At 40.9% G+C, this 72,089-nt stretch overlaps 1 protein-coding gene across 1 annotated transcript; it reads right to left on the bottom strand.

Annotated features, from left to right (window-relative positions):
- Window positions 1-18,695: 18,695 nt before the first annotated feature.
- On the bottom strand, window positions 18,696-42,792 carry LOC126278745 (sodium/potassium/calcium exchanger 1-like). Its single transcript, XM_049979022.1, has 3 exons — window positions 42,778-42,792; window positions 31,574-31,708; window positions 18,696-19,499 (listed from the first exon to the last, which is right to left on the bottom strand). The coding sequence occupies exons 1-3, from the start codon at window positions 42,790-42,792 to the stop codon at window positions 18,696-18,698; spliced, it is 954 nt and encodes a 317-aa protein (XP_049834979.1).
- Between the last annotated feature and the right edge of the window lie 29,297 nt (window positions 42,793-72,089).

Below are 72,089 nucleotides of genomic sequence, written 5' to 3'. Positions count from 1 at the left end.
GGGTACATCACTGCTCAATACTCAAAATGATTATCAAGCTAACAGAATTCTTTTCTGTAAATTAACAGCTCCATTAAATAAATCAGAAAAAAAGCTTGCACATGCTGGCCCCTATAATAACTGACGACTAAGTGAGCTGTTGCGACACGAGACACGGGAGGTACCATGGGGCTACGGACATTCAGCTGCCAGCACCCTTCTCTCATCATGGTATTGGTCGCTCAGCCTCAAAACGCATCGTGAAAGATAACAAAAGTGGTCACTTATGTGAAGAATAGCATTTCTTTATCCAAAAAATTTAATTTTCATTCTCAGCGTCTTAGTTTACGTGAGGATTATTTAGCACGAATCATTCAAATGGAAAGGGAATATTAAGTGAATTTAGCGAGTCAGTTCAGTACCATACGTGGAAGTGATTGCACTGTCACAGTGTTGCCAAATGTTTGTGACGATGTTACCAATTCTCAGCTGTGCTAGGAACAGCACATAGAGGCATTCGACTGAAACATAGCCATGACCGAGACTGTAACTGGGGTCGGCAGCATCGTCGTCTACCACCTTCACAACTCGGACGGTGATAGTGCTCGGCCGGTTACGTACGTATGCTGGTATCAAAACTGCGGCATGAAAACACAAGAATGTTAATAATTCTGAGGTCATTAACTTTGGAACCCATAGTAAAGTAAAGCAGTCATCAGTCGGAAGATTGGTTTGGACACCACAGTGCTTTAATAGGCACGGTCTTGTTGGAGGTGGTATGCCGTTGCTATCCTCCGACCTTTGAGCTGAATTACATACCCAGTTAATAGGGGAACCGGCAGTTTAACGAGGGTTTCGGACCCCAGTGCAACTCGGCATTTTTCACATTCAACAAACACTGCCCGAGGTGAAATAAGTGTACAGTGGGACATAAAAATGTGGTACTGATCAAGGTTGAACCCGAGACCATTGTAGGGCTAGTCTTGCTCTTTACCACTTCGCCACCATGTAACGGCTGGAAGGTCTAACGTACTAATGAAATGTTTTATTTGTAGACGCTCTTTCGGCGTACAGCGTTCAAAATACGACTGTCCGCCCTTAACTTTGTCCTCGATTCTTTCAGATGCTTGGGAGTGTATAGCACAAAGCTAGAACATCCATGCCATATTTTACAAAAATCGGTAGCGCACTTGTCAGACCCTCTCCTTGTGAAACTTATTGGTAAATCGGAAGATTCTGGAGACGGTTTTCCCCTGCTCCCCACAACGAGCGTTCTAAGTGACATACAGCAATGTATGCAATATCTTGAATACACTGAACGCCACAGTTTACTTTAGTTTCCCGTACTAAAACATTGTTCGTTCCTTCGAAATAATAGTTACGACAAAAACATATTTCTGATTAACCTGAATTTTGTTGAACGGCTAACACAGCTCATAAAAATTTCAGACTAGTGATTTTGGCTGATATACCCATAAACTGAATACACCTATCTGTTGTACCTGGATCGTCTGCAACAGCATTGATTTAATGATTTTCCTCTAAACGTTCCAGTGAAACCGTGATTATAATCCTCGTGTCACAGTACTGAAAGCTTGAAATCGGGAATGAATTTGACGTCGGTGCTCGAGCGAGTGCTCTGTTTACTGTGTGGCACTTCCTGTTACCTTGTGAGTCGGTTCTTACTTCTGCAAGGCGACAAGTCACAGCTCAGAGAGTTTGATAAAAGTCTTATCGTTGGGCTTTATGAAGACGGGCACTGGTTCAAATAGCTTTGAGCACTATGAGACTTAACTTCTGAGGTCATCAGTCCCCTAGGACTTAGAACCAATTAAAACTATCTAACCTAAGGACATCACACATATCCATGCCCGAGGCAGGATTCGAACCTGCGACCGTAGCAATCGCGCGGTTCCAGACTGAAGCGACTAGAACCGCTCGGCAACTTCGGCCGGCAAGACAGGTACTGTTTCAGTGCCATATCTCGTGTTCTCGGATACAGAAAATCCACTATTCATCTCTGGGTGAAGAGGATGGAAGATGAAGGTCACGTAAACCGTCATCGTCGCTCTAGACGCCCACGGCCTCCCACAGAGGATGAAACCAGGAGTGTACTCCGCTGCATTGTTGAGGACACTTTCAGGAGAAGTAGAGAAATTAAAAACATTGTGCGGATAACAGCGAGCAGGTCGACCATATGTCGTCGGGTCAACGAGGAACGAAGGTATGGACGGAAATCGGCTGTTAAGGAAAATGCTGAACAAGCTACATAGGACTGCCTGGTTAAATTTCGCACTGGCCTATAGAAGGAAGCTGTTTTCGTACCGACGAGAAGGTATTTTCTACAGCTCCAAATAGCTCTGTCCATGTGTATCGACCATGTTTACCGAGATACGACGGTAAACATGTCCAACAGAGGCAAAGGTGTGGTCGGACGTCTGGGGCTGGATATCAGCAAATGGTTGCGGCGTGCTGTGTGAAGTTGAGCGTCCGATTTGTAGTGCTTATTACGGCAAAATACTGGAAGAAATCATACTTCCTTCTGTTCGCCAGAGATTTACTGAAGGTAGAATCAGTTTCCAACGTGACCATTCCCCAATTTCTACAGCCAATCGTGTATGACACTGGTTTCAGATGAAAGGAGACATTGATCTGTTAGACTGGCCTCTAAAAGCAGCTTACCTCAATCCCATAGAGCACGTGTGGGCAGAGATGAAAAAATTATTAGGAGGAGAAGACCTGCACCAACATCCAAGGCAGCGTTGTCGGAAGCAGTTCATGCTGCGTGGGAAGAGATGTCACAGAGTGACAGATGCATCAAAAGAGCTTGTTGCCTCTGTTCCCTGGCGATAAATGCAGTTGTAGAAGAGGACGGGAACTGGACGCGGTACTGACCCTACTGTGTTAATAGGAAGAAGACTTTGTTTAAAGCACATATTGTTTAATTTCAGCTTAACGTCTCTTCAGCGATTAAGATGCTGTGAACTAAAGGAAGAAGTCTTATATTTTAATTTTTTAGTAAAATTTTAATGTAAAAGAAATCCCAAATATTTGCATAATAAGACGAATATGTTTATTTTGATGAGGAGTACGTTTTTTCTCATGAGATGCACAATGACAATGAAGATTAAGGCATCAAAGAGAGACCATTTATGATGTTTAATTTTTCTCCATTTCTGTTTATGCCAACTTGGAGGCACTACATTCAACCCAGTTACATTTACTTTGGTGCAGGGACACGCAAGTGCCAAGGAAGGTACAAACGAGAGATTCTTAATGTTAAAGCCAAGCAAAAGCCACGTGGTGGAAAGTGGTGAAGAGCAGTCCGCTGTTAGCAGCGGTGGGGCAAGGTCGCCGTGCCTGTGTCCCCCTGTTAGCGCACCGCGCGCGCGTGTTTACCTTCTGCTACACCAAGTGTCACGCGTCCGTGTCTCGGTAGTGCCATAGCGCACTCGTACCGCATGTCCACAATTAAGATCACATTTCAAGCCGAACACGCAAGACGTCGAGCACTTGACATTGAACGTTTCATCCGGGAAGAACTTCAATTGCACCTCAAGACATCATTGGGATCCACTTTTCCGTAACACGAAATGTCGTATACATAAAACTGTTCAATGAAAAGGCGTGCACTGACGTTGTGCGCCGACACACTCATGGACTTAAATTAAAGCATCCTGATGGTCACATAGGAACTGTCACGATCGACAACGCTGGATTAGGCCTTCGCACTGTGGGGGTCTTCGAGCTGCCATTCGAAGTCCCACCCGATGTTGTGATGAGAACTTTCAAACCGTACGGAACGTGCTAAGCCACCTGGCTGAAAAATGGCAAACGTTTCAGACATACCCCGTCTTAAACGGAGTGTGACAAATTAAGATTTAACTGACGAAGCATGTGCGATCCTATTTAGTAAATGGCGGCTGCAGAGCCATTGTCATGTACGACGGACAACCGCGTACTTGTGACGGCTGTGGACAGGAAGGACATGTCCGATCGGCCTGCATTCAACGCCGACTCACCCAGACACTGGTTGGTGAAGTTCCATCACGTGCTAGGCGGCTGCAACCGCAACAGCTGTTCCTGCCCAGTATCATAACACCATATTGCAGTCAGTGGTCAATGACAGTGTGGCGGATAGCATATCCCCCTCTACGACGTCATCGGCAGACTTGCCCCAAGACGGAGATAAATTGGGCCACCGAGACGAGCCTAAAGAGAAGATGGAAGCAGAAACGGAAATTGTCCAGACTTCTGCCTTCCTACCAATGGAGACCACATCAGACGATAGCCGCCCGCACTCTGACACAGAACAACATGTCCGAAAACAACGGACCCCTCGAAAATGCAATAAACGTCGCTATACGCCATCCGATGATTGCCTGCTTCGGATGTGTGACCCGGACGACACTCCCCGTCACGATGCTACGGCGAATACAGCTTCTGAGCATCGGTCTGACAATACCACTTCTGCCGCGTCTGATTCTTGGGCGGATGATGTCGAGGATGAGCCACAGCACCAGGAGGATGCCGAGGGCAGAGATGCTCCCTCGGTTGTACCCAGCACCAGCCAATCACTGTGACGATGGCTGTACCGTTAGCCTCTTTGGGGCCGCCCCTGTTGCCCACACCTGGCCTCGTAAACAACCCAGTTGCCGACCTGGCTGACCAAACATACCGTCTAGCAACGATGAACATCAACAAAATAGATGTCCTACATAAACTAGCGATGCTACAGGTTCTGATCAACGCAGCAGATATCGACACTGCGCTCCTTCAAGAGATGTATAGGTGTACGTCACAGACTTCAAGGAACCCTATGGCTACAAGACTTGGGTCTCACATGCGTCGGACAATGGCAGTGGTGTGGCAATCCTCCTCCGCGAATGTATATCCGCAGAAGGTGTCGAGCATCTCCCTGACGCCAGAGGCATGGCTTTTACTATCCCAGGAGTCAAACTTATTAACATCTATGCACCATCAGGATCTGGTCGGCGTCGCTCATACAATCACGCCCCTCTTTATGGGCCGTCGAAGCCTTGATATTCGGAGGGGACTTCAGCTATAGTCAAGCACCTAAGTATTAGTTACCACTTCATTATCCCTGCACAGAACTTGCCACAGTTATAAATAATCTTCAATTGGTGGACTCATGGGAACATGTTTGTGGAGATCGATCCGGATTTACTCACTACACCAGCCATTCCCCCAGCCGTATCGACCGGATTTACGTCTCGCTCTCCATAGCTTTGGGAACGAGAGCTGCCGACGCTTGGCCCACAGCGTTTTCTGGCCACGAGGCCTGTATCTGCGCCAGTACCCTCGGCCCTCAGAAGGTATGGCACTGCTGTGGTCCTTGGAAGTTGAACGTCACTCACCTAGCCTCTCAGGAATGCCGCCACCTTATAGAGAACATGTGGGATTCTTGTAGTCGCCGGCGTGGTAGTGGTTACTCTGCAGCAAACCAGCCCTCTGGAAGATCTTGATAGGCTACGGCTGAGATGTTGCAGCATGGAACAGACATACCATGGACTTTTACTACAGCTTTTTAAGGGAATGTACAACATAGCCGTACCCACATCCACGGCAGGTGACAGTGAACCGTACCAAGGCACAGATCATCAGATTAACACATTGCCACCTTGAGGGTGCGAACGTCAGTGCGTGCACTCAAGACAGAGTGGCCCACGAGGAACAGTTAATGTATCACGTCATTGCAGAACGACGGCGTCGACGCAGGAAACTGATCCAAGCTATCACGACAGAAGACGGACGACGCATGATACCAAGCGCGATATAGGAAACGCCCCTCATGCTCACCACAGTAGGCTGTACTCGGAACATTGACATCCCCCCAGTGGTGATCGCCGAAGTCTCTCAACTCACTTATGGCACGATCTCTCCGACAGCGGCAGCGGATTTGACTGCAGATGTAACGGAGGAGGAAATCATTAAAGCAATAGAAGCATGGCTGCTCATAAATCCCCGGGACCTGATGGCCTTCCTCTGGAATGTTACTGGACATATCTACAATTGATGGCACCAGCATGATTGGTATTTGCCGCGATCTTATGTCTCCCACGACGCAGATCCCTGGGGCTTTCCTAGAAGGACTGATTGGGCCCATACACAAACCACGAGGCGGATCCAGGATCAATGATTATCGCCCCTTGACCTTACTCAACAGTAACTTGAAGATTTTCACCCGGCTTCTGGCGGCACGCCTAAAGTAATCGGTACAATGTGTTGTGTCGCAGGACGAGGGATCGTTAGATGGTGACCATAATATTCGCACTAACTCTGCCGATATTGAGATACGATCGCGCTAGCCAAAGCTCGCCAACTGCCAGGAGTTTTGGCCTCACTCGACTTAAGCTAGGCCTTTGACAGAGTCGACCACACTTTTTTGATGGATGTACAGCGACATATTGGGTATCCAGACATCATAGTCAAGATAATGATGCGTCTCCTACGCGGCGCTACGTCCAAGGTGTTATATAATGGCCGTCTCACGCCGCCGATATAGATCCGGCGATCGGTGCGACCAGGCAGCCCTCTTTCGGCGATATTGTACGTCCTTGTCTTGGAACCACTCCTCTGCGCCCTCCGACAACGCCTGACAGGGATGTCCCTTGGTGGACACACTTTTTGCTGCACTGCCTATGCGGATGATATGGTACTCGTTCTTCGCAGTAATGACGATGTTTGTGCAGCACTGGCCTGGGTGGCGACCTACGGCGCGGCATAGGGAAGCCATATCAACCTCCACAAATCGCACCCCCTGTCTATAGGCAGACGTCTACCCGACGAGAGCGTCGCACCGCTAGGAATGAGTGACACAATCCGATGTCTTGGCATTTTATATACATCTGACATGAAGCGTTCAACAGCCCTTAACTACATGCGTTTATTGAGTTAGATGAGAGCAGGAATAAGTTACCACCGTCTGAGACATCTAGACCTCCTGCAACAGACACGATATGCTGACGACTTTTTGGCGTCACGTATCCCCCATTTTGCACAGGTACTCCCGATACCACCTACCCTGGCTCACCGAATTTTGGCGGTTTTGGGATCCTTTGTTAATACGTCCGTGTTATTTAAGATTCGTTACAAGTCCCTAACCTTCCCGAGGTGCCGAACTTAGAACTACTTAAACCTAAGTAACCTAAGGATATCACACACATGCATGCCCGAGGCAGGATTCGAACCTGCGACAGTAATGATCGCGCGGCTCCCTACTGTAGTGCCTAGAATCGCTCGGCCACAGCACTCTCCGTCATAGTCCCCAGAAGGCAACCTACTGACAGCCGGGCTGGCAGGGCACTGCCCGTATATGGGTGGGACATCAGTGTCTGAAGCTATACAGAGAAGGGGGCAACCAAGTCGGGTAGCTTCAGGCAGCTGTGGCGTGTACATGACTTACATTTGGCACTGCTAATATAAGTTACATGTTAACGAATGATCTCAGTTCGATCCTTGTACCATGTATTGAAGAAGTCGAGGAGTGTTCGTATTATTTGTCGAAGTATGTAGAAAATTGTTCTATAGCATCATAACACACATGACTCAACTACTGATCTAAGTTACGGTTAGAGTGCACTAGCGTACTAGACTTTTCTTGATTTTTGCACTAAAGTAAACAACGCTATTCCCACTTCAAAAGTGTTTATTTGTAAAAACTGGTCTTTGTCGCATCTCAATATAAAGGTCATTCAAACGACATAGTGACCACCAAGATGGGGAGTCAACATTATCTTGAAGTACAAAACATTTGCCATCCTTTGCTGATAGTGTTGACATGTCATCGCACAGTGGAAACTACAAGACATTTCTCACACCATACTTCGTCATTTTACAGAAACCTATCGTAAATGGTGTTGACTTCGTAGTACAATAAATAGTAAAAGCTTCTGACAATTTAATGCAACATGGGGATTGCAGTACAAAACATTTGCCATCCTTTGCTGATAGTGTTGACATGTCATCGCACAGTGGAGACTACAAGACATTTCGCACACCATACTTCGTCATTTTACATAAACCTATCGTAAATGGTGTTGACTTCGTAGTACAATAAATAGTAAAAGCTTCTGACAATTTGATGCAACATGGGGATGTTAGGGTATTTTACGATAATTTTTGAGTAGCGTAAATGGTTACGATTTGTTGTAACACGTTGAAGTGTAAGATATTTTCTTATACATTGGGCAATCTGTTACAACTTTGTTGTAATATAACATAATTGTCTTACAAGCAGAGCGGATTTTGTGGTAACATCTCACAATTTTGCTGTAGTGACATAATTTTTGGAGCACTTTGTAACTACTTTGCTGTAAATAAGGCGATGTAAGGGGCAATTTCTCACAGTTTTGCTGTAACATATGGTAATCTAATATAAATTTGCTGAAACGTAGTAATACACGAGGAAATTTGTTATAATTGTGCATCGGGAGATACAGTTGATTCTTTTGTTTCGGGCTTACTAACACATTTAGTTAACTTTGACATTGGTTTTAGTTGATAAGCTTTGGCAAGTAATGAACACTATTTAGCTGTGGGAATAAATGTTTGCTAGCACAGAAACATCAGCATATTCTCACTGACAAGTGCACTTTAAGCTCTGAGTGAGATCATGTGCCATATGTGCTTAGTATTCTTCTACGTATTTTGATAAATAACATATACAACTCTTGCTTTCTTTAACCTGTGGTACAAAAGTCGGCATGAAATCGTTGATAAACATGCATGTTATATCACTGTGCCAACATACAAGCCAAAAGTAATGTGAAGAATAATACAGACAAATACACGTGGAAATACCGAATTTTAGGATCCATTGCGCCTCGCGAAAGTGATTCAGCGATCAAAATGTTCACGTTAAAAATTTTATTCATCCGTAACAAACATCACCATTTTATTTCATAATTTCGTTTCTTTACACGTCATAATAGTGCAGTCCAAAGTTACACTTTGGTACTACGCAAATACGTAGTTTTAACGATGAAGTGCATTAAAGGTCTTGTCATGAGACGGTAATCTTATCCCCTAAAATGATGCCTGATCAGCTTCATTTTTGCCCACAGTCTCTTGTGTAACAAACAAAAGCTATGAGCTGTGAGCTTAGCAATTTATTTCAGTGCATCACGTGTTATATGACAGTTATAGATGTAGATGTATTATTACTGTTTCAGTTAACTTGAGAATACGCGTTTAGGGTTTTAGGCCTAAGGTGGGAAGTTATACGATCTTATACTTTGGATATGTTGGGTGTATTGTATTGTATTGGGAACATGATAAAACTTCCTTTGTATATTATGATAATATGTAGTGCAAGTAATACAAGGCATTAGATATCTCCTCACAAAGTATCATTCCTGTTGTAGCGTCTGTACTTAAGTACCATAAAAATATAACATTGATGGTTAAACGCGTTACTGCATGTATATTAAAGTTCTAAAGTAATACAAACAGTATTAGCGTTCAGTAACATCGATTACATTTAAGGGTGAAACTTCCGTCCCCTCCCCCTCTATAAGAGTGCTTAACAATATTGCAGGTGATGAACATTCGATCTTTGTACAGAGAGCTCATTGCCTCAGGTAGATCTAAAATAGCAATGCCAACATTCTTTCATAATATGTTAAATGCCACAGACAATTAGGAGACGTGCACAATAACCAATTTTTCTATTTAATCAGCTATAGTGCATTTCGATAGATAATAAATAAAATGTAGACACTGGAGTACTGTAAGGTACACCAATATTATCAGTATCTTAACACAGTCCACTAAAATACAGGTAATACTGAATTTGGAGGACTGTTGGCTATTAGAAGGTACAGAGAAGAAGGAGAGCGACTGGCAGTTTCGTTTTAAAGGCAAGTTTAATACTGTACCCTGACTGGGTGTTTCAGTTTTCATGGCTGGTAAATTACTTGCGTAAGACTGGAGCGCTGAGACATTACGAAATGACAGAAATATGCACGGCATAGGCTGGGACATGTCCTCCATCTGCCACAGTCGGTGCCTCTACCCACCATCTTCAGAGGAAGGAATGGCGTGCACACTTGACCCTCAAACCCTTTACATTCCTACTGATGAAGAGTGCACGTCAGGCGTACGCAGGCAATCTCACTGTAATTTTAAACGATTATCAAGGTGAGATCAGTACAGTTGGTATACTCGACGAATAAATAGGATCTAGCAGAACCGTAATATCTCAATACGTTGGTCTATATCGAACTCCGACTCAATTCTGTATCTCGGTAATAGTGAGTTTGTATACAGTGGATAAAAATCAGCATTTGGCCATGATCATGGAAGGAGGAGATTCATTTAATCAAAACATTAATTAGCCCAATCATTTGAGGTCTGTATAAGATGATAGGTACAATATTACATTAATGCTGACAAGCTACCATATGTACCGTTACATTACTGTGGCTTCTGGTATTACTTGTGTTATACAAGTGCTACTTCATTTTTAATTGTATCAGTAGTACTATATTTTTATTAACTTTACCTATCCAGAGTACCAGAAGATTCTTGAGGAAGATAGTGGATAACAGGTTTAGTTAATAATTAGCGCACATACCCCCCATTTCCATTATGTGTCAGCATTTTTTTACCATGTAGGTAGCGCGGAGTGAGTCCAGAGCATTAATGTTAGCTTATGCATCCATAAATGCATGTGCAATGTCATGTTGTTAAATACCTATGTTTCTGGGAAGGAATGCGAACAAAATAGGCACGACGGAGATATATAGTAGTCTGAAATGATTTGTGCCATAGTTCCTCACGGAAATGATTCAATTTATTCTAGTGTGAAACAGAAAGTCGATGCTGCCTCATCTGTATGCCACGATGGGGATCGTATCTTGGTCTTTTAAGTGAACGATCGCTCTGTCAGAGCGTCACATTCAGGTTGCTGCCTAAGGTACGAGAATGAGTTATTTACAAAAGTAACTGATTAATGACTTTTCATGTAAGACTGTTAATAGTAGCGAAGTGTTATAATGCACATTAATTTTTATATTTCTGTTAAATTCAATTTGGAAGCAAGGTCTGATGGAATTTCGATCGTGCAATCATTGAATCATCAGCCTTTAGCCTTTAGCTTTAGGACTGCCGATGTTATTATTTAATTACAGGGAGTCCTTTCTTATTTTTCTAGCAATTTTGTATAGGATCAACTTACGATTTCGTTGCGTGAAACGTATCAGTAATTGCCTTCCATGGGCTGTCGTTGATGGCCGCACAGGCAATTAACTTTCACTTTAACTCGGACATTTCATACCGAATAAGTAGCGTGTTTTCGTGTGTACTGTATAAAAGTATTATCGTGTGAACGTTCTTCCAATGAAGAATGGCAATGGATAAACATAAAATGAGCTCTCATCGTTCATCAATGACTCTCATTTAACGCAGCATGCGTGTGAAAACACATATTGAGAAAAAATATTACTGTGTGAATTTTATCGCAATCAAGATCTATTAAATGGTGAGTAATGTGTATACCATCGTCTTAAAAAGCCATGTGCGCATGACTGTAGAGACAATGGGCAACCGCTCCTTGTGCATAGCTGTTACATCAGCAGTGTGCAAGTGTTAATGTGAATTTGATATAAATCTTTTGTGTGCGTTGTAGTCGACGCGTGGACGATGTAGCTGTGAGTAAGGAGTATCAAATATCTCTACTACACTCGCACGTGGCATATCCAAGATGGCCGCCGAGTGAGATCACAGGTATTTTCTTCGTCCGCTAAAATAACTTATTTAAGAGGAAATAGTGCCAAGTTTAAATATTCTTTGTTTTTATTACTTGCTGTAGTGTCCGTTCTTGTCACACAACTGAATATTAGCGTCCAAGCAGAGCTTATTCTTGAAAAAACTTGTTCTTTAGCTGAGGTCCCGATAATCGCGACATAACCCGTAATTTTGCGTGACATAAACACAACAAATTCTATTCAAGTTTTCTTGATAGTGCAAAAATCGTTTAAAAAAGACAGCTACTAGTTTCATCAGTGTCTATTGTCGCAATAAAAGTGTAATTAAACATTTCTAAATCGTATTTAACTAACACATTTCGTATTGTTTACTAGTTAGATAGACGCGATCTAGGTCTAAATTTTCCGAGTTATAAACGTTTAAAAACCTGACCAAACACGCCTGATAACTTAAATTCTCTAAAGCAAAGTAATTACAAATTCATTCTTCTGTTTTTGCATCTCTAAATCAGTAGAAAAACAACAAACACCGCACATAAGATCTTTGTGTCGTTTTTTTTTGCTTGCAGACATACAATCTCGCGACCTTGACAAATTTAAAACATTCTTTAAACTTAACTATTCTTTCGAAACTGACCATGAGTGAGAAATGTGGGAGCTGTTATAGGGTAGTGAGTAGAGGGATTTGTTGCCAATCTTGTAGGAAATATTTTCACTGGGGGGGATGCAGTGGGGAGAATGTTGGGAGAACAGAAGAGGCTCTCTCCTGGAACTGCAGAGTATGCAGTAGGAACATTTTGATTGGGGAGCAGGAAAGGAAAATCTGTGCCCTTCAGGCACAGTTGGAGGAAGCAAGGAAGGAACTGATAAGGATCAAGGGAAATAGGGGGGAGGAGGGTGGTTGGGAACTGGCAGCTGGTAGGAGGATAGGAAGAAAGAGAACGCGATCTGATAGTTTTATCATCAACACCAAAAACAGGTATCTGCCACTGCCAGAGTTAAGTGGAGAAGAGCCTCAGGTAGAACGAGGAGCAGGAAATGTGCAGCACACTTCAACCGAGGCCAAGAAGCCTAGGAATGTACAAAGTGTTAGGAAGAAGAAAGTGCTGCTGCTAGGTAGTAGCCATGGGCGAGGTGTAGGCCCTCAGTTACAGGAAAGTTTAGGGGCAGCGTACCAGGCCACCAGTATCTTCAAACCAAATGCAGGGCTAAGTCATGTGATAGAGGACCTAGGGTCTTTATGTAAGGATTTTACAAAAGAGGACCATGTAGTGATAGTGGGTGGGGCGGGAAACAGTTTGGACAGGGATGGGGCATATGAAATAGGTGGTGACCTGGACAAGATAGCTTCCCTGACTCATGGCACCAATGTACACTTTGTTGAGCTGTTCCGGCGTCATGATCAGCCACGCCTTGATGGAGCTGTGAGGCGAATCAATGTGGGGCTGGGGATGGCTCTGAGGACGGCCAACTTTGCTCATGTTTCTCTGGTGCCCGTCGGGACTATCAACAGATGGGGTTTCACTAGGCATGGCCTACACCTAAACAGGACTGGGAAGGGAAGATTGGTACAGCTGATTCATGAAAGTATAGGGGGTGGATCTCGGGCCACACATGGTCAAATACCTGTTGTCATAGGTAGGAAAAGTAGGTCTTTTTTAGGATAAATCCTGACAACAGGTTCCCCTGCCTAAAGAGTATCTCTAGCAGTTCAAAAAATACTGAAACAATCACTCACAAGACAGATTATAACACTCCAAAAATCACACATACCAGATGTCACAAAGAAAAACAAACCATCGGAAAGAGTAACATGGGGCATTTCACAGACTTAACAATCCTCCATCAAAACATGCAATCAATAAAAAATAAAATACAAGCATTAGAAGTTGAGCTCCAATCTTTGAACTGCACAGTAGTTTGTATTACTGAGCACTGGTGTAGAGACACAGAAATCCAACATGTAGTATTATCATTGTATGAAAGGGCAAACTCTTACTGCAGAACTACTTCAAGGGGTGGAGGATCATGCATTTATATCAGAAAAGGAACACAGTTCAAATCTAGACATGACCTCAGTACAGTAAGTGAAGACAAACACATTGAAATATCAGCTATTGAATTATCAGGGCTCGATATCACCAAGAAATTAATTATTTTGTGTGTGTATAGATCTCCCAGTGGTAGTGTGGACACTTTTTTCAATAAATTAACAGAAGTTCTAGATAAAGTCTCAAGTACAAAGGTCAACATAATTCTGTGTGGGGACATAAACATCAACACTAATATCATAAATGAATCCAGCAGCACCTTCATAAATATCCTTCAAAGTTTTGGCATGTCCCTATTGGTCAATAGTGCAACAAGGGTTACTACAATGACTGCATCAGTAATTGACCATGTGGCCACAAATATAGACAGGGAAAAATGTGATGTAGCTGTAAAAGATCTCGGACTATCAGACCATCTCTGTCAAATAACAACAGTAAAATCAGGCATCGAATCATTCCCTAAACTACAAGCCTATAAACGACATCTATCAGAAATCAAAATAAAATATTTTTCAAAAGAACTAGAAAAACAAAGCTGGGATGAAGTGTATAAGGAAACCAATGTGAATATGAAATTCTCCAAATTCTCCACATTGTTTAAATTGAACTTTGAAACAGCATTTCCAAAAGTATGCATGACTGTATCAACATCTCACAAAAACAGATGGATAACAGCAGGTATTAAGAAGTCCTCCCAAACACTTAAACACCTCAGTTCCATGAAAAAGATTCACAATGATCCAGAATTCTTAAATTTCTATCATAGATACAAAAAGATTTATAGGAAGGTGCTGATCGCTGCAAAAAAGTCATTTAATGACAAAATAATATATAATGCAGAGAATAAAAGCAAAGCAGTCTGGGATGTTATAAAAAAGGAAACGGGGAGAGGCAAACAAACGCAGAATAACATACTGCTAAGGGAGGGGGATAAGGTAATAAATGATCCACAACACTTAGCAAACTATGTAAACGAGCATTTTTCAAGTATTGCAGAGAAGTTACAGCAAAAATTCCCCAAAACAAATATAACACCTGCAAAAATTGTTGCACTAGATACAATGATGTTACTTCCAACCACAGAGAATGAAGTCAATAAAACTGTTCAAAAGCTAAAAAATAAAAAGTCAGAAGGCTTAGATGATGTACCAATGTGTGTACTGAAACAATGCATAGGGATTATACAAGGCCCATTAACAAATATAATAAATGAATCCTTCACATCAGGGACATTTCCAGAGCAGCTAAAACAGGCAAGAGTTGTACCTTTGCTTAAGAAAGGTAATGCAGAAGACATAGAAAATTACCGGCCCATTTCCCTGCTGTCAGCATTCTCAAAAATAATAGAAGCAATTATGAAAGACAGATTAATGAATTATCTGAATAAATACAATCTTTTAAGCAAATCACAGTTTGGTTTTCGAAGTGGCAAAAATACGGAGTCAGCCATAGTAGAATTCACAAAAGTTGTACTTAATGCTCTTGATAAAGATGAGTGTGTCACAGGCATATTTTTGGATCTTTCTAAGGCTTTTGATACAGTCGACCACAAGATTCTATTAAATAAATTAGAAGCATTAGGAATAAGAGGGGTAGCTAATGACTGGTTTCGATCATACCTAACAGATAGGGTACAAAGAGTAGAGATAACACATACTTCAAATAGATCTAAACATTTAGTAAAATACTTATCAGAACCAAAACATATTAATATAGGGGTTCCACAAGGTAGCATATTAGGACCAATACTATTCCTGATATACATCAATGACTTTCCCAGTAGTGTTACTCATGGTGAGAAAATTCTCTTCGCTGATGACAGCAATATTATAGTCACTGAGAGAACAAGAGAACTCCTTACCGAGAAAGCAAATGAAACTCTCAAGGAAGTTTACGATTGGTCAATAAGCAACAAATTGACATTAAACATAAAGAAAACTAATGCCATGAACTTCAGTTTGAAGAGGAAAAATGACAATGTTAAATTAAATGTAGATGGCACCTCTATAGACTGTGTAACAAATGCAAAATTTCTAGGAATGAATATTGACTCTCAGCTGAAGTGGTGCGAACACACAAAGGTACTTGCAAACAGAATGTCATCAGCATGTTATGCCCTTAGAATTCTATCATCTGTGTGTAACATGCAGTGTCTTTTAGTTACATATTATTCATATGTACACTCAATTCTTAGCTATGGCATTCTTTTTTGGGGAACAAATCCACAAAATATGAACACAATTTTCAAACTCCAGAAAAGAGCCATAAGAATAATAACCAGAAATAGTAGTCGAGCTCATTGTAAAGATCTGTTCAAAACACTGGGAATTTTAACTGCTCCATGTGAACACATTTACCAGTCAGTTGTACACATCAAAAGCAACATTGGCAATTACTGCACAAACAGCTCTGTCCATGACCATGCAACAAGAGATAGACTCAACTTACATTTACCAAGAAAAAATAAACATAAAACACAAAACAGCATTTTCTACCAAGGAATAAAACTGTACAATAAATTACCAAAAGAGATTAAAGAAATTTCAAAAATACACTTATTTAAGAAGGCAGCTAAAAAGTACCTGTTATGCAATACATTTTATACATTGAAGGATTACTTAGATAAAGCAGAGTAGGGGTTTGATAAAAAAATGTTATACAAACAAATAATAATAATAATGATGATTATAAAACATCCAATATTCCACATAACACCTTCACTTTATTATTTTTCTTCTTTTTTCCTTTCTAGAGACACTCTCCCCTCAAGCTATGCATAGCACAATACTAACACCTCTTCCTCTTTCTGAGCTCAACATCTCACTCATTATGAAGGGATGCTGACTCAGTTTTTCAGGATAGCAAATGGGAACTTGCAGTACAGAAAATGGCCCAAGGATCACCTGTGTGTGTGTGTGTGTGTGTGTGTGTGTGTGTGTGTGTGTGTGTGTATGTAGTGAGTGAAGTGTTATGAAACAATGTGTGTATAGTGTGTGCAGTGACTGATAGGGAAATATGAGTGAATAGTGTGGCATTACATTATTTAATGAGTTATTTGTAAATAAATTATTGTATACCAGGAGTAAAATCTAATGATTGTCTCTAACTAGAAGTCTGTAAATATATGTGTATACGAATTAGCTTATTGTAAATTGATCTAAGCTTGTAAATACTTTGACATGTCCTATATCCTTGTAAAAAGAGATCTACGGATGAATAAAACTACTACTACTACTACTACTAACTACATAGACGATGAGGTTTCTTCTTTCTTGGCCTGTGCGATGTTGTGCATTCTGTTACGCTGATATATCGATGAGCTCACCTTCATTTTGGTATTACGCTTACATGCTTAACTTCTACAATCAGTGGGTAGGTGTTCTCTCTCTGTGTACCGTTTTCAAATATTCAGTCTCCGTTCTGATTGCCCACAATTTCTGGTAGGCCTATGGTGCCCCAATTGATTTCTTAAGGACTTTTAAAGTGATTGTATTACGGCTCAGCTATAAATCCGACCAATTACTAACTGGAGGCACTTCCATTCCATATCCATTGCACTAAATTAAATAATAATGAGACCATTTAGCATACTGAGATGGTACACCACGTCCTGCACCTACTGTATGTAATTACAAAGTTGTATGCTTTGTTTTCCCACCACACACTTGCTTTCAAATAAAACACGTTGGTGTAACATACGGAAAAAAATCTCTGTTGCTCAGGCATGTACTGTCGTAGCCCATTATCCGTAAATAACTGGGTCCTTTGACATACTACTGACTAACACATAGTGTAAGAATATTCATTGAGGATAGGAATGACTGGCATAATTAAGCTGTGTGGCATACGATAAATTTCTTTCACGTTATAGCGTATGACCGTGCTATGCAGATGAGAAGCTGGTCAGAGAAGGGCACGTGCTCTAATTTGGACTTCTCCCCACAGCACCACTCCTACTCTATTTCTCCTCCCCAGGGATTTTCCCGAGTTAAAACGAGAGGAAAACTGAAACAACTCAATTTATTGCACATGTATGATTAGCCCAGAATCATACCAGAAAATAATGAGACCATGGCAGCTCGACTACAGTTTGTATATTCCGGCATGTCATGACAGTATTTTTAAACAAGCTTCAAAGAAACTCAGTGGAGAAGCAGGTAGGATCACAAACAAAATATTGCAAATCTGTCAACTCTCAGATTGAAGGATGTACGCTTCTACGAAAAAGAAGTTAGCTACATAGGGGAGAACAGATTACAGCAATCTCTGCAGTATTCTTTCGGCACTTTTCATCCAGCGCACTCCCATACGTGTTGCAGCCGTGAAATCCACTCACAGGGATTGGTCACAAGTGCGGACATTTGTCCAGGCCATGGATCTACCCAGAGTCATTAGAGACATCGGACCAACGATATTGCGGCTGTTTACCTAACCCTCTCTAACGACTATAAAATCATACTACGTAAATCGGCATTATGTGACGTTTGCAATACAGAAGTGAATGTAGAACTTAGTGATTACTATTATCTTGTATATATCACAGACCTTTCATAATCACTGAAATATGCTTCATAAATACCTTAGCCTAAGCCCTGGGTTTACTCTGTTGTTGATTTCATTGTAACGACAGAGAGAGAGAGAGAGAGAGAGAGAGAGAGAGAGAGACCTAGAGAATAAATTATAAATGAAACGTAATTTCAATTCGGTAACTATTATTGTTGCAGTTGTAGACTAGAAAACAAGAGAACATTTGGTGAAATACGTAAAATTTAGTTTTTGCTTAAATAATCCAAGGATTGATGGCGAAAATTGAAAAAGGAATAAGCACAAACAACATTAAATAAACACAGCAAAAAAAGAAACGAAACTCAGAACGACAAACAAACAGAACAAACTGGAACACAAACAAGAACTTTAGGAACAAACGAACATTTTTTCAGTGGGTGCAAGCGGCACCCGAGGGTTGGTTACAGGGTCTCTCAGCTGCCCGTTCCACCACCTCTACATGGACTTCCTCCATGTTGGCAGCATCCATGGTACTCTCGGCTGCGTTCACCTCTACGTCTTGATGGGCTTGTTCCACCTTGGCAGCATTCAGGAGGCCCATAGCTCCCCCTTCCTCCTCACCTCCACTTTCTGGGTCAATATCAGAAACGTCCAAGACACCCTCATTTGCCCCTTCTTCAGTCTCTCCTAACGCTTCACATATCTTGGCAGCACCCAAAAGACCTTCAGTTGCCTCCTCCTCTAAATCTCGATGGGCTTCTTCCATCTTTCCAGCATTTACTGCACTCTCAGCCTCCCATTTCTCCTCATCTCCACATGCTGGGCCAATATCAGAAACGTCTACGACACCCTCATTTGCCCCTTCCTCAGTCTCTCCAAACGCTTCACGCATCTTGGCTGCACCCAAGAGACTTTCAGTTGCCTCTTCCTCTAAATGCTGATGGGCTTCTTCTTTCACTACACTTTCAGTTGCCCCTTCCTCCTCATCTCCATATGCAGCACCAATCTCAGCAGTATACACGAGACCCTCATCTTCCCCTTCCTCAATCTCTCCACATGCTTCACCCATCTTGGCAGCGTCCATGAGACTCTCGTGTTCCTCCTCCTCTAATTCTTGGCAGTCTTGTTCTATCTTGACAGCATCCACAAGAGGCTCAGCTACTCTCTCCTCCTCTTGAGCCATCTTGGCACCGTCCACCTTGGCAACCACGATAGTGTTAGGTGCTTGGTTAAACTAGAAACAACATTATACAGTAGAACTTACATTATGAAATAATAATAATTGGTAAGAGTTTTCAGACATTGCAGTGAACAAAAGGTTTATATGGAGCATCACAGTTTTACTTCAGAGTCAAAAGAAATTCAGAATTTGTATAGTAGTGATAATGTTTAATAGGTAGTAATAAGATATTGGAATATTATTACTGCACAGGCATTAGAAGCTGATGACTTACGTATGGTATGGGAAAGAGGGTCTTCCACTATCACCGACTTCACAATAATGTAGCGCTAAGATTCTCATACGGGCAACACGACTGTAACTAAAAAGTCTCAGGCCAACTGAAGAACGGGATGCAACCCGTCCGCTCTGACCAATGACGTCAGAATTTTCCAGAGTTTATGTACTACACAGATTTAACAGCTGAGACAAGTGTTGATAAACTAACGAATGCATGAGAGGAAAACATGTGGTAGACATATATAACGTCCAGTAATATTTGGACCATAATGTTAAGGATATCGCTTGTTTGAGTCCTGGTACTTCTGTAAAAAATAAAGGAAAAAGAAGGATAGAAGTAGTGGTAGCATAGAATACCTCAGTTGACATATATATCAGTTGTATCTCGAAATTCAGTCGATATGTATTGGTTAATTGCAGTATGGGATACGAATTTAACGTACGTCGATTTCTTCGTCTTCGTTAGCGATGGTATCCTATTCTTCAGTTGAACTGTATAGATCAAGTGAAGTACGGGATACAAATTTGAAAGGTGTTGTTTCTTTCGTCTCCGCTACTACAAACATTCTGCTCCTACGTAGATAGTATTACTATCGAAGGCGGAAAGATCTACATACATGATACTTGCATCCCATTCTTCAGTTGACCTATATAGGTCAACTGAAGAAAAAGATACTACTGCTAATGCAAACGAGGAAATCTACGTACTTAAAATTGGCTACCTGTTGACCGATGTAGGTCAAATGAACTATGGGATATAATTTTTTTTTGGTTTCGATACTAATAGTATCGACTGAAATCTACCACAGTTTTGCTATCGACGTCAAGAAAACCAATAGCAGTCAAAATTTTATCCCATTCTTCAGTTATGCTATATAGGTCAGCTGAAGAATATGATACTAATTAGTATTAGCGAATGGGAAATAACGACAATTCAGCTGACCAATATGAGTAATTCACATCAATGTTGGACATGTCGCTGTTTTCATCTAACTAGAACCAGTATCCGGTACTTCAGTTGACCTGTGTATGTCAACTGAAGTACGGGACACAAATTTTACGTATGTCGGTCTTTTTGCCTGCAGTAGTGCTAGTATAGACTCAGAAAATGATACTAAGACCCGACGAAGGACTGTCTCAGTTACAAGCGTTATGTGGTTTAGGGATTCGCAAATGATGCAGAAGTCCCCATTTGCTCTTATCCCCTGTCCTTTCAAAGCCTCTCAGATTGTGCATTAACAAGATAGAGGTTTGAAAACCAGATTTTAAACTCGTATTCCTTTCCAGGATCAGTTATGGCCTATATCCATACTTTGTTGGGTATAAACGGCTAATTGAAACTGAAGAAGCTGCAGAAAGATTGAAATCTGGAAAAAAGGTCAGAGGTAAGTACATTACCCACTGAGAAATGAGAAGCATTGCATTACAAGACGAATGGAAAACTTGAACACATGAAATAGAGAGGAGAGATGAAAATCAAATGGGCAAAATATTATTTCCAAAAGAATGCTTGCCTAATTCACCAGCTGCTGCTTTTAACTGTTTAAAGAAGAAAATTAAAAAAGAAAAACAAGAAATGAAGCCTCAAACGTGAATACGCACATTTAAAAATAAGTTTTGCAGTAATATGGAAACGGGAAAGCAAGGATGGAAGTAGAAGAAATGTGAAACAATAGCAGCGTGTGTAACGACCGGAAAGTTAGATACCATTTATGGGAAAAGTATGGAAACCGCTAGAGGAGAGAGATTCAGATGCATAAATATCAAACGCTTACCTAACAAGTGCACGGAGATCTGATAGCTGGATTTAACGTATGAATGGGTTCTACAAAGTAAACCAACTTAAAAAGGGAAGTGGATGAAGATTGGAAGTTAAATATGTTAGACTAAAAAGAGCTTCACACAGCAGTAAAGAACCAATTCGAAGAAAGACTCTTGGCTTACACTACAGTGTTTCAAAATTGTTCAGATCACTGGTAGGGAACCTGAAAAAGGTGTTCCACGTGATATGTAAAACATCCTAAGCAGGCGAAATACACTTACACTTTCAAAAAAAAAGTAATAATCCCATACCCAGCCAGACCAAATGCTCACAAGTTTCAAAGTTAACGGAATAGTCACGAAAAATCTAATAAGAATTAATGAAGGCATTGGTAGCGGAGGTTTCGCGAAAGTATGAGTACGAGTATATCATTTCAGACTTTAGAACTCTGAAGACAGAGTGGTGCAAGGCAAAAGTAAATCTGTAGGAATTCCATTTCTGAGGGTCACAGGGATAAAATACAGGGAGTGATGTGGTCCAACGCGTGTGCATAAAACAAAGTACAGTTATAGAGGTTTCAGGATCTCGCAGGCATACAGCAGCTAGGACGGGAGTGAGGTACGTTTGTAACCTAGCAATTCAGCAAGCAGTATGGAAAGTAGACAAAAATTAGGTATGTGAATTAAAGCTCAGGGAGAAAAAATAAAACTTTGAGTTCATGACATAACAGTTCTGTAAGATACACCAGTTTCCTTTGATTATCAGTTGAACAAAATGAGTAATGTCTTGAAAAGAAATTATCATTGAATACTAGAAAAACTGAAAGTAGGATAGTAAAATTCGGAATAAGTAGCTTAGGAGTTGAAGGGAGAAAAATATTAACAAATGACACAGAGAAGTAAGCTGAGCTCTGTTGTTTGGACAAAAGTAACAGATTATTAGCAAAGTAGAAGACATGTAAACATCAGGACGTAAATAGCAAGAAAGACATTTCTGAAAAGCAGAAATTAGTTAACTTATAAAATAAATTTCAGTTCTAGGTCGTCTTCTCGAGGTATTTGTCTATATTGTAGCCATGTACATGAGTGGAACGCATGAGGATAGACAGTTCAGAAAGGATGGAGTATATAGTTTTGATATATTTCTCCAGGTAAGTACTGAAGATAAACTGGGTACAGCGTGTAACTTGCGAGGAGGAAATGGATCGTAATGGCGGAAAAACCCATTACCACACAATTCGCTGATAGCTGGGATCAGTTTCTAGTACGCATCGTGCGGATACATAAGATCTTTTGTTGTTGACAGGGTGATGCGAGAGGGTGAGTGGGGAGAGGAGGTGGAAGGGTGGTAAGATTTGTACAGGTAGAGGAAGACTTGAACACAGTAAGCAGATTGAAATGAATGTCAGCTGCTGCACTTATGTAGAAGCAAAGACCCTCTCACAGGATAGACTACCGTGGGAACCTGCATCTCATCATACACCCCTGGAAATTGAAATAAGAACACCGTGAATTCATTGTCCCAGGAACGGGAAACTTTATTGACACATTCCTGGGGTCAGATACATCACATGATCACACTGACAGAACCACAGGCACATAGACACAGGCAACAGAGCATGCACAATGTCGGCACTAGTACAGTGTATATCCACCTTTCGCAGCAATGCAGGCTGCTATTCTCCGATGGAGACGATCGTAGAGACGCTGGATATAGTCCTGTGGAACGGCTTGCCATGCCATTTCCACCTGGCGCCTCAGTTGGACCAGCGTCCGTGCTGGACGTGCAGACCGCGTGAGACGACGCTTCATCCAGTCCCAAAGATGCTCAATGGGGGACAGATCCGGAGATCTTGCTGGTCAGGGTAGTTGACTTACACCTTCTAGAGCACGTTGGATGGCACGGGATAAATGCGGACGTGCATTGTCCTGTTGGAACAGCAAGTTCCCTTTCCGGTCTAGGAATGGTAGAACGATGGGTTCGATGACGGTTTGGATGTACCGTGCACTATTCAGTATCCTCTCGACGATCACCAGAGGTGTACGGCCAGTGTAGGAGATCGCTCCCCACACCATGATGCCGGGTGTTGTCCCTGTGCGCCTCGGTCATATGCAGTCCTGATTGTGGCGCTCACCTGCACGGCGCCAAACAAGCATACGACCATCATTGGCACCAAGGCAGAAGCGACTCTCATCGCTGAACACGACACGTCTCCATTCGTCCCTCCATTCACGCCTGTCGCGACACCACTGGAGGCGGGCTGCACTATGTTGGGGCGTGAGCGGAAGACGGCCTAACGGTGTGCAGGACCGTAGCCCAGCTTCATGGAGACGGTTGCGAATGGTCCTCGCCGATACCCCATGAACAACAGTGTCCCTAATTTGCTGGGAAGTGGCGGTGCGGTCCCCTACGGCACTGCGTAGGATCCTACGGTCTTGGCGTGCATCCGTGCGTCGCTGCGGTCCGGTCCCAGGTCGACGGGCACCTGCACCTTCCGCCGACCACTGGCGACAACATCGATGTACTGTGGAGACCTCACGCCCCACGTGTTGAGAAATTCGGCGGTACGTCCACCCGACCTCCCGCATGCCCACTATATGCCCTCGCTCAAAGTCCGTCAACTGCACATACGGTTCACGTCCACGCTGTCGCGGCATGCTACCAGTGTTAAAGACTGCGATGGAGCTCCGTATGCCACGGCAAACTGGCTGACACTGACGGCGGCGGTGCACAAATGCTGCGCAGCTAGCGCCATTCGACGGCCAACACCGCGGTTCCTGGTGTGTCCGCTGTGTCGTGCGTGTGATCATTGCTTGTACAGCCCTCTCGCAGTGTCCGGAGCAAGTATGGTGGGTCTGACACACCGGTGTCAATGTGTTCTTTTTTCCATTTCCAGGAGTGTACTTCAAACGGAGACTGCATCATCAACAACACTACCACGTGAAGGTTTTCTAACATTTGCTTGGCCATTACTTACCAATGGGAAATGGTCGTATTGATGTTATTCACTGAAGAAGAGGGGCCTAGACTCCATGGATATACCCTCACGCGAAAAAAATTCTGTCGTGGTGCATTCTGGTAGCAGTTATTAATTCACTGTAAGTAATAAAACAGCAGTTCCTATAACTCACATTCAATAGCTTCATTACCCTTCTAACATTCAGCACACTTTCTTTTCCTAATCTTCTGTAATTGATTATTTTAGACTCTTATCCTCATGACATTTGATAACACGTCTATTGTAATTTTTCGCTTTATGTTGCGCACTATGTCTGGTGTAACATCGAGATATTTTCGCTCTGCCACTACGGACACGTGTTATATCTGTTTCAATAAGTGGATTATTTTTCCGTAACCCTTTAATATATTTCAAGCTACCTGCTACGCCCTCATCTGGTTCTTGTTCTATGATCATAAAGATGTACTATAATGGTGGAACTAATGCCTTGAAAAGCCGTATGCAAGAAATAGTGATGATAAGGAACTGGAGAACGCTGAGGCTAGTAGTAGTGAAGAGGGGGGAGTTTGTTCACCGCGTGATCAATTTTATCTCGTAGTCAAGCAGCTAAAACATCGGAAAGCCGCTGAAGATGGGGATAAACCAACAGAACTCGCCAAGGTTTCTAAATAACAGCTACATGAAGAACTGTTCCATTTCACACAAATTACGTACGAAACCAGGGAACACCGAACAGACTTCGAAGAATAGTTACAGTGCCTACGCAAAAGAAAGCATGTCCAAACAAATGTGAACAATTTTGCACCCTCAATTTAATGACACACGCCACCCAGATCTTGACCTCTATTATTGTAACGCGAACTGGAGAAAGGATAGTTGTACAAGATACTCAAAGATCAATTTGGCTTTAGAGGAGCTGTAGGGACACGCGAAGCAGTACTCGGGTTTTGGCTAATACCTGAGACAAGATTAAGCAAGAGCCAAGAATGCAGCAGAGTGTCGTAGGAGGAATTGGTCAGTGTTCAGGTTTGGGGCAGGAACGATCTTCTTCGATTGTGTAAAAAATCTAGTCTTGGCGGTCTGTATTTTGAGGGGCGTAAGTATGGCCCAAATCACGAAAAAAATTTCCTGTAAATATGGGCTGTAAAGAGCTCACCTTCAGACTTTGGGCACTTGTGCAGCTTCACTGTTGCGAAACACATATCTTCCACAAAACATGTGCTTACAGATCTTAAGCTACGAGTAGAGTTCATGTTTATTATTCTCTTTTGCTTCGAATGACCGTTCCTGTCGCATCTCTGAATACTGATCATACCTCACAGGACACTGTATATTGCCTTCGTCGACAAAGAGAAAGTATTGGACTGTGTAGTCTAGCGACATGTTTTTGAGATGCTGAGAGAGGAAATGTCGTAATGTATCAGAACAGAGGAGTACTGCAGTAACTTTACAGAGAAAAGGTGGCTGTGATAAGAAGCGGATAACATCAAGAGCAAACCAATGTTAAATAAGGTCTAAGATCGGACTGTTCACTTTTTGCTATCTTATTCAGTGGATACATTCAGAGGATTCTAGATGAATTTAGGGACACACTAGGACTTGTAGTAGGAATTAAAATTGAAGGTAAGATAACAGACATGTTGAGATTTCCTGATGATTCTTCAGTCTTAAGTGAATGTGCGAAACTACAGAAGGAGATGCAGATGAAAGCCCCATTTCTTCCTAACATGCAAATTAATAAAGTTAAGGCAAAAATCTTGATGAGTAGACAAAATACCGTTTCCCAGTCCTCACTTAAGAATGAGGGTGTGGAGACCGTAGAATCCTTTTGCTTCCTATGAAGTAAAACCACCCTCAGAAGGATGAAGGAAGGATATTGCAAGCCAAATAAAGCAGGCAACATCTGCTTTTAACAAGAGCAGGAATCTTATACATCTCGGTTCATAGCCCAATACCTGAGGGAAGACCTCATGAAGATTTTGTGTAGAGTGTGCTGCTGTACAGAAGTGTAATATGAACAACTGAGAAGGCGAAAAAAAAGCTTATAGCCTTCGCGATGTGGTTCTGTCGCAGCAGTATCAAGATTTTCTGTGAAAAGAACGTATTAGGCGAACTGAAGCACTGCAGGGTAGATAATGTGCAGCTATGGATCCTAAAGGTTACTGAACGCCACATGTGTCAGCCACATGCTGAGATATTATGGTATCATTAAAGGTGTTGCTGAAAGGACAGCAGAAAGGAAGAACACAAGAGAGAAACCTAGTACATGGACGACAAAAGTTCCACCACCTATACTGCACTCAAGAAAAAGGCCGGGGACAGAAATGGTTGACAAGCTGCTGATAGCCAACCTGATAGTTAAAGACCAAAGAAGAAGAAGGAGATCATGATAAATTTCGAAAGTGGAACAATTAATGGCAAGACGCTTTAAATGTTCGGAAATGGGTACATATTTGGGTAATTAGCCTGTGCTTCGTGTGAGGAGAGAAATTCCCCTACACTGTGTTATCAGAAGCAGCCGGACACCCCAAAAAACAGACGTTATCCATATTAGGTGCATTGTGCTGGCACCTACTGCCAGGCACTCCATGTCAACGACCACTGCAGTCTTTAGACATCGTGAGAGAGCAGAATGGGGCGCTCCGCAGAACACGCGGATTACGATCATGGTTAGGTGACTGGGTGTCACTTGTGCCATACGTATGTACGAGACATTTCCACACTCCTAAACATTCCTATGTCCACTGTTTCCGGTGCGACAGGGAAGTGAAAACGTGAAGGGACACGTACAGCACAAAAGCGTACAGGCAGGCCTCGTCTGTTTGACAAAGACCGCGAACAGTTGAAGAGGGTCCTAATGTGTAATAGGCTGACACCATCCACACCATCGCACGGGATTTCCAAACTGCATCAGGATCCAATGCAAGTACTATGACAGTTAGGTGGGAGGTGAGAAAACTTGGATTTCATGGTCGAGCGGCTGCTCATAAGCCACACATCACGCCGGTATATGCCAAACTACGCCTCGCTTGGTGTAAGGAGAGTAAGCATTGGACGGTTTAACAATGGAAAAAGGTTGTGTGGAATGACGAAACTCGGTACTCAATGTAGCCATCCGATGGCAGGGTGTGGGTATGGCGAATACCCTGTGAACGTCATCTGCGAGCGTAATATTCGTAGGCGGAGGTGAAAGGGTGTGGTAGGTTTTCTCATGGAGAGGGCTTGCATTCTTTGTTGTTTTGCATGGTACTATCACAGTACAGGCCTACATTGATGTTTTAAGCACCTTCTTGCTTCCCACTGTTGTAGAATGGTATTCAAAAGCATGTTACGATTATTATGACCGACCACATCGTAACAAATCGCGCGGCGTGCGTTTTTAATGATAACTTTACGCTATTCATGTTCTGTTACAGCTATCTTGACTCGTAATGTTACAGTAAGACTTCGGAAAATATCCTACTGAATCATAGCTGAAAAATTATACGGTTCCTAGTGAGGGTACGAACGTCTGGCTATAGTGCGATTGCTGCCGTTGTCATTTGCTGTCAAGGATAGCAGAAGTTCTTTAGACGCTGCTGTGTAATGCAAATCTCGACCACAGTAGCATACACTCGTCTGGTCAGTCACACCTTCAACAGTCACATTAGGGTCAAGAAATATCACAATATAAAGCAAAACTTCCTATGTACTTATATACAAGTAATTGCAAGTAGGCAATCCTCTTAGTGGAGCAGAGAACTTCTGCGTGCTAAGCAAGAGTCAGTGGATGTGAAACGAGCAGCTGGTAATAACTGAAGCCAGGAATACCACCAAACAACACGTGAAACGGTAGAGGACGGATAAGGCAGTCATAACAGTTACAACACTTCGAAGATTGTTTCCTACAAGAAGGTTATTGTATCCCATCCTACACGGTTGTTTGAAATGGTATAATTTCTACATCTAGTACGTTCTCTTGATAACGGTACTTTGGTATGATCTTTTGAAACAACTGAGTAGGATATATTCGGCCTCATAAACAGTACATCTGTGTAAATAAATGATCGTCTCACCTAAATAACATAATGCACGGCCTATCGCGGTGTGGTTACACGACAATAACATCCTTGTAATGGACTACCCTGCACAGAGTCCTGACGTGAATCCCATAGGACACCTTCGGGATGTTTTGGAACGCCGACTTCGTGTCAGCCCTCACCCAACGACATCGATACCTCTCCTCAATGCAACACTCCGTTGAGACTGGCTGCCATTCCGCAAGAAACCTTCCAGCACCGGACTGAACATATTGCCTGCGAGAGTGGAATCTGTCATCAAGGCTAAGGGTGGGCCGACACCATATTGAATTGCAGCATTACCGATGGAGGGTGCCATAACTTGTAAGTCATTTTCAGCCAGATGTTGGGATACTTCTGATCACATTGTGCATCTCGCACACGCTGCTCAGTCAACCTCTGTAGCGTCGCCAGTGAAATAATACGAAAAGACTTAAAAAACAGAATTTGTACAGAAGAGACATTTAAAAATTGAATAATATACATTTGTCTCATGTATCCGTATTATAATAATTTCTCTGTGTAAGTTTAGAGGGCAACGAAATATAACAAAATTATCTAAAGAGACGACAAGATACTCTCCTTTGTTAATTTTTTTGTCGTCTTCACTACTCCTCTTGTCTTGGTTGCGTGTAGACAGACATATTGTGAGTGCTGGCAAATGTAAGCATATTTGTACTAATTAAGCAGATAATATATTTATTAATATCATTGTTCACTTTTATTTTGTAAGAGGTGATCCCGATTTCATGTCCGCCTTCCTTTGAATTAACCTGGATTCGAGTAGTTTACAGTTCAACAATCGCAACGGCCGATGCAGCCAACGACGCCATTACGTGGCGATATTAACTTATAAACAATTAGCCCGACGTTGCAGAAAATACGTAGCTTTAAGATTCTTATTTTCAGTACAACAGCCGAGAACCAGAGCCAGGACGCCGACTACAATGCAATGGTTAACGAAGGTAAGAATAAATACTCTCGCGCGTATGTGGGCGGCAATTGTAATTAATAACTAAAGATTTTTTGCTTTAAAGTGAACTGACTGGCCGAGGAAATTAATATCAAAAGTTTATTCCATTGTTTAACTTATACGTTCATGCTTTAATATTCAGAGAGTCTAACATTCATAACGTAAAAAATAATTTATACTGAAGATTAAATTGTTAAAAAATGAGAACTTCACTAAAGCATTTAATTGTAAATCAAAATGAAATGGAATATCACTTTCATTAAGGCCCACCACTTAAGTCGGCAACAATCAACATAATAATAATATATTAAATTACGACTGCCGAAAGACGCGGGTCCTCCTACTATGAGTAAATTTTTTGTGAGACTGCGACAGCTGTGTCAAAGTAATGTTATTCTTTAATACATCAAATCATAATTTGTACGCTTTACCTCAAAATTGTTGCTTAGCCTGGAACAGAGTATAATCCTCATTATTGTTCTAGCTGTAACTTAATCAGCTTAATTCTAAAGTAGTCTATATCTGTAAAAACAAAGTAATTCCACTTTATAGACTAACATCCACTAAGGATATGGTAATACCCTGTTAATTATCTTTTTGGTTCCAAACCCTAAGTGTTACGGTGTTGAAAAGTAATGTGGACACAGATCTCTAGCAGAATATGCATGGAGACACGTGGGAAACCTATTATTCGCCTCAATGAGAGACAGTAATACTTTCTCATAATCTGGGCCACTGCACTTCTTATGAAGTTGAATTGATAGTATGGAGTGACAATGCCTTAAACAAGATCACGTTTGATTCAATGTCCGAAGAAGTGTTTTAACAGAGCAAACCCCACGAAATTGCATCGAACTGTGTTCTCAATGTGTGAGCAGTGGTGGAAGAGAGATGACTATGTTATTTACTTGAGACGATCATTTATTTACACAGATGGACTGTTTATGAAGCCGCATATATCCTACTCACTTGTTTCAAAAGATCATACCAAAGTACCGTTATGAAGCGAACGTACTAGATGTAATAATTATAGCATTTCAAACATCCGTGTTAGGCGGGATATAATAACCTTCTTGTAGGTAACAATAGTTGAAGAGTTGTAACTGTTGTGACTGCCTTATGCGTCCTCTACCGTTTCACATGTTCTTCGGCGGTATTCCTGGCGTCAATTATTCCCAGCTGCTGGTTTCACATCCACTGACTCCTGCGTAGCGCAGAGAAGTGTTCTGCTCCACGAAAGAGGATTGCCTACTTGAACTTATTTGTATTTAATTACATAGGAAGCTTTGCTTTACATTGTGATATTTCTTGGCCCTAATGTGACTGTTGAAGGTGTGACTGACCAGACGAGTGTATCCTACTGTGGTCTAGATTTGCATTACACAGTGGCATCTAAAGAACTTCCGCAATCCTTGACAGCAAATGACAACGGCAGCAATCGCACTGTAGCCAGACGTTAGTACCCTCACTAGGAACCGTATAATTTTTCAGCTATGATTCAGTTGGGTATTTTCCGAAGTCTTACATCTCTGTAAGAGACAAGCCAATCATAAATGGTATTCCACAGAAAATTCCATAAGTTGCACTAACTCGATTACGACTTTGTCGCAAACTGAAATTCAGCTGCTGATCTTACAGCATTGCCGGGTACGTGCAGTACTGCTTAACGAATGTGTCTACGACTGGTAGCAGCCATAGGATCGTTGAGACCCGCCATGACGGAGTTCTACAGTTGGCGGACTCACAATCGTTGTAGGATGGCGTCTGTAACACGAGTAATATTTGCCGAACCCGTGACAGTCTTACAACGGAATCTTACATTCCCTGATAGTACTTTTTATTTACATTTGGGTCTTTGAACCAACGGTTGCTATATTATTGGATTCTGTTATCGTGAATCAGTCTGTTAATACTTCATGTAAAGATGAGGGACAACTGCATTTTACAGCCATGGCGATGTGTGCAGATCATGAGATTATCTCGACTGATATCATCTGTCTATGTGGCTAATTCTGCAGTGTTGACAATCAAAGACGCGACTGTTTCCTCATCGCTCTCAAACGCTTACTCTTAATGTTAGTAACAATGTCGACTTACCTCATTGGGGCCCTCCTGCGGCTCATCCACCGCTATCACATCTCGTTCCTTGGGGAAAATCTCTCTGTCTTGATCCTTAAATGGTGGATTATTTTCTACAACCTCATTCACTTTGAAGCGCCCAATAACGCGGATCTGTGGGTGGTTTGATATTATAGTCACTTACTCAGCTAGGATGGCATATATCAATCATAAGTAAAGCTTTAGATATTTCACGTAGCATTCTTAAACAGATTATATGTTAAATTAGCAGTCCCTAAATCTATGCTATAAGAAGACGTCGGTTAAAAACTAAGTTATTAAATAAGGTAGAGAAGTGTGCGATTCAAGAATGAATGGTCGATGATTAGTGGTAGGTTGACACAACTATTTATATCTCAAATAAATGGTTCAAATGGCTCCGAGCACTATGGGACTCAACTTCTGAGGTCATTAGTCTCGTAGAACTTAGAACTAGTTAAACCTAACTAACCTAAGGGCAACACACACATCCATGACCGAGGCAGGATTCGAACCTGCGACCGTAGCGGTCTCGCGGTTCCAGACAGCAGCGCCTAGAACCACACGGCCACTTCGGCCGCCTATATTTCTATCTCATCCATGAGTAGTTACGCAGGCACATGATAGGAAAAGCTGAGACTATGTGCCTAGATTGGAATGAAAGAAACAATGTACTACCGAAGCAGTCCATAATGTGCGTGAAGACATAAAGATCCGGCCGCCGTGGTCGAGCGGTTGTAGGCGCTTCAGTCTGGAACCGCGCGACCGCTACCCGATAAACGTTCGATTTGATAGCTAAGTGCCCATGCCAAAGAGAATGACGCACCGACCCAGGACAATTGCAAGACCTTGAACAGAGAAATCAAAATCTGATCACGAGAAGAGAAGAAGGAAGAAACAAATCCGCAGAGACCAGATGAAAACGAAGAAAGGAAAATAACAATATCGTGTAGGGACGAAATTAATTGGGAGAATACTGACGAGGAAGATGAATTACCAGAAGTATGCACAACGAATGTAGGAGGAAAGGACGAAGTAATGAGTATTGCAGAGCTATTTAACGTGGAAACCAGGGAAAGCGAATTCAATGAGGATAATGCGCAGTCGACAGAAGTTGGAAATAAGTTACGAGTGGGCACACAACTCAACGTACATAATGAAGGAAGTTATGAAGCAATAATTAGAGCATTTTAATGCGATTATGAGGAAGTAGCGACGAAGAAGGCGAAGATAGACGAGGATGAGGAAAAAGTAGAGGATGTAGAAGAAAGCGTAAATGAAGGAAGAAATAGAGAAGAGGAAATAAAAGAGGGAGAAGTAGCAGTCGAAGCTTATCCTACAGAAAATTCCAATTCACAAGGGAAATTCCTAAAAAGACTCATGTATGATTCAGTAGAGGATTCGTTGATGTAAGAAGCAGAAGAACAGAACCAACCCTTTCAAATTCAACCAATTGTGAAGGCCTTGGTAAAGCATATCCCAGTCAATATGTAATTGATAGCGGAAGTGAACTGACTGCGATCTCAGAAAATTTATTCCTGCATTGTAACGCCAATGAGGAATTGCCAGTTCTGAAAACACGTAAGCTTAAAGTAAGAGGTCCTATTAGAAGCAATGCTGCGGAAGTTACGAGACAAACAAGGTTAACTCTTTCGTGCCAAGGTCAAAAGATCGAAGCCAACTTCGTGATTATACCTAAACTAACTGTAGATTTGATTATAGGTGCAGATTTCTTAAATGAGAGACGAGCGATAATAGATATGGGGAAAGGTAGCGTAACATTCGGGAATGTCACACTTCTCTTTGAGCAAAAGCTAAAATTAGAAGAGATACCAGTTATAAACAAACAATTAAGAATAACGGGAGATAAAGAGGATGAAGAATTAGAATGGTATGCACAAAAAAGGGGGAATCGCCTCAACTCATGTTCGAAGTCCATAAAGAAATCGACGAAAAACTGCAAGATGTTCAAGGTATTTCGGAACACAGTAAAAGAGAATTAGAGAGTATTTTACGAGATAAAGCAGAGGTATTTTTACCTAAGACTGGCAGATTAAACACTTTCAGTACAAGTTTGGCATAAAATAGCACAAACCATTTAGAGTGCCACCCTATACAATCCCATTAAGCTACAGGAATAAAGTATTCCAGGAGATATCTAAAATGTTAGATGACGATATTATTGAACCAGCTACCTCCACATATAACATCCCGCTCCATATTGGACAAAAACGAGATGGGAGAATCAGGTTAGTGCTTGACTCCAGACAGATCAACACAATCATAATCACTGAGACAGATCGCCTGGAAAAATTAGAGGAATTGATACAAAACTTCCACGGTGCTAAGATATTTTCATCAGTTGACTTACGGAGTAGTTTCTGGCAAATAGAATTGGCCCCAGAATGTAGAAAATTTGCAGCATTTATCGTATTCGGTAGATGTTACCAGTTTAAACGATTGCCATTTGGTTTAAACATATCATCAGCTGCGTTTATTAGGGGATTTAATACTATACTCAGTCCTGCAATTTTGCAAAAAACTACTTGTTATGTTGATGATGTGATTATAGCAGAACCCTCTTGGAAACATCACAACGACACACTAAATCAGGTTTTACAGATCATGGAAGAGCATGCGGTCACAGTAAATATAACAAAATCCAAATTTGGAAGGCGAGAGGTCAAATTTCTAGGACACATAATTTCCGAGAAAGGGTAATTCCCGACCCAGAAAAACTAACGGCAATCAAAGAACTCTGTACTCCATATAATAAGAAAACTCTCAGAGGATTTCTAGGTCTCACTGGACTCTATAAAAAAATTTATTTGGATCGACTCTCTCGCAACACCACGCCTATGTGCATTGACTGGAAAAAACACGCCATGGGTATGGGATCAACAAGCCAATGCAGAATTTTTAAAAGTGAAAAACGCAGTAAAACCAGCACCGATTTTAGCACATCCTGATGTAAGACAAAATTTTTGTGTGGCCACTGATAGCGCGAAAACAGGTTTAGGAGTTGTGTTATTCCAAGAATACGAACAGGCAAGGTTAAGATCATATAGAACAATTGCCTTTGCCAGTCGGGTACTCACAAAAAGCGAGAAAAACTATTTAGTCACGGAGCTGGAAGCATTGGCCATTGTATGTGGCTTCCAACGATTTCGATACTTCCTATTCGGAAGAAAAACAAAAGTATATACTGACCACAAAGCATTAGAATTTCTGTTATCCGCACAAACTAACTCATGGGAGGTTAGCCAGATGGATGTTAATACTACAAGAATTTGACTTCACTATTACACACATACCAGGACCAGCGAATGTATTAGCACGTGCCTTATCACGATGTCCACAGGGTGCAACCAATAACATAGATTTGGAAGCCGCAGAAGACCAGTTTACAATGTACTATATGAAACAAGTACCTTTCGAAAACAACATTACGACAGCATTGAAAAACAAAGGCAAAGAACAGGACAAGGATCCCGAAATACTAGGAATCAAACACAAGTGGAGGAGTAAGCATTTTTCAGACATTCGACAGCACTATCTCGTAAAAAACAATGTTTTAATTTTAGACGAAATGTTGCTATGAATGAATGGTTAATTTATATACCAGATGAACTAATTAATAAGTACATATTGTATACACATTTAAGTAATGGCCACTTTGGACCAAAGAAATGCTTTTTAAAAATAAAACAAAAAAGCCATTTTCCTAATATGGAAAGACGAATTAGAACAGCATTACTCAAATGCAAAAAATGTAAGAGGGCTAAACACGTCACTTTCCAAACCAAACCACCTATGTTTCCAATAATCCCTAAAAGATTGAAACAAATAGCTGCAACAGATTTGATGGATACATTTTCATATTTGTCGTTTTGTAACTTACTTCTAAATATGTTACCTTGACACCATTCAAACCAGCAACAGGACTTGCTATAAGTAAAGCATTTAGACAAGATTTTCTCAGACAAGTAGGACGAGTGGAACGAATAATTTCTGATAATGGCCCACAATACAAATCAGTGCAATGGCAGAACACGTTAAAACCACACAAAATAAAACCCGTTACATATCTAAGTACAAACCTAGCGTAAATCCAGCAGAACGATCTATGAATGACATAGGCACTTTATGCCGATTGTATGCAGGCAAAAGACACAACATTTGGGATATCTACCTTAAAATTTTTCGAGAAGTAATAAATGAAATGCCACATAGCACTACACTACTATCTCCAGTTACTGTACATAAAAATATTGAACAGAGAAAATGTTAGATTTCCTGTTGTACCACGTAGACAGCACAAACAAATCATAGCAACAGCACTCTCCAACATCAGAAAGGCAGCCATTAAAAGAAAGAAAGAGGAGATAGAACAGCAATGAAAAGAACATTCTCAGTAGGCCACAAAGTATTTGTAAAAACACACCATCTCTCCAGCAAACAGAAACACAAAATACATAAGTTTTACACTGCATACGAAGGACCTGTCACAATTAGCCGAATTGCTCATGATAATGCTGTGGAACTAATGAACCCAAAAACAGGCAAAACCTTAGGACTTCACCATGTGAGCCATATCAAAAAGTTTGGAGATTAATTTTATTACTGGTAAATAATCAACACAATATTGCAAGATTATGTTACAGATAAGATCGTCAGGAGAAAGAAGAATGAAGAGAGAGGAAGATGGGAAAAAGAAAGTAGTTTCAATAATAACACCAATAGTACGATAGATTAAGGTGAAGGGATAAAGCGTAGATAGTCTAACAGCATGAAATACTAGAATGCCATACACCATGACACTACACAAAATAAAATGAAAACGAATCTGAAGATTCTTGAGTAGACGTTAAGACTCCAAATATCTTAGAATTGTAACATGGAAAGGGCGCTGAAATTTGTAAAGTTTTTTAAGAAGGCGTAAAACAAGTAGGTACTAGATATATGTTAACTGATTGTAAGTAAAACTTTTTGTAAGAACCATTGTAAAAACTCCAGCAAGGAAGAGATGCAACGACCCACAAGTTGCAACGCGAGATGTATCAAGAAAGAAAAAGACGTAATTAGCAAGACACGATTCCTACATAGCAGAGGTGTCAAGAGAAGGGAAAGAACATCAAAACAAACAGAAGGCCCTTGTAGCGAAAGTGGGCAATGAATTTGCCCGCTAGGTGGAACCCTGCTGGGATGGACAGTGACAGAGCCCTGCAGAAACGTCGGGACGCCGAACGTCAGAAGGGTGCACGGACAGACAAGCAGACACCCGACTTTCGCCATTCGTAAACCCCGGGGTGTCCCCGACACAGCAGTGCGAGCAAAAAGCGGCCCGACGAGAAGACCGCTTGGGCAAGCCACCACTGGCAAAAAATATGCGTAAAAGTCACATTACTGCTATTAAACAGCACGCTGATGCACGATACTGAAGAAAAGTTCCACAAAGTAAAAATGACACGCCCAAACAATTTATCAAACTGTTACTAGGAGGAGAACTTCAAAGCAACTAGTTATCATAAACATTTCCACATCCTGCCCAGAGAAGAACCAAGAAGCAAGTAAGAAGCAGAGAAAAAGCAGGAAGAACAGAAGTTGAAGATTCGCAAGATTGAGACCAAGAAAGAAGATGGGTGAAGAATAGACTACATACCTTCCCCAGTCCCTATCCAATTGTAAACTAGTTGTCTGCAAAGTTTTACAACGAAAAACGACCGCTTTCAGCGACACATAACGATAACTTTCATGCATACAAAGCCAGTAAACCACGAGATTCTGCACTCACAGCTCCATTCCATTATGGGACCTCCACAACAGCAACACACACTTGCAAAGCCATCAAGGAACGACGAACGAAGCTGTACATCAAATACTTGCCCACATCCATCTCGCTCAAGTCATCACCTTCGTGCAAAAACATTCGCCAACCTCATGCTTGAACATTCATAAGATTGTGTGAATGTGTGAAATCAAATTATGCAATGTAGTAATTGTGCTAAAGAAATTTGTGAAAAACTAAATAACTTAAGCACATCAGACAGTTAATAAACTACAAAATAACAGTCATTGACTATGGACTTAAGTAAAAAACTGACTATCCATAAAAATAAGTCATTAGTTCTGAAATGGACATATATAAGGAAACAATATGCCACTTATTTTCTCCTCATAAAAATAAAAGAATAACTATATTTTACTTATTTTCTCACTATAAAAACAAGGAATAAAAAATTATCTTGTTGGATGTTTCCTTTTCTTTTAACATTTGTACAATTTATTAGGATAATATTTCAATACTTGTGTATGTATATTTCTGTGTCAAAGCAATTCTTGGAAATAATTCTGATTTGTTAGTGTAACAATATTGAAATGAGTGTCTAGAAACAAAAACATTTTACTTGTACATGATATTTAGAAAATGTGTTAGGAATAGCTTTTACGTAATTACTACAGTTATAAAAACAATTTTTCTAAGAAAATAGATGTGAGAGACTCCTAACTTTCGATAACAAACTTCTTAAAAAACAAACTTCACACTTAAATAAAGAAAGAAAATAATTAAAAATTAATAATAGCATAAAAATATTCTTCTCTTGTCATTTTTAATTATAATGTGGAAGAATATAAAAACACAAATTAATAATACAAACTAGCATAGAACAGAATAATGTGGCTGAACAGTGCGCAACAAAATTTAGATAAATTAGAAAATTTTTGACTGACTTAGACAACGATTCAATCATTGCCTAAATTCAGTGCAAAAATTAAGTTCGAAGGGTGTTGGTATGTAAGGTGTCAGGCAAATCCAACACCTTCCATGAAAACCCTGACATAATAAGGAAATCTAGTAGTATGTCACATAGCCCCGAATAAATCGTGCCATTAAATTAACCAATGTAAAATCAGTAACGAGTGAGCAAATGGAATACCAGAGACTAACAAAAGAATACCTAAATGCATGTCGTACCTTCCCACCGAGAGACCGATGCAGTTCCGAGGGCAGAAACGAGAACAGAAGCCGAGAGCAGAACCGTGTGTAGCTAGAAGGCCCTACGATAAGGGACGGACTAGACACTCACGTCGCCAGCTAACCACTACAACCACACAACCCGCACGTTTTAGCGTCGCTGTTGCGTCAAGGACCACCCCCCCCCCAGCCCATGTTAAAAGCTGGAGCCCTCCAGAAAAACAGTATAGATCTTACGATAACACAAAAAGGGCCACTACCACCCGCAAGTCTTAGCGTGAGCCTTTTCGCGTGTGTGTTACATTAGGACTACTCCCCAGCCCATGTTAAAAGATAGAGCCCTCCATAAGAACAGTAGAGATCTTACGATAACGCTAAAAGGACCACACCAGCAGCAGGTTTTAGCGTGAGACTTTTTAGCGTCTCTGTTACGTTGCAAACTTTAAAAACATTGCCCCACCACGAAAAGTACAACGTTTCTCATTGGATAGACAGGATTTTTTTAGGCGGAGCTTAAGGTTAACATTGAGACCCTGATTGGTCAGATGGAAACACAGCCAGATAGTTCTTTTTAAACCAACTTCCTTAAATTGTAGTAAGGAGAGAGTTGCTTCCGAGATGGCGAGGTGAGCAGAGCTGTGCGCCGGCCGCTGCCCCCTGACGCTGCCTAAACACCGACAAGGAAATGTACGCACGCGATGCCGCATTTTTGAGCGCATAAGGCTTCACTCAGAACTGCAGAAGTCTCATCTGTTACACCCCTTTTTTTCCGTAATACTAGTGTCGATTGTTAATTGAAACTCATGGTGTTCACATTTGCCACTTTAAGTAAAAACCTGAAACGCGATAATTGCTCTGTTATATAGTTATTGAGAAGGCATATCAGCCACTGTAATTTACGACAAGTTAGATAAGTAATTAAAGATAATTGAGGGTCACTGTAGACCATTTTGATAGTTTTCTCTTTTGTGAAACTTAATTTAAACCTAGATTATAGATGTGATATGGCATAGGTCATCCTTCGATCCATTGTAGAACTTGGAAACCCATTCAGGGAATATTCGTTCACATTTTTGTTGAACGCAGTTGGTTTTTACCATCCTGTATTAAAACATTTCCTTTTATCAATAGTGCAATTTATAATCGATGTTTTGTGAGTAGAATAAAATTTCCAATGGTAAACGTAACTGCTTTTTCGACGATATTGTACCAGTTAACTAAAAACAGGAAAGCCTTGAACCCTTTCCACTAAATTTAGTTAGTATTAAGATTCTTTTACAGGGAGTGCAGTGGAGCTGACGCTGAGATCATTTAGTATCTGGTTATATCATCGCTAGTCTCACTGAACTCTTCTGAATTCTATATGTCATGTATGGTCTGGCGTCTCCTTACCAGCAACAGGTCCCAGGTTCAAACTAGTCAAATCCCTAAAAAACACGCTCAGAGCGTCGTTGCGCGAAAGTGGTAGGGAGACACGATATAGAACAAACAGACACCACCATGAATGTTCAGACCATAACCATAATTGATTAACTTTGGCCCAGGGTGTGTATAATGATGATGTTTTGTTTACTAATTACAGCAATACATGTGTAAGCATAATATGTGAACACTAAGTACATAGTAAATTTTGCATGCAAATGTAAACATGAAACTTGGAAACGAAAAAATAAAGTTATGCTAATAATAATACCCTAAATCATCTACTGAATTTAGTTACTTAATGTAATACCTTGTTAATATCATATAAATTAGGTGTCCTGATAGTTATTAGATTTAATAAATTAAGCCACATACAATAATTCAGATTCATCGGACGGTGTAATAGTTTCTGAATTTGTATAGTTGCTCTAAAGTTACTATATCTATTTTTCTTTAATGATTCACACCCATAACATTACTCCCTGTGTACGTCGTTATTCTCTTAAATTATTGTTTTATTATAGGGCAATTGTTTCGTTTAGGTACCTACCTAAGTAAACATACTTGATTTAACGTTACAGAATATCTTTCTATGGCCTAAATGGTTTCCAGTTTTTTGGTAACATCTAAGTTTCATTGGCAGTTGTTCTTGTATGTTTATAGTTCCAGAACCTCCAGCTTGATACAAAAAAGGCAGTATTTCTCCAGCGGATAACGTAGCAGTGTTATCAAATGGAAAAACAAGCAAGTATTCGACAGCGCCAATGCTTTCCGTAGTAATAAATGCAAGGAGCGTTCTAATGCAAAACTAGACGGACAATTAGTCATTAGATCGGACCCAGGGACCATCATTCCGTAACACTTTCGATTTCCATAGCAGAAGTCACATACACTAATAAGACAGAACGTTATAACCACAGACCTACTATGCATATAAACACGTCCAGGCAATAGCGGTGTCACACGGCATGGGATGACTGCCAGTCTGACACGCGGTTGTGCATGTACTATCAGTGACAATGTTGTTCGTTTGTAGAATAGGAAAGGCGCGCTATATATCTACGTTGGGCTGAGGTCAGATTGTGATTGCCCAGAGGCTCGGCATGACCGTGCCGGGAACTGCACGACTTACTGAGTTTTCGAGAAGTGCTGTGCTGAATGACTTCCAGATGCAGCGAAACCAAAGGTAAAACCAAGTCCTCACGTCGTGAGGTTTGGCAGCAACACCTTATTACAGAAGTCAGACTGCACAACCAGGACAGATGGTGAACTGTGACGCAACTAAGATCAGACTTTAAGGCTGCGCAAAGTACAAGTGTATCTGAGTACACAGAGCACCGAAAACTCCTGACGAATGGCCTCCACAACCGTCGACACACGCGTGTGTCAACGTTAGCACCTGACATCGGCCACTACGACTATAATGGGCACGTGACCGTCGACACAGGAGTTGGCACAGTGGCAGAGCGTTTCACGGTCCGATGAATCCCAATACCTTCTTCATAATGCCGATGTGAGGGCGCCAATCCATCGTCCTCCAGGTTAACAGCGCCTTGACACCTGTACTTCGGGATGGAGACAAGATGGCGGCGGCTCCATTATGCTCTGGAGAACATCCACGTGATCGTCCGTGGGTCCAGTTTAGCTTGTGCAAGGCACCGTAACGGCTGGGAGTACACTGCTTGCAGTACATCCCATTATGCCGATTACGTCTCCTGACAGCTGTGGGATTTTCAGAAAGATACTGCACCATGTCACAAGACCAGCAATGTGATGGAGTGATTTGAAACAACTTAACCAGCCAGATTTGTACTCTACCGAACGCACGTGGGATGTGACCGAACGTGGATTCAGTGCTTATCGCTCCCCTTCCCGGAATTTACAGGAACTGGGTGACTTGTGCGTGCAGGTGTGGTGCCAACTCCTTCCGGCGACCTGCCAAGGTGTCACTGCTTCCTTGCCACAACGTGACAGCGCTGTTATCCGTGCCAAAGGTAGACATACCGGCTATTAGGTAGGTCGTCGTATGTTCAGTGTATGTCTAAAGCCTGTATGTAGCAAAGTTCATGGGCAAGTGAAGCCAAATATATTCTAAAGAAAATCCGTTTGAAACTTACGTTTATGAAAATACTGCTGTAGAAATTAATAATGAAAGCGAACAGACTTTATATGATTTGCAGTTATTAATAGTACACCCACTACTTGATTTATACGGATTTATTTAATTGTTACTATTTGTCCTGTTATAAGACAAATATTTCGACTATAGAGTACTGCGCTCCTCATTTAAATATATGTTCATTAGCTATGAAAATATAGTTGCTTCATAAAGACGTAAAAGTATCTTAAGGCGAGATCTGAAACTCTTCATGGGAAGTGATCGTGGATGTCTGAGGGCAATGAGATTTGGACAGTGAACCACCAAAGATAAAGGAGAGCGTCTCCTTGAGTGTTCAGATGAACATAACATGATACAAGAATCATAATCTTTGAAGTGCATAAAATAAAAAAACTGCACCTGGAAAGTCAATGTGATAATCACAGTCTTCTCATCGATTTTATATTAACGTTGACAGCGTAACAACAGTTCTCCAGAATTAGACCTAGACACCGAAAATGTGTGTATGTTTGTAAGGTCTAATTTAAGATTTAATATAAACCAGAAAACTAAAACAAATAGTTGGAGTATTTAAAAAAACTGAGAAGTTAAAAGAACAGATTTTGCTACAAGAGTAAGCATTGTTACTAATTTCAGTAATGCTTTAACATCACTGTGCCGTTGTTGATACGTCTTGGAGTTGCTCACCATGTTCAGATCCATTATTCCAGCATCAAGGTCTTTCTTCCACTCTTTTCTACTTGCGTAGCGTTCCACATAAGGTGTCGCTTTCTTAGTTTTCTTCCTGCAGGGAAGGCACGAACAGCGCAAGATGCACCGTAGCACCTGAGAAGCCAAAACAAAATCAATATACGCGTAAACCAGTGCCTATACATTAAGACAACGATGACGCCGCTTCAAACGTGGACTACATAGCAATCAGAAAGTTGAGTTTTTTTTGTGGACTGGCTCTGAAAAAGGATTTGTTCCTTGTCTCAGTTTGTTGGAATAATCTCTTGAAGCTGTAAAATCTGCCTTAATAGACGTATTTATTCCAAACGTTGAGAAAAAATGAATTGTATACTTCCATCAATGCTTCACGTTCAGTGGGACTGTGGTGAAGTGCAATATCGAACAGTGCGGGTATGTATATGTTATAGAATTAGTTTTATATTACATCAAGTGAGGAGTTATGAGATACAATGGCGGTTCACTTAGTATCCTCCTGCTTCATTTGTCTCAGACGAACTGGAATTCCACATTACCAAGCCGTAGCACAGGGTCAGTGTTCAGGACGTCCACTACGAATGACAGCTGCAGTTAACTCCGGGATAATATCTGGAGTATCATATAAACAAGTGAGGCATATTTGCTTAGCCGAAGAGAGATAGACGTAAGAATGTTAACTCAAAGCATTATTTCCACTCATAATTTTCATGGTCCTTCAGTGGCATATTCGTTCAGCCGTAGACAACAGAGACAGCATGATACAAGAAATCCATCTGAAAAATGTGTGTGCTGCTTCGACTTCCGAAACGTGATCCACACTAGATAGGCGTATCACATGTAGAAGGTACTTTGTTATTAGGCCAGGCAGACTCGACTCTAAAGGGCGTGCCGCTGTCCTGCTGCGGCAGGAATTACTTTCTCGGATATACACATTAGTTCCCCTACCGCAGGACTGCAGATATCGGTAGCACGAATTAAATTACGTTCTGTATTATCCACCCCGTTATCCGGTTATTAATACCCGAGAACTGAGATAGGTAAAGTAAGAGTGGAAAATACTGTTGCTCCAACCTGAGGAACCGCTGGCGCTGTGCGGGAATTTCAGCGCTAAAAACCTGTGTTTCGGGAAACCGTGTACAAGAGACCCGGGACAGAGCTCACCTAATGTAATGGAAGACAATCACCACACAGTCCTCAACGACGGCTCTCCTGTCCTGGAGTCTCTCACCACAATAGTGGCTCACGTAACTGTTGCCACCAAAAGTGAATATTTATACTCGGTCAGTATTGCATATTGCATCAAAAATCAGGATAAGGTAAGTTTTCATGTTGTTTTGACGATGCAAACGACAACAAGAGACGAGGAATTCTTTCCCAAAAGTCACTGGAACATAAATAACAGAAACTGGCGCTCTTTCAAAAAGTAATAATACAGTTGCTGAAGTAAGTTCCAGAGACCGGCTCAGTGTAAGTAATTTACTACACATTATTTAGAGTATTCAGTGCGAAAGACTTCTAGTATCAAAAGCGACATTTGTCCTAGTAACATGTTAAGAACTCCGTGGTACGGTGGAGTACGGAAAACTCACCAGTGACTGCTGAACGTCGTCTAGAACGTAAGAAGGGTAAAATCTTCTCATCTGTGGAATATTAGCCGTAAAACTGGGATGTAAATGCTCGAACTAACATATTGTAAAAATTGTGAAAACCTCGTAACTGAATAAATTCCCCCCAGTAGTCATCGCATTGATCATTTCTTAAGACCCCTGTCTCATATGAAAGAGATAAATTATATACGGAAGTCCTCAACGAATTCAGTCCTTGGAATGCATTACGCTCATTTTTCTGTGCTCTCTCTCGTGACAAATCGTCCCTTCACGACTTTTCTACGAACCTTATCGACATCTGAATTAGAGTCTTTCTAAAAAGGAGGACCAAGCGTGTAAGAAAAAAAATTACTCATTCAAACTCAAGAGGACTCCCTAAACGCTCAGATCAGCGCACTACTCTGTTTTTAATATACACACGAGACATGAAGAACATCATTACACCAGAGGTTAAATCTGTCCAGTGTGCTAATGATTTATCGCTTTTCTTCTACTCTTAAAGACCAAATCTCTCTGCCTGATGTCGGGCAGAGCCATTTACACCTTCAGTGACTGTATGACTGCGAAAGACCAAACAGTTTGACTAAGAAATTTTCTACAGTTGTCACTAGCCCACTATGTAACCAGGAAAAGAAGCAGCGTTAACGCATTGAGACCTGCAGATGGAACTTGACGGTGTGGCCACTGTATCTCTGTCTTAGTCCGCTGCATCCTCGATTAGAATGGTCGTTGTACCATACCGTTGCGAAATGCGCACTTCATCAGTTTGACTTAGTAGAATTCGGGTGCAGCCTTGTGGGCCTTGGAGAAATGCGATCAACTTACAAGAGTGTCTTACTAGGAGAAGTTGTTGAAGCTCTTCTGCATGTCGACATCAGTACTTGGAGAGATATTTTAGTGGCCAAGTAGGGCAGCAGCCCAATGCAGATTAGTCATGCTCCTGCGACAAATGAGGGCTACTTCCACACACAAGGTCTGCATTGGAAATGAGGAGTGTTTGCCCTCTGCTAGTGAAAGCATTAGGCTCAGTGCACAGTATCTACAGTTAGGTTAAAACAGATATATCCATATACCAACTTAGAATTCCATTCCGGTATCAGGTGTGAAATCTCGGTAGTCACTATGTACAGTAAGATGAAAAATTGCTTTTGCACAATAAGTTCAAGTTTCATTGCCTACTTGAAACTTTGTTCACTTTTATATTGACCTTTTAATTTCAAGAAACTTCAGCAGAAAGATGCGTATTACTTCTCCCGCACCTGAAGTATTCCTAAGAACTTCGTCTGCCTCCACCTTGTTCATATTTTACTGCAGAAGCGGCAGCGATTCAAGAGGCTCTGACATTAGGTATTTATGTGAAGCTCCAGAACCTGCTGTAGTCTAGCAATCAAACATCGTGTTCCATTCTATTCAGACTAGAGTGTAACAGTAAGCTGAATATTCAGGTATTTGCAATTTTACGATGAGCATTGAGAAATAAACAAAAGGCATTAAAATTTCATACCAGTGTGCTTAGGAGACTTAGTCGCAAAGCTGACGGAGAATTCAAATGGTTCTGGATGTGTGATGAACGTCGTTCTACCGTCCTCAGATTTCCAGCTGTGGGCGACACTGCGATCCAGCCAGTAATTAGAAGGTTCTTCCGTCTTCGAGACTTTCAGCCTAGCAGGAAGCTGAAAACTATCTTGGTACTTATTCGTATAAACCATAAGTTCATCATAAGCACTTAGATTTGGTAGATGTCAGGGATATCCGTTTCTGCGAGTGTCAGAACAAACAAGAAAAAAGGAGACGCAAGTAATCATCTGTTTACTTAAAAGTTCTTGGAAATACATCAAAACTCTTTAGTGTAAGACTTTGTGAAACTCATGATTCTCATTCCAACAAGTGCTCATGTTTTGTTATATCATAGGGGTCCTCAAATATCTTTCTCACTACTTCTAATGCGTTTACGCTACTTACTAATTTTATTTTCTCCTAGCTCAGAAAAGTAAGTAAATTCGCTGTCCTCGATTGTGGCTTTACTTCACACCACGTGCTTTCTGTTCATCACGTACTTTCGTTTCTGCAAGCTCCCAGTAGCTTGACTGAAGAAACATGTTTATCGCAACGTTAGTATAGTTTTAAGAAATAGAGGTAATTTCTGTACGTTTGCACTGGATTGACTATAGAAAATGCTTCAAAATGTTAATATACCCTTCGCTATAGAGAAAGAGATCATGTATTTCCTCAATACAATATAGCGATGCTGTTTATAGGTGTAGCGCTATGTCTCCATTCTGCACATTCACAGCAGAGAATACTAGACGTAGAAGAGAGCGAAGAAGAGAAAGTGGATTATGATGACAAAGATTACGCATTTCCAATGAGGTAACGCAACAGAACACCAAAGCCTATGCCAAGGATGTTTCATATTGTACATCTACCTGATATATTGTATTAAACTTGTAATAGTTGATTCATATTGCGTTGCCTGATTTTACGGATACCTCTCTGAAGTTAGGCATAGAGATTTGGCCTTTAAGTGTAGAAAAAGGCATAAATCATCTGCATACTGGAGAGTTTTAGCTTCTGGTGTAATGATGTTCTTCGTATCACATTTCTACACTGCACTTAATGCAAAATACTTTTTCGTTTCAGAGAAAGAGAAAGAAGAAACTATTTTTTCAGTTCCATAACAAATAAAGTCAACGACCTTGCCGCAGTGAAGACACCGATTCCCGTCAGATCACCGAAATCAAGCGCTATCGGGCTGGGCTAGCACTTGGATGGGCTACCATGCGGTCTGCCGTGCGCTGTTGGCAAGCGGGGTGCACTCAGCCCTTGTGAGGCAAACTGAAGAGCTACTTGTTTGAGAAGTAGCGGCTCCGGTCTCGTAGAGTGACACACGGCCGGGAGAGCGGTGTGCTGACCCCATGCCCCGCTATATCCGCATCCAATGAGGCCTGTGGTCTTAGAATAACATGGCAGTCTGTCGGTAGCATTGGGCCTTCATACCCTGTTCGGATGAACAGAGATAGAGAGAGAGAGAGACAGCAAATAGAAGAAACAGTATAAAGTACCTTATACATAGGGACTTAAAGTAAGTGACACATGTCGGCCCATGCTTGTGCAACAAGTGTGAGGCGTTGTCAGAAGACAGTACATGCTCTGGGTATCTTGCAGCCACAGTTCTCCAGTGATACATGTAGCAAGTGAGAGCGAAATAACGCGACAGCTGGACACGTACTCCAAATCTGAATTACGCGGGACAGTACGATCATTGTGTGCATAACGTGTGACACACAGGTTAGCCGTGAATTCTGACGCTGTATGGCCTACATTCAATATCGCGTTCAGCAACAGTGAAATTCTGCCAACAGTTTGACCAAAGCCGGACAGATGGGGGTCATGCTGATGGCCAATGGAGGCCATCGACTTGTACGTCTACCATAGACGACAATGTGAAGCTATCGAGGAACTGATTCACACCAGCCACAAATTTTCAGACGATGAAGACATTTACACAGCCGTTCTACAATGGCTGCGTGGCCAGGAGCGGGTTTCTATGGTCGAGAAAGTGAGCGACTGTTAAAACATTTCGAATCTTGCTTACAGAGCTTATATGACTGTGTTGCAAAACATTGTCATGTATCTGTGTTTGTTTGAAGTTTAATGCAGTAATCAATATACTTGGCGTGACATAACAACGTGCAACGTACATTCTGAAGGCGCTGGAGTGAACAAGTTTCTGATAGTATTTTATGACGTAATAATTGACTAACATTTTGCGGTACTTACGTAAAACTGTTTATATATTTCAGTTGTCAGATTACAAACAAAATCTCTAAAGAAAATCCGTGAAAATATGTCATTATTAGAATGTAAAACGAGTTTGATGAATGATGTAGCATATATGAGTCCACTTGCCCTGATACTTTTATGAGCGGCAACCGGTTAAACTGTTTCGTCCTCCCTGGCTGTTTAATATAGACTATTTGCTGGATACCTCTCTTGGTGCCGTCCTGGAGGACGTATGCGTTCGTTGTTTTTCGTACCATGAAGCGATACTCGTCTATTGGGGCATGGTGGACACCGCATGTTAAACCACAAATCCGTAGGGCTCTCTTGCGTTTTGGAGCTGCGAAGGAGGCAGACGATGGACGAACGCAAGAATTTTACTACTCAGTCTTCGTCAACTCTACGATGGGCTACGCATGCTCCCCTACGGGTTACTGATATACAGTGCATCAAAGCCAAATTGCTGCAGCTCAAACGCATTCAAATGGAGGGACTGCAGATGAGGTCTCAACCAAGCTCCCTTTTAGAAGACGAATTGACGCCACTACGTTCACCTCTCACCGTGACACTTCCGACTTTATTTACACCTATTTTATTGATGTATACGAGACCCATGTCCCGGCTGGAAACTCTCTCGACGACTTTACATCCTTGATGCATCGCGTCGTCGCTCCTCATTTAAATGGCGCCTTCCTGCATCCCTTTCACAAGGGCGATATATATGATGTTACAGCATCTCAGTCCCGCAATTCGCCGGGATTAGGCGGTATTCCTAAGGAGTTTAATGTTTAATTTTGGACACTCATTGGTGACACCTTAACGTCAATAGTAAATGAAATGATACCGCGAATCCAACTTCCTGCTACTTTTCAGGAAAGTAAACTGGTCCGCCTCCGAAAACCACAGGTTTTGATTCCCTCAGTCCTATTACTCTCATTAACTTCGATTATACAATCGTCGCTCGTGCAATTAATAACCGTCTCTCCAAGTTGCTCGATACCATTATTGCCACCCGCCAAACCTGTGTGCCTGGACGCACGATACTGACTTCTGTTCTCGAATGTCGCGATGTAATTTCGGTGGCCGCTGCCTCTATTATCCCAGGAGCTTTGCTTTTTCTTGATTTCCAAAAAGCGTTTGATCGTGTCAGCAATGATTTTCTAACGAGAGTGCTCACCGCCGTCGGCTTTAATAATGATCCTCGGCAGGTCTGAACTCGCCTTTTTACCGGTATCAGGCTCTCGGTGATTGTGAACAGTCACCCTACCCCTCCCCCCCTCCCCCCGGACATCGATCGGACGTGCTTCACCCCAGGAAAGCCCCTTATCCATATCCCTTTTGGTCTCGTTCTTAAAGTTCTTACTTCGCCGCCTCACCATTCAATTACGTTGCTGGACTATTTTGGAGGAACTTTTTTCGGTCCGTGCACACGTCGATGGCGTCATGGTTTTAGTACGACATCTCGAGGACGTACCGAGGCTTAAGGATACCTTGGATTCATTTTGTCATCTTGCTGGTGCTCGCATTATTGATTGTAAATTTACGTTCCTACTGTTGAGAGACTTCGATAATGTCGTCATCCCTTAGGCAACAATCGTCAATCGCCAAGACTTCAGTGATCTTAGTGGATAGCAATCCGATCAAAATGGCGATGCTAAATTGGCATGAGGTTGCGAGTCGTGTTCATGGGGCGATCCTTGAACGTGAACGCCGTTCACTTAGCCTCCTGCACAAGGTACGGGCTTTAGAAACCTATGTCTTCAGTAAAGTATATTAAGTTGCGCAGGTCTTTCCGCTTACCGCGATGATGCCCCGCAGACTGAAACAAGCGTCTGGTCGATTCCTGTGGCGCCGCCATATCTTTCGTGTCCGGTACGAAGTAATGGCCAAGCCTCGAAAGCTTGGAGGATTCGCTCTTTCCCCATCAACCTGTTGGAAAACGGTCTGGTCTCATTTTAGTCTTCCTGTATTTCCGATGGAGATGGTTTCCACGTGGTATAAGGCCATTCACAGTCTGACACCTACAGGTGATCGTCTTTTCCGTATTGGCCTTCGTCAGACTGACCAGTGTGATGAATGTCATCAGACTGACACCTTACTTCACAGGCTTGTTGCTTGCGGACGGCATCATTGGCTCTGGATCCACCGTCAATCAGATTTCCCTTACTCGAGGGCATGAAATTGCTATCCCAGACGACATTCTCCCACATCCGGACGTATGCTTTTTTCCATTTCCTCAGAAGAAAACAAACACGATTTTCTGGCTCTTGAGTTACTATGTTCACTATGTCGTTGAAGGTGGGAATGGCCCAGATCCCCGCGTTTTTCACCATTATCTGACAACAGCAGTAGCCAGGATTCCGACCGCTTTTTGCGAATATGCTTTTTCTCGTGTTTAACCGTCTGGGTGTTGGTTAAGCTCCCCTGTGATGCCTGTTTCTCCCCTGAGCTTGAGTCCCCACCCTTGTAGCTTTGTTTTCCACTTTTTCTCTTCCACATGTATACACAAAGTGACAAGACGGGTGGGATAATGGGTTAATCTTCCTCTTTAAAATTTAATAATTGTTTGTGCTTGAACAAATTTGTTGATTTTGTTTTTGCAGTTGATATTAAATGATGATTTGACTATGGTTGTCTCATTTTCATGAAAATACCAAGTCAATCTGATAACTAAAAATAATATGGTAGAGCACTTCCCGCGAAAGGCAAAGGTCCCGAGTTCGAATCTCGGTCTGGCACACTGTTTTAATCTGACAGCAAGTTTCATATCAGCGCACCCTCCGCTGCAAAGTTAAAATTTCATTCTGGGGTGAAGAGTTTCTCTGCAGAAGGCGTCCCGACAGGAATATATGGAAAACAGAGGCCATAAGAAGAGACGCAATTATAGAACGTGTGTTGAGACATCAGGAAATAGTTTTCTTGACACGAGAGGGATCTATAGAGGTTGAAAACGGTAGGGGAAGACAGAGCAAGGAATATATACGACAGATAATTTAAGACGTTTGGTGGAAGTACCCCTCTGCTCTGAAGAGGTTCGCAAAGAGAGAGGTAAGTGGCGTTCCGCATAAACTCAAGCAGCAGACAAATGGCATAAAAAATAAAATTAATATTATGTGCTTATACTACAGTTTTGAAGAAGCAGTTTCAAAGTTCAACCAGCCAAAAAATACCATCCGAATCAACAACCGCCAACCAAGGCGTAGAAGAAAAAGACTATTGTTTTAGATGTATTTGGATATAACAATAAAGAGAGAGAATAATAAACACACATTTGACATCTTCGGAAAGCCAACAGCAACAGACATTATACCTGCTTCATCCAACAACCCGACTAAATAACATCCCACTCAGCAAAGACAACTATGAAAAAGAATTACAAACAGTAGAACTCATAGCCACAAACAACGATTACAGCACCCATATAATACAATAACGCAATCAAAAAATTAAAACATAGCTAACGAGAAATCAAGACATGCAGCGAGCACAGAAACCCACGTACAGTACATCACACACGGAAACACAAAACAATAACACCCATGACTTGAATAACAAAAACCATGGTACACTCTTGCATACATTCACAAAAGCAACACACAAAATAGCAAATATACTAAAGAAACAGGGATTACAAAGAGCTTACAGAACAAGAAACACACTCCAGTAACATTTACAAACAACAGACAAACCAGATAAATACCAAGGATCAGGTGTATACCAGCTATAGCTACAGTGCCAAGAATGTAAATTAGTATATCTTGGGATGACAAGTAGCAACTTCAAAGATAGATATAAGGAACACATCAGAAACTGGAAACATGAAAACAGCCATTCTACCTTCACTAAACACCATATAAAACATGGCCATTAACCATCCAACATGGAATGTGACATGACAGTTATCAGAGTGAATAACCACAACAGAAGGCTCCTGACGTTGCAAGAAAACTATTACATACAATGAGCTATTCCAATGAAAGAGAATGTACTTGGTGACCAAATCCATATAAACCATAACTCTCTGAGCATGCTAGCCACCAAACCAATAACAAACATAGATATAACCAGGGTACGTAATAATGAAAATCTTTCGGCCACCTCCCCCCCCCCCCCCATCCCACACACACACATACAGGAACATGAACTCATATTTATCAAAAATAATAATAATACATTTACATACAGCAAACCACACTTACGTATTTATTGTAAAAAATTACAGTATCACGCAGAAAAATACACACAAACACGTAACCTCATATTTATTTTAATAAATTACATTTACACACACACACACACACACACACACACACACACACACAGAGAGAGAGAGAGAGAGAGAGAGAGAGAGAGAGAGAGAGAGAGAACAAATGATAACATGAAACACAACACTAACAAAAGACAGACAAACACACAACAACAAATGGCAACACTACCCACCAAAAACCGCACAGATGTTGGTCACCAAATGGAAATTGAAAGTTAAACATGCGATGTGACAAATGTGGATGAAGCAACGCCAGAAATCGGCAGCTGGAGTACGAAACCCAACAAATACATCTTCAGGATTACTCACATGTGTTAACAGAGCTGGAGATCGTAAGTAACATCGAGCGATACGTTCACAATACGGAACTTTTGCTACAAAGATATTTCTAACGTAAAAAGCAAGAGCAAACACAACAAAATTTAATATATCATCATATTATATCCATCATATAATACGTTTATTTTATATATAAAAAAACATGTATTTCCTGCTACTGATGATGCTTCCCAAATAATAGGAGCGAAACGCGTATGGTAATAAACAAACTGCCTTCATTTAGTTGCATAGATCATACATACATCCACGAACGTAAAGGTAACATTAAAATAAGTAAGAGTAATTAAATCAGCAGCATGAATGTCTACAAATATCTTTGACAAATTCAGTGATAAAATTCAATATTGCATCATGTAAATTAAGCACCAAGTATGGGTACATGAAGAACAAGCAGATTTTGATACATAGGAGAAGGTATTCGGACCAGCGGAAGAGAAAGGAAGCTACCAGAATACGATCGACGAAGATGGACTTAGAAATGTACTTAACAAAGCTCGTACATAACAAATCTGTCTAGAAAGCAAATGTTCAAAACTCCCCATTACAAAAGATTGAGTTGGCCATAATGCCGATATGCAACGGAAACACTAAGCTAAAAATCAATAAAGGAAAATAAAGAAATAAGGGAAATGGAAAGAAAGAGTGTTACAAAAAGTAAAAACATTTAAAGTAACATGTAATACAGAAGTATACAATTATGCCGAAATAATTACGGACTAAATTAGGAAAAGAAGACTAACGTTTTGTGGGTGCGTGCAGAGAGTAAGTTTGTAAGAACAATTGAACAGTTTCTGTCTTTCTTTTATTTCCCCAGCATTTATTGCCATATATTAAGCAGTCCCCTATTCGACGACTTAGTAATTTTTTAAAATTATTTAACTCTTTGAACGAATGCTCTTCCTGATACCACAGTTGTCGCAGTAACATAAGGGAGGAAAGCAATGTGCGCTTTTCGTCTGTGAATCGCGTAAACTTTGTTCTGTATGTTATCGTATTTGAACAGCTATTATTTTACGTCATGTGATTAGGAATTTGGGAACCAGCATATCATTCGCCTAAACCAGCGTGGAAACCACCTAAAACACACCGTCAGGCTGATCCGTGTCCCAGCCCAAGGTCGTTACTTTGCCACGCGAATTCGATTAAAGTCTGATCAGCTTCTTGTGCAGGAAGCAAGTGTGCTGCTTCTTATTCGATTTCTTTAGAGTACCTGTGATGTTTCAGATTTCAAATCTGTACTGCTCTGAGCATCATCTGTTTCTACGTCCGTCATCTTCAAATGTCATCTGTCATTCCTGTTCTCTTCCTACTTCTTCCTCTAATTCCTTCCACTTTTCCCTGAGTATTTCTTTGTTGCAGGCGACTCCTATGCTTTCTCTTCAGATTCCTTCGATAAATTTTCTTCCATCACCTACTTTCTTCAAAACTTCCTCATTCTAAAGTCGGTTTCAGAATTCTTCTCCGTCGCTACATTTCGAAACTTTCTAACATTTTTTCTTTCTTTTTAAGCATCCATTATTCACTGCTGAATACACTACAATCCAGATACAAAATTGAGCAAATCCTTTCCTCAGCTGCGTTGGAATTCCTCTACATGTTACTAACTGCTTCAGTTTTACAAACACTGTCTTTCCTATAATATTTTCCACCTCATTTCGTCAGTATAACTTTAGTTCCATGATAAAAATCTTTCACGTGTTGAAAGACTCTTACTTCTTCTCTCTTTTTCTCTCTGGGAATACGTGTACTGGAGCTTCCTTCATGCCTGTTCACAGCACTTCCTCTTTCCAGTATTTATCTTCATCCTATACCCCTTGCTCGTTCCTGCAATACTCTTCAACATTTTCTGTAGCTTCTCCATTCACTCCGTCAGCACTGCTGGCCCATCAGCTTATTTTGTAGTCATTTTCCTTTCTCTTCTAATTAAAATGCCTCTTGTGTTCTCTATGGCTCTACCTAACCGTTTTTCTCGACATATGTTGAATAGCTTCCGTGACAGTGAGCATATTTGCCTTACATCTCTTTCAGTGCACATCTCTTCCGACACCAGACTGCCTGCACTATCAGTTTTTGCTCTGTACACGTCTCGTATATTAACTTTCCATCCTTCCACCTTCCACGTCTTTTAAATATATCAGCAGTGTACTCCAGCTAACAATACCGACAAAAACAGGATAGCAGAGTAGTCTCAAAAAGTCGAAAGCAAGGTCGACAAAGCAAATGTAGATCACTTTGTTCATTTCTGTCATTCTAATGGGAATTAATAAAAAATTAGAGAAGGAGTAATAGTACAAAGATACTAATAAACGATGAAGATCCATCTGGCAAGAGACTTACATTTCCTGGATTTGTTCTGGAGCAGGAAAATGATCCGAGACATACATCTAAACTGTGCAACGGGTTTGTCAATAGAAAGTAAAAATGTGGGGAACAGAAGAATATGATTTGACCAAGTTAGTCTCCTGCTTTAAATTCCATTGAAGTCTTACGGGATGGACTTGACAGGGAGAATAGATAAATGAGGTTATCTAATGTTGAAGGTCTGTGGAATAATTTACAGAAATGTTGGACTACAGTATCTGCAAAAACACTACAAAATCTTATCTCCAGAATGACAAGAGTTTGTGCAATTGTACTGAGGGCACAAGAGGGTAAAATCTAAATCATGTTGAACTGTATGTAATCACTCAGAGAGAAAATATTTATTTCGTTGGTGATTTTAGTTTGTATGTTGTGTTTGAACACTGAAACAACGTATATAGCTTTTTTCGTAAGGGATCGAAAACTTCTGACCGGCAGTGTAACTAGAAATACTACAGGAAATTATCAGCAATGCTGTTTTTTGCAAAGTGCGCTGCTCCGTCGAAAGTTTTTGTTGGAAAGTAGAAAATGTCTGCTGCTAAACTCTATTTGTTGTAATGGTATTCGGCATTATAAAATTCACACATTCTAACAGTGTTTCCAATGTAGTTGTTGCACACTCAGTTACGAGTTGGTATTCCATACAGACCGTTCTCCTCACGGTAATTTACTAGCACTGCCCCTCCACCTGCAATCTCCGATTGTATATGCCATGCAAACAACAAAGACTGTTTAACAATGATGCACGTCTTAGAAAAAGTTACGTCAGTTCCGTTACTGAACGTTGAAGATAAGCGAAGAGAGTAGCGGAGGATATTGTGGACCTGTCGGTAGAATTAACAAAGAATTGTAACGCGTATTTAGGGAACTGCTTCAACATTCCTTATGAGAATTAACTCCTGCCTGACGCATTCTACTTTTTCACATGCGCAAGAAAGCGTCTCGGATTCGCATTGTTTATTGTTCTAATTCATAATATCCACACTGAAATAACACTGCCTCTCTTTTACACTGTATATTAAGGCGAATTTTTGCTACTTTATCAAGATGACGGTCATGTCATTGTGCCTGTAGGACACACTGTACTGAACTGTGAGGTAGTCAGCCAGTGACGCAAGCAGAAATTTTTGCAATTAAATGGTCGATGTTCCGTACGACGTTCCAAAATGGAACAAATACAGCCCCGAAATTGTGTATAATTTATACACTTATATATATTTATTTATTTATTGTTCCGTGGGACCAAATTAAGGAGAAGTCTCCATGGTCATGGAACGAGTCAATACATGAAATTATAACACGAAAGTAGAAACAGATAAAATGAAATATAAAAACATATTCAGGCGACAAGTCTTAAGTTTACATAAAGAAAATCAACAATGTAACACTGGAATTTGCTTAACTTTTTAGCTCTTCCAGGAGCTCCTCGACAGAATAGGAGTGAGCAATGAGGAAACTCTTCAGTTTAGACTTAAAAGAGTTTGGGCTACTGTTAAGATTTTTGAGTTCTTGTGGTAGCTTATTGAAAATGGATGCAACAGAATACTGCACTCCTCTCTGCACAATAGTCAAGGAAGTGCATTCCACATGTAGATTTGATTTCTGCCTAGTATTAACTGAGCGGAAGCTGCTAACTCTTGGGAATAGGCTAATATTGCTAACAACAAACGACATTAAAGAAAATATATACTGTGAGGGCAATGTCAGAATTCCCAGACTATTGAATAGGGGTAGACAAGAGGTTCTCGAACTTACACGACATATAGCTCGAACAGCTCGTTTTTGGGCCAAAAATACCGTTTTTGAATTAGAATAATTACCCCAAAAAAATAATACCATACGACATAAGCGTATGAAAATATGCGAAGTAGACATCTTTTCGTGTTGAACTGTCACTTATTTCAGATACTGTTCTAATAGTAAATAAAGCAGCATTTAGTTTCTGAACAAGATCCTGGACGTGAGCTTTCCACAACAGCTTACTATATATCCGAACGCCTAGGAACTTATAATATGCCAATTCTCTCTGATCAAAACATCGGTTCTCGTTGAATTGTGAGTTAGAAACTGTAAAAACTGAGTCTTACTGTGATTTAGCATCAAATTATTTTCCACAAGCCACGAACTTATTTCATGAACTACATTATTTTGTACTGTTTCAATATTGCACACAAGATCCTTCACTACCAAGCTGGTGGCATCAGCATACAGAAATATTTTGGAATCACCTGTAATACAAGAAGGCATATCATTTATATCAATAAGAAACAGCAGAGGCCCCAGTACTTGGGAAACCCCACTTAAGAGTGCTGCATTGGTACTGAACATCACTTCCACTCTCAATATTGCGGACAATTAACTTCTGCTTCCTGTTCTTAAAGTAAGAGGCGAATCAATTGTAAGCTACTCCCCTTACTTCATAATGGCCCAACTTCTGCAGTAGTATTTTGTGCTCAACACAGTCAAAAGCCTTCGTTAAATCAAAGAAAACACCTAGCGTTCGCAACCTTTTATTTAATCCGTCCAAAACCTCACAAAGAAAAGAGAATGTAGCATATGCAGTTGTTAAACCATTTCTAAAACCAAACTGTACATTTGACAACAAATTATGTGAATTTAAATGCTCCAGTAACCTTGTACATACAAACTTCTCGATAACTTTAGCAACCACCGATGGCATAGAAATAGGTATAAAATTGTCAACATTATCCCTGTCTCCCTTTTTATAAAGTGACTTCACTACCGAGTACTTGAATCGGTCAGGAAACCGACCACTCCTAAAGGAGAAGTTACAGATACGGCTAAGTACTGGGCTAACATACATAGAACAATGCTTCAGTGTTCTGCTAGATACCCCGTCATATCCATGAGACTTCTTGATCTTTAGTGATTTAATTATTAACTCAATCTCCCTCTTCTCAGTATCATGGAGGAGCATTTCAGGTAACAGTCTCGGAACACTTTTTCTAAGAGCGTTATGTGATTCTCTGTTGGGACTAGGTTTCTATTTAGTTCACCTGCTATATTCAGAAAGTGATTCATAAATACTATACATATACGTGACTTATCAGGAACACGCACAGATTCTATATCCTCGACCTGTCTCTGCTGACTAGCCACTTAGTTTACGACTGACCATATGGTTTTAATTTTATCCTGAGACTTAGCTTTTCTATCTGCGTACCACATACTTTTTGCCTTCCTAATAACATTTTTTAGCACCTTACAGCACTGTTTGTAATGGATTGCTGCATTTAGATTTTGCCTGTTTCTAACGTTTTGATATAACTGCCACTTTGTTCTACAAGATATTCTTATCCGTCTAGTCAGACACCCAGGCTGCCTGTTTGTGCTAGTACCCTGTTTTGAACGTTCTAACAGATAGTAATTTTCAAAGAGCACGATAAAAGTACTGAGAAAAGAATTATATTTAGCACATATTGTATCAGCGCTACAAACGTCCTACCAATCTTGTTCCCTGATAAAGTTTACAAAGGTCTCTACAGCAACTGGATCAGCTTTCCTAAACAGTTGAAAACTATATTTAACATGTGTTGCAGCACAAAAATCCTTTAGAGTTAAAATTTGTATATCATGATCTGAAAGGCCATTCACCATTTTGCTAACAGAATGCTCTTCTAGTAACGAGGAATGAACAAAAATGTTGTTTATGGTTGTTCTACTGTTCCCTTGCACTCTCGTTGGAAGGAATAGGGTTTGCATAAGATTATATGAATTAATGAGGTCTACCAGCATCCTTTTCCTTGCACAATAACTTATACAATTAATGTTGAAGTCACCACATAAACTAACATTCTGTATTTCCTGTAAAGTGAACCAAGAACCTCCTCTAGCTTTAGCAAAAATGTTGTGAAGTCGGAGTCTGGGGATCTATAAATAACAAAAGTTAGAAGCTTAGCTCCATTAAATTTAGCCACACCTGCACAACCTTTGAAACATCATTTGGGTCAAATGGGATACCGTTCTTCACATACATGGCTACTCCCCCACACCGCAAAGAGCTCCTAGAAAAGCTGGCAGCCAACCTGTATCCTGGTAAAGGAAGCCTCTGAATTATCTCCTTATTTAAGAAGTGTTCAGATATACCAATAATTTCAGAGTCAAAATCTATAAGCAGTTCACTAACTTTACCTCTAATACCTTCTATATTTTGATGAAATATACTAATTCCCTCATTACTCGGATACCTAAGCTTTGTCAGAAGTGGTTCCTTTGTTAGAGAGACTTCCCTTAAGCAAGAATACCTATCAGCTGACTTCAGTCTAAAAAAGGTGCAGCCCTAACACCCACTACTGCAGGAATTTTCCCATGATTGATCCCACCACCGCCACCTATGCTGTCACCTATAAAACATCGAATATTCCAGAATATGCTTCTATTAAATGTAGAAGGAAGTCACAGATGCCGAAAGAAAATACACAAACGACTAAAAAATTACTCGCTGAAAGGAGATCCTAGCCATAAACCACTTCTTTCTCAGCCCGTGCCCATATGTGTAACACTATTTTTCAAAGACGTTATGTATATCCATTTATTGATTTTATGATGTTGTCAAACCCTTATCTATCGAGATGTCGTTAACTGACATTTAATTACAAATAATTATACAAAGAAGGCGCGATTTTGATAAACTTCTAATGCGCTTGTGTCTTGAAACGGGATCCACCAAGTAACGATACGAAATACACCAAGCACGAAAAACACACAACATTCATATTTGAAACCAACAATACTTCGCTACCTACATTTTATTACAAAGAACCGTACCACAAGCGGCTCTTTTTTCTAGAGGTCCTCAGTATGAAAGCATTACATCAGATCATATTCAGACTACTTAAGCAATAATGTAGAAACACCAGCAATAAGGGCCAAAACTACAAATTTGGTGGCTCCTAAATTGCGTTTCACAGGCCTAAAATCCTTATGCATCTCATCAGTCACATTTCTCTCCATGAAGCAAAAATCTGCGGCATCTGATTCTACTTGCCACGGTCGATATGCTGCTCTATGGTGCTGGTCGTGAAAATCCCCATTGTGACGCTGTATGTAATGGACCAGCTTCTCGTCCAAGTTCATTTCCCGCCTTGAGTGAGGACTGCTTTACCCTTTGTTTACTACCGATGAAAACTGTGTATAGTGAAATACAAAAGCAAACTAATAAAAGGGCCAGAACATTAAGAAAACTGTTTTACAGTATTTTTGTTGTATGTGGTTTCAGAGTAAAGTTATTAGAAAAACCTATGTTAAGTGTTCGGGAAACTCTGCGAACTGTTGTTATTACTCATGCAGAAGGCCGTGTTTCACTGTGCTGCACAATATACCATCTTGATATTCCCTCGGTAGGCGAATGTTGCTGCTTCATTTAGCCGCTCGGCGTGTGGAACGCGAGCTTTAAAATAGCTAATGCTTCGTGACTGTTACCGTTATTGTCGAGAGCGTTGAATGCCTCACGACGCGTATAATCAGAGAAACTGTAACCTTCATCAAACTCAATCTTCGTTGTGAATTAATTTCGCTAAATATTTTGCTACACTGACTATATTCGCGTGAATAACAATCCACGTTATTCGTTGTCAGTGTTTCACTTTGATTGTCGTTGAGATTACTGACTTCTGATAGCTTAACAGTGGCCAGATCAGCAGCGCACAGTTTCCATTGTTCCGTGATTCTATGGTTGAACAGACGAGACGACTTAGCCCTTATTTGCCAATGATTGCACACTGAAGCCATGCATGACTCTCTTGCTCAGGACGAAAGGTATCTCGTAGTAATGACTTACGGCACACAAAATTTAAATTAAAGGCGCCTCAGCAAAATCTGAAGTTCTCCAAACTGTTTAACCACAAACTCGATACAAAGTTTACTGTAGCCGCTGTTAGAGGTCAGATGTAATTCACCCTTGAGACAGGGGGTTCATACGGTTCGTTGAACCATCTTCACACTATTTCTCTACAGTTCCACTCCTGAACGGCGAGCAGGAAAAACAAACGCTTAAATATACTTAAATCTTTCTGTGCGAATACTAGTTCCTCTTATTTTATTTATATGTTCGTTTCTCCCAATGAGTGGGGGTGCAGCTCTAGTACAAGCTGAGTGGGGAGCATTGCACTCTTATGGAACCAAACTGGCCAGTTGCCTTAGTACCACTCATATAAATAAAGCTTTCATTTATGTCCTTCTTTTGTTCATTTAGGAGGTGATCTATAGCTATCATGACAGTTACTATAATTTATGCCCATGGTAGCCGTCGAGTAACATACTTGCGTTCATGATTACACAGGAATTGGATTACTTTCGGTGTGTAGTGGCAACTGTCATGTCCACCTCGGTAGCTACCTGGCTAGCGAGGCGAATTGCTGAGTGAGGGGTCTCAGGTTCAGTTCCTGCTAGGTCGTTGATTTATCCGTTTACAGACTGCATGCTGTGTTGCCCTTACTTTGGTATCGTCATAACTGAAATTACTATTGAAAAGGCTGAATGGTTATGGCCCAGAAGCCCGTAAAAATTACGAAATATAAAAGAACTATCATAATGAAGACAGCAACTTATGACCCACAACTGATGCCTCTCCTCCCCCACTGGAACAGTGTGCTCTTTCTCCTACCAACAATGTTGTCGTGTGCTCGCATTGATCCTCCCACCACCGCTACCACACTCCTCCCTAGTGCCTCCATCATGATGAGACTCTTATTCTTAGTCTGTACCTTTTAACACTTCTACTTTATTATTATCTACTCGTCGGTAAGGTAATCCTCAAAACTTCGAAGACAGATGAACTGACTTATCAAAAGTGTATGTCATCTGATGTAATCTAGAATCATAAGTACAAGGTTAAAATGAAATTTTTCTCCACATAACTGAAATATTCGTAGACTGCCTGGATATCCATGAAGTGTGTGGTTTACAGTGAAAGTGATCGGTTCCAGTTTTTAAACATTTATTCTTCCGTTCGTAACAGGTGGTCAAATCCATCATGACACATTACGAAGAGGCCGAGTTGTACATTATCTTCGTAAATCAACTGACTGATTCACAAATCAAGAAACATACTTTTTCACAAGTTTAAATCTTAGTGAAATATTATTCAAGTAACTAACACAGGTTACACTTCGAGATATCAGTTCAAACGGCACATCGTACCAGCCTCACTGTTTTCCTATTTATATATTACAAATAATGGATGGTCATTTGGACCATTATTACTTAATAATGACAACATATTTTTAATCGTATTTACAATTAAAAGTTCCAAAGCTAAGATGTTCTGATTACACAGAGTAATACGTCTAAAATTACAGAATTGAATAAAACATGAAATTTATAATGTAAAAATGTTTTTAAATGTGAAAATTCCATCTAAACGTGAATACAATAATGAAATTCACAAAATTATTTAATACACGCTAATTACACAAAGACACACATTCCTAACAATAATTAAAGCTAAGAGGGTGAAACGAAAAAGGTTTTGATTGACAGAATTTGTAACGGATGCCTAGAATTTTATAATTAGGCGTATATCTGGTTACAACAATAGGAGTTTAATTAATAAAGTCATTAAGACGAAATGTTCATTACTGCTTCCATCCAAAATTTACGTTTATATGTGTCTTCATTTGTAAACGACAGAATAACTTCTTGAATGAGTAAACTACATTCGTAAAAGTTCAATTATTTGAATAATTACAGTTGCTGATTAATACTATATATTTTATTCCTACCATTTTCACTAATTCAAGTCTTTCCCATTACTACAATGAATGCCACAGTTTGTTAAAATACATTGTCGTTTGTTTTATTTTGTAATAGTGTCTGATAATTAGTCTCCAATTTAGTGTCACTTTTATGAAATTCGCGAGTCACCGCAATAGCAATCATTTTAAAGTGAGGCATTGTACTACACGATGTGAGGGAATCGAAGTTATCATTCAGTCTTTGTATATTAGGTATATTACAACCTACACTGGGAAACTGCATGAAACATCTGCAGTTTCCAGCATGGTAATGCATCCTCAATGCTGTTTACCGATTATTTGAGGAACATGGTTGTAAATATGGAACTTAACATCAAAAGACATTAAAAAATGCATTATTGCTACTGTCATATTATAGAAAATAACGCTCCTACATAAGAAGAAAATAGGACTTCGTAACTAACATTATAGCACATAAATGGCAATCATGCGTAAAAATGTATAGTTAACGACACTCTGCATCAACAAAATACTCACTTCCTACTTTGATAGTACAATACTATGGTAAACAACAGTCATATGAGGTATCAATGTATTTTATTATATACCTTCTGCACACTGGTACGGCACTCGGTCGGGGATACTTGAGATAGCAGATCAATCCAGTCCACCTCCTCCTTCTCGTCCACTCCAGTAATAACATGGATACACTGCCTGGTGTCTCTCTTGCAGCATGATTTGCATCAAATTCAAAATGCTTAAATAAGTGCTGCTGGTTTAGCACAGCCAAGAGGGTACTTGTTAATAGAGGAAGGGAGTAGCCCTCATTACCAACGAGCCCGCAGCTCGTGGGCTAGCGGCTATTGTTGCTACCTCTGGATCACGGGATCCCGATTTCGATTCCCGGCCGGGCCTATTATTCTGTCCTCCAGAATCCCACACCATACATTGACCGAACACGGATTTTGGTGTCCAACTTGCTGAAGGCAAGATGGATTTTAAGTTGTCCAATAATGCATGCTATACAAATTAACATTGCCATAATTCGTGATTGTATACTCGTCAATAAACAAAATCAGATTAATAAATGTGCCATCCCTCTAAATCCGAAGTTTAACCCATCGGTAGAATTCAGTGCGACGCACACAATCCATACCAGTTAATTCTTGATGGAGTCTGACACGGCAAGGATGATATTCATGCCGATGCCGAACACGAAAAACACTACTCTGCCACAAGCCAGATTTCATTGCGATTTGACACAGACTAACTCAAGGATCTCGAACCACAGTGGCAAGAGTACCAATTCCCGTTCCCTCGCTGGTAACGTTCCTGTCAAGGATATGTTTCCGATGTGTTAAAGATCCAGTTGTTCTCAACTTATCACACACATATTCAAATGTACGACGTTTAGGGTGAGTACGTTGACGTTATCTTTCAGCGTATAAGTCGATAGGTCTCACTGATTTTCGTTGGAATTCTCCGTAAATGAGAATGTATCGACTTGTTCTTCGAAATAATACATCATTCACATTCGCTTGATTCGACGAAACTAGTCTTACCGTTACTATTAGTGTTGTGTTGTGTAAGCATCCAATGGTGTTTACAAGTCAGTGGCACGTTAGGTGGATACGCAGTATTCGGCGAATGTTTACTATTTGTACGATATACGTGAGATAATTGTCAAAGCAATTCCATCGATAAGTGCCGAAGTGATAAGGCATACCACTCACTCTATGATAAGAAGATTTCAGCATTGCATTGATACCAATGGTCATCACTTCGACACCTCTGCAAATGGATGTTCGTGCCACCATCGTGACCTTCTCTAACCGCTTGTACACGTAGACACGTAGATGCATACAAACTACTATACAGGGTGGTCCGGGCCAAATATCTCACGAAATAAGCACTAAACGAAAAATGTACAAAGAACGAAACTCGTCTAGCTTGAAGGGGGAAATCAGATGGCGCTATGGTTGGCCCGCTATATGGTGCTGCCATAGGTCAAACGGATATCAACTGCGTTTTCTGAAATAAGGAACCCCGATTTTTATTACATATTCGTGTAATACCTAAATAAAAATGAATGTTTTAGTTGGAACACTTTTTTCGCTTTGTGGTAGATGGCGCTATAACAGTCACAAACGTATAAGTAAGTGGTATCACGTAACATTCCGCCAGTGCGGACGGTATTTGCTTCGTGATACATTACCCGTGTTAAAATGAACCGCTTACCAATTGCGGAAAAGGTCGATACCGTGTTGATGTATGGCTATTCGGATCAAAATGCCCAACGAGCGTGTGATATGTATGCTGCTAGGTAGCCTGGTCGACATCATCGAAGTGTTCGGACCGTTCGCCGGATAGTTACGTTCTTTAAGGAAACAGGAAGTGTTCAGCCACATGTGAAACGTCAACCACGACCTGCAACAAATGATGATGCCAAGTAGGTATTTTAGCTGCTGTCACGGCTAATCCGCACATCAGTAGCAACAAATTGCGCGAGAATCGGGAATTTCAAAAACGTCGGTTTTGAGAGTGCTACATCAACATCGATTGCACAACTTCCATATTTCTATGCACCAGGAATTACATGGCGACGACTTTAAACGTCGTGTATAGTTCTGCCATGAGCACAGGAGAAATTACGGGACGAAGACAGATTTTTTGCACGCGGTCTGTTTAGCGACGAAGCGTCATTCACCAACAGCGGTAATGCAAACTGGCTAATATGCACTATTGGGCAACGGAAAATCCACGATGGTTGCGACAAATGGAACATCAGCGACCTTGGAGAGTTATTGTATGCTGCAGTATTATGGGAGGAAGGAGAATTGGCCCCCAATTTATCGATGGCAAGCTAAATGGTGCAGTGTATGCTGATTTCCTACGTAATGTTCTACCGATGTTACTACAAGATGTTGCACTGCATGACAGAATGGCCGCCCGCATCTCGTGGTCGTGCGGTAGCGTTCTCGCTTCTCATGCCCGGGTTCCCGGGTTCGATTCCCGGCGGGTTCAGGGATTTTCTCTACCTCGTGATGGCTGGGTGTTGTGTTATGTCCTTAGGTTAGTTAGATTTAAGTAGTTCTAAGTTCTAGGGGACTGACGACCTAAGATGTTGAGTCCCATAGTGCTCAGAGCCATTTGAACCATCTTTTGAACAGAATGGCGATGTACTTCCAACATGATGCATGTCCGGCACATGCGTGCGGTTGAAGCGGTATTGAATAGCATACTACATGACCTGTGGACTGGTCTTCAAAGCACCAAAGCATGGCCCGCACGTTCACCGGATCTGACGTCCCCAGATTTCTTTCTGTGGAGAAAGTTGAAGGATATTTGCTCTCGTGATCCACCGACAACGCCTGACAACATGCGTGAGCACATTGTCAATGCATGTGCGAACATTACGGAAGGCGAACTACTCGCTGTTGAGAGGAATGTCGTTACAAGTATTGCCAAATGCATTGAGGTTGACGGACATAATTTTGAGCATTTATTGCATTAATGTGGCATTTACAGGTAATCACGCTTTAACAGCACGCGTTCTCAGAAATGATAACTTCACGAAGGTACATGTATCACATTGGATCAACAGAAGTAAAATGTTTAAACGTACCTAAGTTCTGTATTTTAATTTATAAACCTACCTGTTACCAGCTGTTCGTCTAAAATTGTGAGCCATATGTTTGTGTCTATCACAGCGCCATCTGTCACAAAGCTAAAAACGTGGTCCAACTACAACATTCATATTTATTTACGTACTACACGAATATGTAATAAAAATGGGGGCTCCTACTTAAAAAACGCAGTTGATATCAGTTTCACCTATGGCAGTGCCATCCAGCCAGCCAACCATAGCGCCATCTGGTTTCCGCCTTCAAGCCAGCAAGTTACGTTCTCTGTAGTTTGAAACTTATTTCGTGAGATATTTGGCTCGGTCACAATCAATGGACCACCCTGTATCGCTCTCTTATTAATCGGTATCGTTGCACTGATAAAATGTTTCAGAAGCACGTAATATTATTTGGTTTGAAATAAATATCAAACATGGGAAATGCACGTTATGCTGGTTTATTTTAGTAGGCACATCCTACCATTGTCTTAAAGAAGTAACCATTCCCTAAGCTGGGTTTGCAATAAGATCCAGATTTCACCAGTTGCTTTAAAGAAATCTAAGTATTTTCTCACTATTCGATACGAATATTCACTTCCATTTTCGTTAAATTACTAACTGTATATCACTTTGCGACAATGTTAAGTCTTCCATTGACAATAATTTCACACAAATTTCGGTTCTTTTCCAATTTTGACTTTAAGTAATGATATACTCTAAGTTGCTGATCTACCTATTTCAAGCTGAATGATTTCTAGGAGATCGCAAAACTCCAAAGTGTGAAAACAATCTCGTATCACCTACGTAGAAGAGCACACATTAAGTTACGACAGGATCAAGCAAGCGCTAGAAGGTCATTAACGATTAATAACTTTATCTTCTGTATTCCGCGGTGTCCTCAAAGAGTACTCACAAGGAGTATTCTTTGAGGTTACCTGTTCTCCTCCGTAATATGTAAGTATAGTACTTTGCGATCTACTTCTACTTAAATTTGATACAAAAGGGATTCTATTTTCTTTTCTTTTGGAAAAATAATAACTTACTTTGTACTGGATTTCTTTTCTATTTCGTTTTAGATTGTTTCTCTTCCGTAAACTTGCTACTATTCAAGTTTGTTTTCTTTCTGTATGAAATTTGGATCTTGGCTTTAGGGTTGGTATTGGGTTTTGGGTACTATCTTAATATTTTCCATTTTGAGTCCAAAAGAAGCGGTGTTGCATCTGCCCTCCATGCGCTTATCAGTCCAATCCTCTTTTTACCGTGGGGTGGGTTTATGATAGAACTTTGTGAGTTACCTCCCTATTACAATATACATACTTTGCTAAAAAGCACATTGGTATTTGCCAAGAATTTTAGCCTATGGGCCTAACAGGATTGCCTGTTTAAAATTTTCAATTTTTCTAGGATCACTTTATTAGTTATTTCACAATTAATGTTACGAAGGTCTGAAAAGTTTGCCTGTTTAATATCTCATTCCTTAATGCTAAAAGACCGAGTGAGGTGGCACAGTGGTTAGCACACAGGACTCGCATTCCGGAGGACGGCGGTTCAATCCCGTCTGCAGTCATCCTGATTTAGGTATTCCGTGATTTCCCAAAATCATTTCAGGCAAATGCCGGGATGGTTCCTTTGAAAGGGCACGGCCGATTTCCTTCCCAATCCTTCCCTAACCCGAGCTTGCGCTCCGTCTCTAATGACCTCGTTGTCGACGGGACGTTAAACACTAACCACCACCAACTTAATGTTAAAGTACTTCGGGCTTAAAGTAAGTGCCCACTAAGTAATTCAGGTCTTAAATAATTCCAACTATGATTAAGTAATTTAAGAATGTCCTATGTATTTTGCCATATCTAAAAATTTCATTGTTAAATTAATCCGACTGCACATATTAATGATCTTACAAACTGTATACAATAATCCGTTTGGTTGTCTTCTCTATTGGGCGACGCTCGAAGAGTAGGCAGACAGTACGTTCTGTATTTCTGTCTGCAATCAGCGCTTAGCTCTCCATCGGGTCGATTTACTCGCATGAGAGATGCACAAGATTGTGCAGGCTGGGATCACAGTCTGATCATCCGGTACCTCTGCTGCCTCTCGGACGACTATAGTCTATTCACCGAGAGCTGGGACGAAACATAAGTAGTGTCACGTGGGAGACTACGCTCGTTTCCAGAGAAAGCATTCGGTGTTCACGTGATACGTAGGGGTGTGGAAAATCCTTGGCGCACGCTTTGCAGCTGGCAGCGTTCGGCTCGCTGCCCAGCTGTCACAGCGGACCGGGAGAAACCTGGAGAAACCTGGGCAACAATGTACGAAATAAATCTAACAATAATGTTAAACGGAGTTCATTCTGTCGTAGCAGATTTACTCAGGTTACTAACAAAACGCTCCATTCAAACACAATTAATTGTTAATTTTAATAACAATACCAGTAATAATAATGATAAAGGACGAAACAAGGTTCACTCTGTCGAACTTGAACTGTTTTGATTGAGGTTTATAACAAACCGGTCCTCTCTCTGCTCTACAATGCAGTCTAATTTCCACATTTGAGTTTCCACTTTTTCTACGGCATGGAGGGCGCACCTCTTCCAATCCTCTGCTTCTTCTAGCAGTACTTTCACTTCCGGAATTTTGTATGTTTTGTTTTTCGCTGCAACATAGTCTTTGATTCTGGCCCACACTAACTCGATGGCTTTAATTTACAGTGGTATGCAGGAATTCTAAGAACAGTTTTCCCTGCATTCTTCGCCATTTCTTCTACTGCGTATTCGTGTTCTGTGATTTTTAACTATATCTAAAAATTCTTTCTTCAACATACCGTCTTCGATATCGAAGTTTTTAGAATTTAGTCACTCTGATATTTCGTGCTTATTGGAATTCGCATTGGGAACTTTTTCTTTTCTCCGAGAATGGTACGGCGCGTTATCAAGAATAATAACTGCATTTTCCTGAAGCCGAGGAAGAACATCTTGAAACCACTTCTCGAAGGTTTCGGCGCACATCTCTTCATGATAATCTCCACTTTTCTTGGATTAGAATGTCCACAAACATCCTTCAACGAACCCTGCTTTGCTATCAATGTTTGCGATAATCAGACGTTCTTTACCTGATATGCCCTTGCTCTGGTGGATAAACCGGGCAGAAACGCTTGTTTTGAGGAATTTATAGTGTTATCTACCCAGACGTAACTTCAGGTATGTCCTGCGTTCACCCACGTCTCGTCCAAGTAGTAAATGGGTCTGCCTTCATCTCTCAAACGTTTAATGGTTCCATATAATAATGTCATCCATCTCTATTAGCATGCCATCTCGCCCACGCCAGACATTTTATAATTCATTTCTCTCAATAACTTATAGAACGTAGTTCTTCAAAAATTGCTTAGATCTGCATCTTCGTTCACGACTGTAAGCATTTTGTCAATTGTTGGCAATTCGTTATGAAAAAAAAAAATCGTGTACTTCATATCGCATTTCTATCGAAGTCATCAACACTTTCAGAAAGTTTCTGTCGTAATTTTCGTTCCTTGGGAGTCTTCAAAGATTGTGTGGCCTTGTACTCACTTATCACACGATACACTGAAGAACGTTCAACACCTGTAGCTGCAGCTGTTTTCGTAACAATGTCACTCATTGACTGCTCTGGATGTAACAGTTCCGTTTCATACACATTAAGCACCATGTGCTTCTCAGAACAACTTATTGATTTCTTCTTTGCTCGCTTCTATGGTAGACTCAGAACTGACACGACGACCTCGCCCGCTGAATCCGTGGATGACATAATGAGGACAGCAGTATGTGATGCTAATGCAATAAGTGAATATATAAAATAAGAAACCATCCGATGCTATTGAATAAACAGTGAATGCTTAGTGTGACTACAAACACATATAATTACTCTAATACTCAACAACCAGTGTTTCAAGCGTCTTTACAGATGAAATCGCCGCTGTACAACACCCACTAACGAGCTCACACCTGCAACTGAGACGGCCACACTGATTGAGCGCCGCGCCTGCGAACCGCACAATGCATAGCTCGTAAAGGACAAACGGTTGCAACCATCGCATTCGAACAAGCTACAAAATTAAATTCAAACCTTTCTGAAACTTTTCTCGCTTACACTCCCACAAAAAATTTAAAGGGGAAAAGTTTGTCGCTTATGATTTGGTAAAAGTTCTGCATCAGATGTGAGATTTTAATTTATTACTTCACTATTACTGACTCTATTGGGCAGAAAATTTGCAGACGTCATCAACATATAGTACTGAAGGCAATTATAAAATTTTTCCGAAAGCTTAAATATTTCTCTTTTTTAGTGACAATATATTTTAATGTAATGTAAAAAAAGGTGTCGGAAGGTAGTTCTTGGATCACTTTATCATGTTCAGGTGCCAAATTATAAAAAACACGACTTAAATTTTTTTTTTTTAATTTCTGGCGACCCTGCCTTGTACACTCCTCGACGGCAGCACTGTGGCCACGCACCTTGTCATGTTTACAGTACGTCTCTTGTTTCGGTAAATGGAGTATAGGCAACAGGTACTCGAGGCGGCGCGCATTCGCGTCCTCTGCTACCTCTTGAATAGGCTAGTAGCAGGATACGAACTTCTCATCAGCTACCTCTTGAACAGGCTAGTAGCAAGATCAGGTTGATCTGCCACCTACTTGTTGGTGAGCGGCAGAAGTTGAATTATCTTGTTTGCTGTTGCTTGCAAACTGGTAGAGTAGCAGACATCGTTAAGTTTTCAACTCGCCCGTCTGGAACAATTGCCGACCAGACGTAGAAGGATTGAGCATTGTTGTTAACCGTTGCCCTAAGTTATTCTATCTGTGGCTGCTTCAGAAGTCTCGCTTTTGGTGATTTTCTTATGTCATCTGCTTGTTTTATAAGTTGACCAGCTGCGTCCACTTCATCTTCTGTTGGTGGTTACATCGATGGTTTCTTCGACCTGGAGCAGTCGCGTCCTGGTTGCATCCTTTTTGATCTTGACGAAGCTCATGAAATAGTGGTTGGCTTCTTCAGATTATTGCATTATTTGGCCAATTATTCGTCTGTTTCTTCACGATGAATCATCTTCTTGAGGATCTGCCATCGTATTTATTGGTTTCTGTTCAGTTTCTTCTCCGATGACGACATCTATTTGGAGAATGTTAGTTGAGTATGAAGTTAGGCTACACAGGATATTCCTCAATTCCTATGATATCTGTGGGTGATGACAGACGACTCAAGGTCTTCCGTAGCGATGGCATCTTCTTGACCAATAGCGACTGCAGTTGTGGCTATACAGGCTGCTCGAACTCTCGGATCCGCTCATCTGCTGGTACTGCCACCGGCAGGTAGCAGCGATCTTCTGTGGACGGCCACTGGCCACTAACGAGTGTGCCCCCCCCCCCCCCCCCAACTGCCCAATTGGTTTTGCCTTCATCATAGTAGTGTTTTGTTGAGTTGAGGCGGCGAGTGCGCAGTCAGCTTTGGGGCAGCAACAGCGCCGCCTAGTCAACACTGCGTCGGAAGCCGTGCTCCGCTCTCACAAGGGATCCTTCCCATCGCACCCCCCCCCCCCCCACCTCAGATTTAGTTATAAGTTGGCACAGTGG

Source organism: Schistocerca gregaria, chromosome 6, assembly GCF_023897955.1.
Source record: "Schistocerca gregaria isolate iqSchGreg1 chromosome 6, iqSchGreg1.2, whole genome shotgun sequence".
Classification (NCBI taxonomy): Eukaryota; Metazoa; Arthropoda; class Insecta; order Orthoptera; family Acrididae; genus Schistocerca; species Schistocerca gregaria.
This window is presented reverse-complemented; position numbering and strand designations above follow the sequence as displayed.

What these genes read in the sequence shown, in the direction of transcription:
- LOC126278745 (XM_049979022.1), bottom strand. An exon ending in CGCAGGAGGGCCCCAATGAG is followed by an intron (nt 19,500 to 31,573) that starts GTAAGTCGACAT and finishes TGTTGTTTCTAG; the next exon opens with TTTAACCAAGCACCTAACAC.